This window comes from Dreissena polymorpha, chromosome 9 (genome assembly GCF_020536995.1).
Source record: "Dreissena polymorpha isolate Duluth1 chromosome 9, UMN_Dpol_1.0, whole genome shotgun sequence".
Classification (NCBI taxonomy): domain Eukaryota; kingdom Metazoa; phylum Mollusca; class Bivalvia; order Myida; family Dreissenidae; genus Dreissena; species Dreissena polymorpha.
Genome location: NC_068363.1, coordinates 27,459,514 through 27,517,617, shown reverse-complemented (window position 1 = coordinate 27,517,617; position 58,104 = coordinate 27,459,514). Strand labels below are relative to the sequence as shown.

General features: G+C 37.6%; 2 protein-coding genes across 3 annotated transcripts; both read left to right on the top strand.

The window, feature by feature from the left end:
• Nucleotides 1–1,393: 1,393 nt before the first annotated feature.
• On the top strand, nucleotides 1,394–26,839 carry LOC127844651 (protein CNPPD1-like). 2 transcript variants are annotated; one of them, XR_008032853.1, is made up of 9 exons: nucleotides 1,394–1,555; nucleotides 2,795–2,882; nucleotides 8,358–8,439; nucleotides 14,685–14,805; nucleotides 20,907–21,035; nucleotides 22,963–23,024; nucleotides 23,502–23,616; nucleotides 24,615–26,421; nucleotides 26,566–26,839. XR_008032853.1 is itself a non-coding variant. In XM_052375051.1 (8 exons), the coding sequence occupies exons 1-8, from the start codon at nucleotides 1,493–1,495 to the stop codon at nucleotides 25,527–25,529; spliced, it is 1,575 nt and encodes a 524-aa protein (XP_052231011.1). In that variant the 5' UTR covers nucleotides 1,394–1,492; the 3' UTR covers nucleotides 25,530–26,839. The 2 variants fall into 2 exon arrangements, 1 of the variants encoding a protein (XP_052231011.1); XM_052375051.1 differs by having other exon boundaries at nucleotides 24,615–26,839.
• A 3,409-nt stretch (nucleotides 26,840–30,248) lies between these two features.
• LOC127845042 (cyclin-Y-like protein 1) lies at nucleotides 30,249–46,246 on the top strand. The gene is made up of 8 exons (XM_052375665.1): nucleotides 30,249–30,893; nucleotides 38,650–38,727; nucleotides 39,586–39,635; nucleotides 40,197–40,409; nucleotides 40,842–40,961; nucleotides 43,149–43,315; nucleotides 44,221–44,383; nucleotides 45,281–46,246. Exons 1-8 carry the CDS (start codon nucleotides 30,716–30,718, stop codon nucleotides 45,398–45,400), a joined length of 1,089 nt encoding a protein of 362 aa, XP_052231625.1. The 5' UTR covers nucleotides 30,249–30,715; the 3' UTR covers nucleotides 45,401–46,246.
• The last annotated feature ends 11,858 nt before the right edge of the window (nucleotides 46,247–58,104 follow it).

Here is a 58,104-nt window from a genome sequence, read left to right as displayed (position 1 = left end):
ATGGCAAACATTTGTGGTAAGATAATTAAACAATTTCCGACATGACACTATACTATTTCGTTAGTGTTTTTTTTTCTCATCTTACAAGGGATACTGTGTTATCAACGTTTATCGATTGTCCGTTATGTTTTCCCTAGACACTTCGGTGACCGAGTACTGACCATTCTGCGAGATGGATTTAACGCGTAATTGTAACTGAGACAAAATGTGTGTCTATGTTTCGTAGGAACATCCAGAATGTAGTCTTGAATTTCTTGCACTGAACGATGCTACATCTTTAACGCTGTACACAGACGCATAAATGTAACCAAAGTTCTGGTGGAGTTTCTCTCCATTCAGCCAATTTAATATTCGAATGTAGCCATTTTGGGTCAGTTGGCGTTATGTAAAATTTGAGGTAAAACTCTGGGTTAAAAAGCTACGCCGAAAAATACATATGAGCCGTGCTCTGTAAAAAGCGGCTTTAATTCATGTGCGTAAAGTGTAATCCCAGATTAGCCTGTGCAGTCCACACAGGGTCGACACTTTCCGCTTTTATTAATTTTTCTGTTACGCACATGCATTAAACCCCCGTGTGCTCGTTGTTGGCTATCCTTGTAGTCATGCTGCCATCGATCCAAACCCCGGACAGTGCCCCAGTTTGAATGTATTTGCAGAGGCGCCCGTTGATACATCAATTGCTTTTGTTTTATGAGGCAACCAAGTCTGAGTGGCTGCATTCCCGAGCCGGTCATGAGATGTACGCCTCGAACACAGAACCGCCGGAAAACCAACACACAAACAAACTAAGCACATTGCAGTTATAAAGCAACGTATCATGTTTTTATGCTCCAGAGAAAGTGTAATGCTAACTCATAAAGAAGTTAATTTTCAATGACGTTTACGCTTTTTGTGAATATTGTTATAAATTTGTCGATTTTATACATTATTTTTTATTCAATGCGTTGTACAGAACCAAATGAATGATACGTTTTTAAGCGGGCATGTGAGCACGTGCATTTCATAATGCATAATAGAGCTATGTACAACCATCTTCAAAACGTGCACAAAATAAGATTAAATCATCCTTTATATTTTGTCTTAAAACACGGTTTATCTTAGTATTGTAAATTATCTGCACAGTCTGCTTAAAAAGTAGTTTTTAAATTGATGCATTTACCAAAACGTATTTAATATACAATCTATAGGTCCCTGTTACGTCTTAATGCCAGGCTAAGCCTTTATTTGTCAGTCAGCATTCCACTGAAACATGACTGGCATGTATGTGCCCGACCCGGGATCGAACCAGGGACCTCTGAATTTCAACGCAAGCGCCTTATCCACTGAGCTACGGATGCACATAAAATGTTATATGTATATCATGTTGCTCGTTTTAATCGATTAAACTGATGTAGCGATGTATAAATCGAGCAGTCCTTTGTTGCCCAAAGTAGGAAGCAAAATCGCGCATTACAGTTACTACCGTAACTGAAAAAAAACGCAGCAAGGCATAATGTTTGCCCAAAATATGGCATTTTCTCCAGGGACATTGAGGTTTTATAGAGATATAGAGCCGGTTTGTATAAGTTATTATATTGAGTTTAACATCCGTAATATTTGTCATGGTGACCCATTCAAGTTCATCATAACATTGAACTTGTAGGTGAGTCACCCAGCTAGCCTGGTGTAGCTAAAGAAACTTCAGCGTACAGTTTATATAGTATTGACAGACCTGTACGCTGAAGCTAACCCCGTATCGAAAGTCAACCAGAGTCGTAACATATTTATGTCACGCTATAAATCAAAGAAAGCTCATTTTCTTGGATACATTTCTACATATATTAGTGAATGAATATAAATTACTGCATCGAGGAATGTTTTAAGGTTCAGATGTTTCAAATGCATCTTACATTAGATGAAAATAACTCTCATCAGTCTGAAATTCACAATTTTGACGCCATTGTTGCTTTGTCACGTGACGAGTTTTCATTTGGATACTTTCGGATAAACCGTGACATTTTATGCTGAAATTGTAAACATTACTTTCGTTTTCTGAAATCTATTATTTGTGATTAACAACTTACGTCTGGTGGATTATAAGACTGATTTCATTGTGAATCAGGTAGTTTTATATAATATTTACTTTGACTTTGTATTGACACTACAATTTGTTTACAAAATAAGCCAGAATAATTAAAATACCGGGAAATGTCATTCTGAATTTGAAAACACTTGAGCACATGGTTTGTTACTAAAAATAGAAATAACGTCATATGACCGTGAAATCTCGGGAGATTCGCATTTCAAGAAAGTCTGTCACATCGCTGTTTTTCTTGATATGTATGAGCAGAATAGATACATTTTAAATGTTTAAGATAGTTTTTTGTGAAAGAATATATCAGTTAAATGTGAAAAATGTCAATCTTTCCAATCAAGTGGTTGATTTGGGCCAACAACTGCATTTAAAAGCTGTTTTGGACTGGTCTTTGTTAACTGTCAACTTTTCGGGAATTTCTGGTTGACTTTCCTAATGGGGTTGGTCCATAACTATAAAGTCGCGCCAGTCAAAAATCATAAAAAGCGACATTTAAAGTTATGGAAGCCAGAACTAGCCTGGTGATGCTGTCTATCAGTGTATTGCACACTTTTTTTTACCAATATACATAAAACATAAATAATAACTACATCAGATTCGCATTATCCTTTTCATGTAGAAATAACAATTCAGTAATTTCAGATAGATTTGTTGGTGCATGTTTGCTCAGGGATCGGTTGTTTCCTGTGCACTTTAATCAAGTAACCTGTGATTTTCCAGGACTATGAAGACTTGAGTGAGAGACTGCGTAAGACGCTATACTATGGGAAGCTTCCAGGAACTGACCGACCATCACACCCTCTCACTGGTATGTTAATAGTCTTGGTGTGGGTAATCTGGGCTTAATGCAAGTCAGTTACTGTGTTAAGTCATACATGCCATACGTCCCGGATTGTCCGGGACAGTCCCGGAAATGAAGAACTTGTCCCGCTGTCCCGGAAATCTGTCAAATGTCCCGGAATTTACAAAATCCATATATACATGTACCTTATCTTAGGCTTAACTGCACCTCGAATCTGTGTATATCTGCAGCGTCTCCATGACAATGCCTACCCGAATAGGCAGACTACGCTACGTGTCAAAATCGATCAATTAACAGGGGTCCTGTTATCATATCGGTTGTCTCACGTTCGCGGTCAAACCGAAAAGGCGGCATTGTTTAATGTGGTTGTTAACTGACTTTAATCAACTACGTCATTATTTCCCGCTGCGTAAGGGCAAAGGATAGTTGTTCACACATCTGAACTGCAACATCGCTGAGTAAAAAATTAAAAGCAGTTTATGTTCGCACGTTTAACCGACAAAGAAGTTGAGTAAAAAAGTAAGCATATAAAAACGTTGTATGCATTGTGAATTGATTTGAGTTGACGATCAAACGGTACTGTATTGTTGTATTTTTTTATTATAAATGTTATAAATGAATAAAGGCGTATCAACAACTACGCGTTACACACCGGTCTTAATAACAATAACGCAGTGTCGTCATCATCTATTTTTAGAATGCTTACACTGAAAACACGTGGCTTGTATCTAGTAACGGAAGTAGTAATGTTTAATTTGACGTTAATAGATCAAGTGTATTTCGGATAGGCTTTCGAACTTTTGCAATTAACGATGCGAAACAAAAAAAACGTACCAAAATTGCATATGTCTATAAATATCGATACACTTTATACATGTCCCGGAAAATCGGCAATAGTCCCGGACAATTTAACTCGATGTCCCGGAATTGGTCTGAAAAATTATGGCATGTATGGTTAAGTGAATTGTTATTTCAAAGAGATTTTCTATCTATCTTCGTATATTGTTGAACTCTCCTTTCGGTTTTATTTACAGTGCAGTGCAAGAAAAAGTTTTATAAAATAGTGTACAATAAAAGTATTGACAGTGAGACGTCAAAGAAAGAAAGACTGAAACAAAGTTTGAAAGTGTTAGTATATTTATAGACAACAAATATCTTTAAAAAAAAAAGATATACGGCGTTGATTGTGGTAGGAGTTGGTGAAAGGTTCAATGAATGAGATCAAAGATACCGAATGTCTTTTTCTGTGCAGTTCTTAGCTGCATCACACACAGTACGGGATGTTACGTGGAGTTTTAGCAGCTTATTTTACATTATTACATATTGCTGGTCATAAACCTATTGACACAAAACAGAAAACCAAAAGAACAATGGAAGTGAAATTAAAACATATGAGTCAACCGGCCTCACGCGAAGTATCCGTACATATTTTAATTTTTTTTGTGCGCTTTCTTCGAACAAACCTGTTTTAATGGTTTGTCGGGCATTGCTATTTGATTCAATTATTAACAGTATCGAGAATCATCACGCTCATGCTTAATACATTAGTCAATATGGTGGAATAATTCTAGTTAAATTAATCAGAAATAATATTTATCATGGTATTGTTGAAAACACATTAAGAATCTATTATTGACATATGATACCATCATTATATCGCTGAATAACTTCATTTAACATGTTTCTGGCCTAAAGAAAATTCCATTTCACATAGTTCACACGATATATAAAGATTATTGTACTAGCCGTGAACTTCATTGAAAGGGAGGCCATGCTTCCACTGCTGGAACGACAGTTGTTTAAACCTTTATACTTTTACATGTTAAATGTTCAATTTCGAAAACAATTTAAAATGGTTTGGCCAAAATGAATATCAGGATAGGGAAAAATGATACTTTTATGAACTTAAATATACTAGTACACAGACAGGAATATGGAAGTAATTACAAAATAGGAGAACATAGCCTTTAAGTACAAATGCTCTGGCGCTGGCAATCCTCTGAAAATAAAAGGTGCACGTACAAACAGGGATAGCGCTGGCCCAAAATATCTTTGAGCCACCCAGATCTAGGGGAGTCCGGGGACATGCCCATCCCCCCCCCCCTCCCAATAAAATTTGGATCCTAGATTGTCTGTGGTGCGTTTTGGGCCTATTGCCAACCAGTTTTCGTTTGTTTCAAATAACAATATATACTGTAGATTTTTCATATTTCTTTTAATGACAACAAGCACATGTCACATATCATAATATACATCACATCACAATTTTTATAGTAATAGAGATATTTTCATACAGCACAAAGTCATGACATGTATCATTATTATTTCATTATTATTTTGCACTGTTTTTTACCAGCCCACAAGTACGGACAAAGTGGTTACTTCCAAATTTATATTGTAGACGATATGAATTACTCTTCTTATGTGTTACAAATTCGTAACTTTAATTAAACTTTAATTGCAATTAAACCGCGCTTGTTTTTCAGGTTTTCCTTTTTATTAAAATACGCCGCTGTTGGTTAGCATAGTGTGTGAGTAAAACGATCAAATTAATTAATTATCACCTTTTCATTTCAATCGAAAATCGGCAGAAGTTGTAACATCAACGACATAGAACTAATTATTTAATTATCACTCTTTAATTTAGATCGATAGTCAGCTTGGAAATAATTAATTTATTAACCAGGTTTTCCGAAGGAAAAAACTGGTTATTAGATTGGCGAATGCGGGCGGGCTGGCGGGCTGGCGGAATAAGCTTGTCCGGGCCATAACTATGTCGTTCATTGTCAGATTTTAAAATCATTTGGCACATTTGTTCACCATCATTGGACGGTGTGTCGCGCGAAATAATTACGTCGATATCTCCACGGTCAAGGTCACACTTTGAGTTCAAAGGTCAAAAATGGCCATAAATGAGCTTGTCCGAGCCATAACTATGTCGTTCATCGTCAGATTTTAAAATCATTTGGGACATTTGTTCACCATCATTGGACGGTGTGTCGCGCGAAATAATTACGTCGATATCTCCAAGGTCAAGGTCACACTTTGAGTTCAAAGGTCAAAAATGGCCATAAATGAGCTTGTCCTGGCCATAACTATGTCATTCATTGTGAGATTTTAAAATCATTTGGCACATTTGTTCACCATCATGGGACGGTGTGTCCCACGAAAGAATCACGTCAATATCTCCAATGTCAAGGTCGCCACGACTAAAAATAGATTTAAAAAAAAAAAACTTACAAAGGGGGTTAATTTTTTTTGGTCATTTCAAAAGTTCAGTTTGAGTTGTCTCCCTTTATCAGATTTTTTTTTTCACAATGAAAACCTGGTTTTGTGACAATTTTGTCCCTTGTTGTCAGGCTTATTTTCATTTTTAATTTTATAATACGACATTTGCGACCGGCCGCTATTTTGTTTGCAGACGACAATATTAACTGTGTATTCAAAGCTCCACCCATTTTTATGTTTCATTCACAACGTCATTTCATGTGTAAGCGAGCTCAGTTTTGATTGGCCAGCTACTATGTGCACTTCAATAACAATAAGGTCAAACGATGTCTTGATACAGGTGCAGACCGGTTTTCGTTCACATTTCAAATTGCGAATACTTTCATTGAAACAAAGAGAAAAATATATAAAACCAGTTTCGGGTTAAAATGGCGGCTGTTTTTAATGAAATTTTACGAGATTTTAGCATTTTCGCAAATCAGATTTTTCTTGAGCCAAATTCTCAATATTTTCGCAAATGGCTCAAGTGGCGAACGACAGCGCGAGCCCTGGTACAAACTGTATTGATGTCAAGAGTTGGGTGTAAAACTGTTCTACATGTATCTATCAAGCCTTTTCATTAGAGATAAAATTGTTTCATGCTGAACACGCAGTAAAACAGTGTTACAAAGACACGTTCATGTTTCCAATGTTCTGGTGGTATGTTCAAATCAGCCAATCGAATAAATGAAGTGTATTCATTCGTATCTAGCCGCAGGAAATTTTATTTGAATTTTATTGAGCACTTACAAAGGTCAGGTAAAGTAAAAAGCTGGCTTATACAGCTACGCCAAAAAAAAGGTTAAAATCGGGTTAAAAACACACTCTGCCGCAACTAATTGTGTGACATTTGGCTACTGCCAGCTTGAAGGATTCAAGCGTTGGCAGGAGGACAATTTCTGGTGGGAGGTTGTTCCATAGTATGACAGTGCTGGGAAAATAAGAAAATTTATAATAGTTAGCAACTGTGTGAATCTGCCTTTAAGCTAAAGGATGTGTATGGCGAGTCAATCTCCTGGGTTTTTCAAAATATGTGGGGACGGGGACACTTACTAATGAGTGGGCAATTTTGTAAAATAATACTATTTTAGCATCAGTCTGTCTGTTCTCTAGAGATCTTGTACCGAGTGACTGTTGCATGTCTGAGACACTATCATAAGTTGAATAGCTGTTATTTATCCATTTGTCTTGATTTTTCTTCTCTGAACCATCTCAATTTTATTGATGTTTTGTTTAGTGTATGGCGACCAGACTGGAGACAAGTATTCTACTTGAGGCCTGACAACAGTTGTATAGGCAGTTACTTTTACTTTTTATGTCCTCGGATCAAATGATCAGGGATATATTGATTTTGGCCTGCCTGTCATTGAATGTGTCTGTCTGTCTGTCATTCTGTCCCAAAACTTTAACCTTGGTCATAACTTTTACAATATTGAAGATAGCAACTTGATATTTGGCATGCATGTGTATCTAATGTCGCTGCACATTTTGAGTGGTGAAAGGTCAAGGTCATTATATATGGCTTCAAAGTGGCGCAATAGGGGGCATTGTGTTTCTGACAAACAAATCTATTGTTTGTTTTTAGTTTGGATGTTACGTTTAAGGAAACCATAAGATTCCATAATAGCAAAAAGTGTTGTCCCAGACTAGCCTTCCCAGAATGCACAAGCTTATCTGGACTAGCCTTCCCAGAATGCACAAGCTTATCTGGACTAGCCTTCCCAGAATGCACAAGCTTATCTGGACTAGCCTTCCCAGAATGCACAAGCTTATCTGGACTAGCCTTCCCAGAATGCACAAGCTTATCTGGACTAGCCTTCCCAGAATGCACAAGCTTATCTGGACTAGCCTTCCCAGAATGCACAAGCTTATCTGGACTAGCCTTCCCAGAATGCACAAGCTTATCTGGAAAGGTACTTTACATAAATTTATTAAACCCTGTTCTTCCAGAGAAGGGCTGATTCAAATATGAATCTTAAATAAGCCAAAAATCAGAAATCAACAAGGAATCACCAAACAAAGTTTAACTTGCCAATTATATATAGGACTATAGGTTGTGTTTTATTAAATTCTTCACCTAACACAAATTACTACTTGTTGGACCACCAGGTGTTATATATATGAAGTGATTATAAAAATCTCAAAAAATGTAGGCTCCGCTCTTTTCCCTTAATAAAGGCAAAAGCCCTGCACTAATATTTATTTTGTGTACAGATTTGGGAGTGGAGTTCTACAGAAGTGCGGCCCCTAGGGAGCTGGGAAAGTTGGACACCTTTCTGGCAGCAGCCACCACAAGGTCAGTGTGGCTCACATGATTTGTTGAAGGGTTAATTTGGCTCAATTGGTCATTGTCGGCTGGGGTACTGTTAACATGTACCCCGGGAACTCTTAACTATACTTTCATGTACCCCGAGTGAGGTAAATATACTTAAACATACCCGGTCGATATCAGACTGTACCCTAGTTGTATTTCCGTGCAAAATTCAGATGTCGTAAAAAGCTCTTCCTATTACCGTAAAACAATATTTTTATCGTAAAAAAACTTCTTTTTTTAGCTCATCTATTTGTTGAAAAAAAAAAGAGCTATTGTGATCACCTTGGTGTCGGCGTCCGGTTAAGTTTTGCGTTTAGGTCCACTTTTCTCATAAAGTATCAATGCTATTGCATTCAAACTTGGTACACTTACTTACTATCATGAGGGGACTGGGCAGGCAAAGTCAGATAACTCTGGCTTGCATTTTGACAGAATTATGTGCCCTTTTTATACTTAGAAAATTGAAAATATTGGTTAAGTTTTGTGTTTAGGTCCATTTTATTCCTTAAGTATCAAAGCTATTGCTTTCATACTTGCAACACTTACAAACTATCATAAGGGGACTGTGCAGGCAAAGTTATTTAACTCTGACTGGCATTTTGATAATTATGTGCCCTTTTTATTCTTAGGAAAATTGAAAATTTGGTTAAGTTTTGTGTTCAGGTCCACTTTTTTCCTTAAGTATCAAAGCTATTGCTTTCATACTTGCAACACTTACTAACTTTCGTAAGGGGACTGTGCAGGCAAAGTTATGTAACTCTGACTGGCATTTTGACAGAATTATGGGCCCTTTATACTTGAAAATTTGGTTAAGTTTTGTGTTTTGCTCCACTTTACCCCTAAAGTATCATAGATATTGCTTTCATACTTGGAACACTCGCAAACTATCATAAGGGGACAGTAAAGGACAAGTTGCATAACTCTGGTTGTCATTTTTACGGAATTATGGCCCTTTTTTGGCTTAGTAACTTTGAATATATGGTTACATTTGTGTTTAGATCCACTTTACTTCTAAAGTATCAAGGCTATTGCATTTAAACTTCAAATACTTTAATGCTATCATGAGGGTTCTGTACCTGGCAAGTTGAATTTTACATTGACCTTTGAATGACCTTTACTCTCAAGGTCAAATTAATAAATTTTGCTAAAATTGCCATTACTTTTTTATTTATGATTAGATTCGATTGATACTTTGACAAAACAACTCTTACCTGACATACCACAATAGACTCCGCCCCCCCCCCCCCCCCCCATTATTTTTTTTTTAATTAAGATCAACTAATAAATGACCACCACCACACCCTCACACTATACCCACCCCCAACAACAACAATTTTTTTGTTATGCCCCCAGTAGGGTGGCATATAGCAGTTGAACTGTCCGTCAGTTGTCTGTGCGTCTGCCCGTCCGAAAAAAACTTTAACATTGGCCATAACTTTTTCACTTTTGAAGATAGCAACTTGATACTTGGCATGCATGTGTATCTCATTGAGCTGCACATTTTGAGTGGTGAAAGGTCAAGGTCATCCTTCAAGGTCAAATGTCAAATTTATGGTGTCTGTCCGTCCGAATACTTTAACATTGGCCCAAACTTTTTCAATATTGAAGATAGTAACTTGATATTTTGCATACATGTGTATCTCATGGAGCTGAACATTTTCAGTGGTGAAAGGTAAAGGTCAAGGTTATCCTTCAAGGTCAAATGTCAAATATATGGCGTCTGTCCTTCCGAAAGCTTTAACATTGACCATAACTTTTTTAATATTGAAGATAGCAACTTGATATTTGGCATGCATTTGTATCTCATGAAGCTGCACATTTTGAGTGGTGGAAGTTCAAGGTCAAGATCATCCTTCAAGGTAAAAAAAATCAAAATAAAAATCAAAGCGGCGTTCTCATGAAGCTGCACATTTTGAGTGGTGGAAGTTCACGGTCAAGGTCATCCTTCAAGGTCATAGGTCAAAAAAATATATAAAAATTCAAAGCAGCGTTCTCATGAAGCTGCACATTTTGAGTGGTGGAAGTTCAAGGTCAAGGTCATTCTTTAAGTTCAAGTCATCATTCAAGGTCAAAGGTAAAAAAAAATAATTCAAAGCAGCGTTCTCATGTTGAGTGGTGGAAGGTCAAGGTCAAAGGTCAATTTTTTTTAAAGCGGGGTTCTCATAAAGCTGCACATTTTGAGTGGTGGAAGTTCAAGGTCAAGGTCATCCTTCAAGGTCAAAGGTAAAAAAAAAATCAAAGCGGCGCAACAGGGGGCATATTGGCCATTGTGCTTCTGACAAACACATCTCTTGTTTTTTTTCAAACATGGTTAAAAACACAAATATTTATTTTTATTATTTTGTTTTTGAAATACCGTCTAACCATCCCACCCAAGAATCCCCCCCCCCCCCCCCCCCCAAAAAAAAAAAAAAAATTTTGTTTGCCCTTTTTTTCATTTTTGGAAGATAAATGTAAGAAATGACCACACCCCCACACTATACACCCCTCTCCACTCCACCCCTCCCTCCTTTGTGATTGAAATTGAGATAGGTCCCTACACCTTTAAAAAGAAAAATAGATAAGCGGTCTGCACCCGCAAGGCGGTGCTCTTGTTAAGAAACTGCATCAACATGCTATTGGAGTAATGTATGAGTTTTTATAATATAGAGACGATTTAACAGAAAATATACATAAATGTGAATATAATTATTTATTTTTTTAAAGCCGACAAAGGCCGATTAGCGTTAAAATTGCCAGGTATGTTGCAGTATATTTACCGTACCCGGGGTACATGTAAGTATACTTAAAAGTACCGGAGGTACATGTAAGTATACTTAAGAGTACCCGGGGTACATGTAAGTAGTACTTGAGCCAACAATGACTAATCAAGCGATAATTTTGGGTCGAAATTTGTCTTGGTAACTTAAGTGTTGTTTTTGTTTTATCAGTACTTTGTGTGATTTTATGTGACATTGTGAAGAGTGTGTCATAAATTAAAATAAAGTTTATTATTGAACTAGAAATATATTTTACATTTAAATAATTACTGGTTACCTGGTTAAAAATTGAAATCATAATCAATTTATCACACATCAAGAAATGTTAAAGCAGACGACAAACAGCGGTAATTACGGGGATAATTCGTTGATGGCGATTTAATAATTATTTCATCAAGCAATTTTCAATGGTGTGAAAAACAAAATCAGCCGAAAATATTCGCGGCGATATTCAATAATGACAAATTATAATTGGCGAAAAATTAATAGATCTAACAGGTACCGATAATTGGTAAAGCACGGGGAGATTAAAGACGTTTTTTACGAAATATATCACTGCTGTCGGACACTGAGAAAAACGCTCTAGGCCACGATGTCGCAAAAGTTATTGACGCGTTTATGACAATACACAGGGTCGAGTGTGTAAACAGCTAGGTAATCTCTTTATCGATTTTTCCTGCTTGATGGCCCGATTTACAGGCGTTTGGCACTCGCCGGACAACTTATAGAGGCAATTTTTGTTTGATGTAGGCGGATAAAATAATCGCCATTTTTTCTAGACAATTTTATGAAATAATAGCCAGTTGGATAAAATAATCGCCATTGGCGACAATGTCTGGCAGCAGCGTGAGCACTGCATCACATATAGTTTGATAGGAATAATGAAATGTGTTTGTCAGTGATAAGATACAAGCATCACATATAGTTTGATAGGAATAATGAAATGTGTTTGTCAGCGATAAGATACAAGCATCACATATAGTTTGATAGGAATAATGAAATGTGTTTGTCAGCGATAAGATACAAGCATCACATATAGTTTGATAGGAATAATGAAATGTGTTTGTCAGCGATAAGATACAAGCATCACATATTTTTTTAAGAAATGTGCACAGTTAATTTATGTCACGGAAACCAGTGTTTGCAAATTGGAGTTCAGTTTACTGGCGAAATAAAACAATTTAGAAGAGTATCGTTCGAACATGGAAATAGACAAACATGATTGGATTTATATGTTAGTGGATCTGTGTATAATCAGATTCATATGCTTTATTATGTTTTTCACGTTGTTCAGTTAACTGAAAGTGAAATAGCATTGAACTGAAGATGTGAAATGCAAGATATTGAAACTGAAAAGTAAACAAATTAAATATATTAATATAACTCAGTTTAATACATCATAAACACAAGAAGAACACTCAAATGTGTTTGTTTACGGTATATTTAGTCCATTTACTGTCATTCAATATATTGAAAAACTGCTGTTATTGATCACAATAAATACTGTTTACTTTGAATCCTCAGTATGTTAAATGTGAAGTTAAGCAGGTTTTTACAAAAAAATATTGTCATGAAGTTCAAGAAGTTGTTTATTAGCTCATCTATTTTTTGAAAAAAAATTATGAACTATTGTCATCACCTTGGCGTCGGCGTTGGCGTCGGCGTCCGGTTAAGTTTTGCGTTTAGGTCCACTTTTCTCAGAAAGTATCAATGCTATTGCATTCAAACTTGGTACACTTACTTACTATCATGAGGGGACTGGGCAGGCAAAGTTAGATAACTCTGGCTTGCATTTTGACAGAATTATGTGCCCTTTTTATACTTAGAAAATTGAAAATTTTGGTTAAGTTTTGTGTTTAGGTCCATTTTATTCCTTAAGTATCAAAGCTATTGCTTTCATACTTGCAACACTTACTAACTATCATAAGGGGACTGTGCAGGCAAAGTAATGTAACTCTGACTGGCATTTTGACAGAAATATGTGCCCTTTTTATACTTAGAAAATTGAAAATTTGGTTAAGTTTTGTGTTTAGGTCCACTTTATTCCTACAGTATCAAAGCTATTGCTTTCATACTTGCAACACTTATTAACTATCATAAGGGGACTGTGCAGGAAAAGTTATGTAACTCTGAATGGCATTTGGACGGAATTATGGGCCCTTTATACTTAGAAAATTGAAAATTTGGTTAAGTTTTGTGTTTTGGTCCACTTACCCCTAAAGTATCATAGATATTGCTTTCATACTTGGAACACTCGCAAACTATCATAAGGGTACAGTAAAAGGACAAGTTGCATAACTCTGGTTGTCATTTTTACGGAATTATGGCCCTTTTTTGACTTAGTAACTTTGAATATATGGTTAAATTTTGTGTTTCGATCCACTTTACTTCTTAAGTATCAAGGCTATTGCTTTCAAACTTCAAATACTTTCATGATATCATGAGGTTACTGTACCTGGCAAGTTGAATTTTTACCTTGACCTTTGAATGACCTTGACTCTCAAGGTCAAATTATTAAATTTTGCTAAAATTGCCATAACTTCTTTATTTATGATTAGATTTGATTGATACTTTGATAAAACTACTCTTACCTGACATACCACAATAGACTCCACCCAAACCATCCCGTGTGCCCTTCCCCCCTCCCCCCCCTCCCTCCCCCACCCCCCTAATTTTTTTTTTTTTTTTTTTTTTTTTTTTTTTTTTTTTTTTTTTTTTAAGATCATCTCACAAATGACCACCACACCCTCACACTATACCCCCCCCCCCACCCCACCCCCAAATTTTTTTTTTGAAACGGTTAAAAAACACAAATATTAATTTTTATTATTTTATGTTTGAAATACCGTCCAACCATTGCACCCAAGAATCCCCCCACCCCCCCTCCCCCCGCCGAATCCCCCCCCCCCCCCCAATTTTTTTTTTTTTTTTTTTTTTTTTTTAAGATCATCTCACAAATTACCACCACACCCTCACACTATACCCCCCCACCCCACCCCCCAATTTTAATTTTTTTTTGAAACGGTTAAAAAACACCAATATTTATTTTTATTATTTTATGTTTGAAATAATGTCCAACCATCGCACCCAAGAATCCCCCCCACTCCCCCCCCCCCCACCCCGATTTTTTTTTTTTTCGTTTTTTTTTCGCATTTTTGGAAGATAATGTAATAAATTCCACACCCCCACACTATACACCCCTCTTCACTCCACCCCTCCCTCCTTTGTGATTGAAAATGAGAGTCCCTTCACCTTTAAAAAGAAAATAGATGAGCGGTCTGCACCCGCAAGGCGGTGCTCTTGTTTTAATGTCTGTTTTAAGGTTTATCATTGCGTTATGCGCGCCATTGGCGTAGTCAAAATCAGTCGACAGAATTTTCCTTCCTTCTGACTTAGCCTCAATCACACCCCTGTAAATAGGAAAAGTTCACTTTTTTGCTCTGTAATATTCTGTCCTTGTTTGGTCAGGTCGGCCTGTGTGTCTCCCACCTCCATGATGGTGGGCATGATGTACGTACGACGGCTACAGAAACGCAAGCCAGAGTACCTTGCCCAGATATCGTCTTCTGAACTGTTTCTCATCTCCATGGTAAGTCAGGCCTAGATATTGTCTTCTGAACTGTTTCTCATCTCCATGGTAAGTCAGGCCTAGATATCGTCTTCTGAACTGTTTCTTATCTTCATGGTAAGTCAGGCCCAGATATCGTCTTCTGAACTGTTCTCATCTCCATGGTAAATCAAGCCAAGATATCGTCTTCTGAACTGTTTCTCATCTCCATGGTAAGTCAGGCCTAGATATCGTCTTCTGAACTGTTTCTCATCTCCATGGTAAGTCAGGCCTAGATATCGTCTTCTGAACTGTTCCTTATCTCCATGGTAAGTCAGGCCCTGTTATCGTCTTCTGAACTGTTCCTTATCTCCATGGTAAGTCAGGCCTAGATATCATCTTCTGAACTGTTTCTTATCTCCATGGTAAGTCGGGCCCAGATATCGTCTTCTGAACTGTTTCTTATCCCCATGGTAAGTCAGGCCTAGATATCTTCTTCTGAACTGTTTCTTATCTCCATGGTAAGTCGGGCCCTGTTATCGTCTTCTGAACTGTTTCTTATCCCCATGGTAAGTCAGGCCTACATATTGTCTTCTGAACTGTTTCTCATCTCCAATGTAAGTCAGGCCTAGATATCGTCTTCTAAACTGATCCTTATCTCCATGGTAAGTCAGGCCAAGATATTGTCTTCTGAACTGTTTCTCTCCATGGTAAGTCAGACCCAGATATCGTCTTCTGAAAATTTCCTTATCTCCATGGTAAGTCAGGCCTAGATATTGTCTTCTGAACTGTTTCTTATCTCCATGGTAAGTCAGGCCTAGATATTGTCTTCTGAACTGTTCTCATCTCCATGGTAAATCAAGCCAAGATATCGTCTTCTGAACTGTTTCTCATCTCCATGGTAAGTCAGGCCTAGATATCTTCTTCTGAACTGTTTCTCATCTCCATGGTAAGTCAGGCCTAGATATCGTCTTCTGAACTGTTCCTTATCTCCATGGTAAGTCAGGCCCTGTTATCGTCTTCTGAACTGTTCCTTATCTCCATGGTAAGTCAGGCCTAGATATCATCTTCTGAACTGTTTCTTATCTCCATGGTAAGTCGGGCCCAGATATCGTCTTCTGAACTGTTTCTTATCCCCATGGTAAGTCAGGCCTAGATATCTTCTTCTGAACTGTTTCTTATCTCCATGGTAAGTCGGGCCCTGTTATCGTCTTCTGAACTGTTTCTTATCCCCATGGTAAGTCAGGCCTACATATTGTCTTCTGAACTGTTTCTCATCTCCAATGTAAGTCAGGCCTAGATATCGTCTTCTAAACTGATCCTTATCTCCATGGTAAGTCAGGCCAAGATATTGTCTTCTGAACTGTTTCTCTCCATGGTAAGTCAGACCCAGATATCGTCTTCTGAAAATTTCCTTATCTCCATGGTAAGTCAGGCCTAGATATTGTCTTCTGAACTGTTTCTTATCTCCATGGTAAGTCAGGCCTAGATATTGTCTTCTGAACTGTTTCTCATCCCCATGGTTAGTCAGGCCAAGATATCGTCTTCTGAACTGTTTCTCATCTCCATGTTAAGTCAGGCCTAGATATCGTCTTCTGAACTGTTTCTCATCTCCATGGTAAGTCAAACCTAGATATCGTCTTCTGAACTGTTTCTTATCACCATGGTAAGTCAGGCCTAGATATTGTCTTCTGAACTTTTTTTCATCCCCATGGTAAGTCAGGCCTAGATATCGTCTTCTGAACTGTTTCTTATCACCATGGTAAATCAAGCCAAGATATCGTCTTCAGAACTGTTTCTCATCTCCATGGTAAGTCAGCGCCAGATATCGTCTTCTGAACTGTTTCTTATCCCCATGGTAAGTCAGGCCTAGATATAGTCTTCTGAACTGTTTCCAGGCTTTTTCCGCCCTATGCCACGGGTCCGAAATTCGGCCCCATTCCCAATGCAAATCTGGTTGTTTTTTTCCCAATTGAAAAAAAATATTCCCAATTCAAAAAAAAAAAAAAAAAAAAAAAAAAAATTTTTTTTTTTTTTTTTTACCTTTTAAATATATAAGTTGACCTGATCTGGTGTAGAAAATAGAAAGTATTGCATGATTAAATTATCTGTTGCCTTGAATTTGTTTTAAGAACTGTAAAATATGTTAATGATTATTTAAGACTTAACTTTTTATCCTCAAAATCCGGCGCTTCCCGCGATTTTTTTCACCTCAAAAAGGCCAAGCCTTTTCCCCAAATTCAGATTAAAAAAACCTGCACTAATCACACATGTTCATAATATTTTGTAAAATTTTAATAATAAGTTATCAAAATAGTCGTTATTTACCAGTTAACGGCTTCTTTGAAATATAAGAAACACTGTTTTAAATAATTTACATGCGATAATTTTTCCCAATTGAGCCAATTTTGCGATTAATTTTTTTCCCAAAATGGGGGTTTTCACGACGCGAAATTCCCAAAATTCCAGTGTGGCGTTTTCCCAAAATGGAGCGGAAAAAGCCTGGTTTCTCATCTCCATGTTAAGTCAGGCCTAGATATCGTCTTCTGAACTGTTTCTCATCTCCATGGTAAGTCAGGCCTAGATATCGTCTTCTGAACTGTTTCTAATCACCATGGTAAGTCAGGCCTAGATATCGTCTTCTGAACTGTTTCTCATCCCCATGGTAAGTCAGGCCTAGATATCGCTTCTGAACTGTTTCTCATGTCCATGTTAAGTCAGGCCTAGATATCGTCTTTTGAACTGTTTCTCATCTCCATGGTAAGTCAGGCCTAGATATCGCTTCTGAACTGTTTCTCATCACCATGGTAAGTCAGGCCTAGATATCGTCTTCTGAACTGTTTCTCAACACCATGGTAAGTCAGGCCTAGATATCGCTTCTGAACTGTTTCTCATGTCCATGTTAAGTCAGGCCTAGATAACGTCTTCTGAACTGTTTCTCATGTCCATGTTAAGTCAGGCCTAGATATCGCTTCTGAACTGTTTCTCATGTCCATGTTAAGTCAGGCCTAGATATCGTCTTCTGAACTGTTTCTCATGTCCATGTTAAGTCAGGCCTAGATATCGTCTTCTGAACTGTTTCTCATCCCCATGGCAAGTCTATGATACTCAAATTTTCAAGTTTCAGCAGGATGTCATACAAGTTTGTTGACATTATTATGAAAATTGTTTTTATTATTATCTAAACTGTAGTTAAAGGGTATTCTATCTGTTGGTTTATCCCTAAAAATGTGAAGATTTCTTTGAGATAGTTTATTTGTGTACCTTCACATTTTTCTTAAGAAATTTCTTAAATTATTCCATCCACAGTAAGTGTAGATGCTCAAAATTTATAATGAAGATTTAATATTTGGAGTATTGTGTTATTTTTTTACTTGTCTGTGTTGACTTGAGACTGTATTTCACGATCTCAACAGGTATATTTTTCACAAGTGACTTCAAAATTCCTAATTTAAGGATTCCAAATTTAAAAATATTAACATTCAGTTCATTCACCTATACAGCTCTGTGAGTCAAACCTCATAACATATAATTTTAAAATCACTTTTATTAAGGTTTTCCGAAGCTTGTCCGGGCCATAACTTTGTTGTTCATTGTGAGATTTTAAAATCATTTGGCACATTTGTTAACCATCATTAGACGGTGTGTCGCGCGAAAAAATTACGTCAATATCTCCAAGGTCAAGGTCACACTTTGAGTTCAAAGGTAAAAAATAGCCATAAATGAGCTTGTCTGGGCTATAACTATGTCATTCATTATGAGATTTTAAAATCATTTGGCACATTTGTTCACCATCATGGGACGGTGTGTCGCACGAAAGAATCACGTCAATATCTCCAATGTCAAGGTCGCCAAGACTAAAAATAGATTTATTTTAAAACAAACTTACAAAGGGGGTTAATTTTGTTTGTTCATTTCAAAAGTTCAGTTTGAGTTGTCTCCCTTTATCAGATTTTTTTTCACAATGAAAACCTGGTTTTGTGACAATTTTGTCCCTTGTTCTTAATGGTTTGGAATTTCTTTCCAAAAACGAAAACTAATTTCCCAAGATGAGCAAAGCATCACAATTGTTTTCCTAATCAAAAGGGCCCTGTCACCATTTCTAAAAGGGTAGAAAGAGCACACTGCACAGTTTCTTTAGCCAGTTTGTTAAAATTTCTTGTCAGCAGAAGTGAGACTTCTCTCTCTCACCCGGGCCTGTATTCACTATACTTTTCTAAGACCAGGGGGTTTTCTGCTATGTTAAAAAGTCTGTAAAACAGACCTGATCCCAAAGAAAACAGACCCGATCCCAAACCGAAATTGTAAAAAAATATCACAATCTCAAACAAAATAATTATTTTATTATTATTATATTTTTTAGGAAGATGTTCCTAATGATTATTATATCCAGGGCTCAACATTAACGGTTGTCCTATTGCCCCTGGCTAGTAAAAGTTGGGTCCGGGCTAGTGATTTTATAATCTAGTTGCCTGCCCAGGCAAGTGCAAAAAAGAACAAAGAGCATTTAATTTAGACTTTAATTAGACTTTAATTGCTGTAATCATTTTGTTAAATGCGCAAAATTAAAAAAGGTTTTGTGGTGTATCATTTTGATCTTTATTTAAAAATATGACTTATTATGAGGTTTACAGTTAATGTGATATTTCATGTTTGGGCAAGTGGCTTTACGTTCAAGGCAAGTAGATTTTCTAAGTACTTGCCCGGTAGGGCAAGTTGGTTTTTTGGTTAATGTTGAGCCCTGATATCTCAATTTTATTTCATAAACATCTAACAAAGTGTATAACTATAATATGATTTTTTTTTCCAAAATGGCCAGGAAATGGCCTGATGTCTCAATATTTGTTGATAAAAACAATCCCAATTAGGTCCATTTTGTGGATAAAAAATTCCCAAATTTGACATTTTACCGATTTAAAAATCCCAATTTAACCAAACTCCTTTTCCCAAAATAGTTGGAAAAAACTCTGAAGACTAAAGTCCTCGAGTATAAAATAATCTTTAAATTGGAATATTAAAGCATTGCTTAAATATTAAGTCAAACTGGACATTCACTGCCTCTATCTACATCATTTTCTCATAGAACATTTTGTTAAGACAATTGTCACCAGTGGTACATGTAGCTTGTATATATTCAAACGCGGTATTTATTCTATTGTTAAGTATATTTTTGGGTCTTAAGTCTGAGAATATTTTGGTGAATAAGGGCCCCAATTTCACACTTTTGAGTATCACCTTCAAAAATCGTTACTAACTTTTAGGTATCTGTAAAATAATTAAGGCTTTTGGTGAGCAAAGACAGGGTGATTCTTTATCCTTTCCCACTGGCACTCAGAAGCAAAGTGAAAATGGCTGTAGGCAACCAGCATAAAACCATCTACCACAGTAACTCACAGTGTTCAGGTTTTATGCTGTTTGCTGCTCATCTGTTCCTTAGGGTTTGAAATGAATTCATTTAGACTTCATTTAAACGAAAAATGTCATAATGGGGAAAGTGCCGTCCCTGATTAGCCTGTGCGGAAATTAGCCTGTGCGGATTGCACAGGCTAATCTTAGACGACACTTTACGCACATGCATTATGCCCAATTTTCTCTGAACATGACTCATATTGTCTAGAGCACTAAAAATAGGTCAAAGTGCACATCCAAGTGGTAAATGGATAAATTACAGCCATTTGCAGATGATGACCTCTAAAGTTCAGAATTAGTTCTTAACTTTTAGGTATCTGTTAAATGAAAATAATAAAATGGGCTTTTAGTGAGTGGACTTTCTGTCAACTGAGCCTGAGGTGACTCAAAAATCACATCCCTGCACCTTGCTCCATTGTAGATGTAGATGATGGCCTCCAAGTTCCTGTAGGATTAAGGCATGTTACATACACATTGTCAAATGACTGACAAATTCCTATTGGGAAATTATATGCTTGTTAATATAAATGGTTTTGCAGTGAGGTATCAGTAAAGTAATGAAGGGTTTTGGTGAGCACGATAAGAGTGGTAGGATATTTATTCCTGCCCCATGCTCCAAAGTTTCTGAATGATGAAGGCATATAATTGAAGGTATCAGTTAAATAATAAAAGCTTCAGGTGGTGTTATATTTTTCTCCACTGTAATTCTATCCCTGCACCTTGCTCTGTTGTAGATGATGGCGTCCAAGTTCCTGTATGATGAAGGCATAGATGACGAGGTGTACAACGACGAATGGGCAGTGTCTGGTGACCTAGAGACAGAGGACGTGAACAAACTCGAGATGGAGTTCTTGAACGCTATGGTTTGTTTACTATTTCACCACAATCTTTCTCTCAAACTGGAGATGGGGTTCTTGAACGCTATGGCTTGTTTGCTATTTCACCACAATCGTTCTCTATAACTGGAGATGGGGTTCTTGAACGCTATGGTTTGTTTACTATTTCACCACAATCTTTCTTTAAAACTTGAGATTAAGTTCTTGAACGCTATGGTTTGTTTGCTATTTCACCACAATCTTTATCTATAACTGGAGATGGGGTTCTTGAACGCTATGGTTTGTTTGCTATTTCACCACAATCGTTCTCTATAACTGGAGATGGGGTTCTTGAACGCTATGGTTTGTTTACTATTTCACCACAATCTTTCTTTAAAACTTGAGATTAAGTTCTTGAACGCAGTGGTTTGTTTACTGTATTGAGTTTAGATGGATTTATTTTGCCCCCCCCCCCCCCCCCCTTTGAAGAAGTGGGGTTTATTTTTTTTGCTCGATGTCTGTCGGTAGACCAGTTCGTTTCTGATCAATAACTTGTCAATGAATCAACCGATTGGCTTCATACTTCAATTGTGCATTTGGCCTTGGACAGTAGATGACCTCTATTGAAATTGGGGTCACTAGGTCAAGGTCACTGTCACAATAAGTTTGAAAATGGTTTCCCATCAATAACTCGTCAACGTATCAACCAATTGGCTTGATACTTCACATGTGCATTTGCCTAGGACAGTAGATTACCCCTATTGAAATTGGAGTCACTAGGTCAAAGTCACTGTCACCTAATGTGAAAATCGTTTCCGATCAATCACTCATCAACATATTGACCGATTGGCCTGATACTTCACATGAACATTGGCATTAGACAGTAGATGACCCCTATTGAAATTGGGGTCACGGGTCAAGATCAATGTCACAATAAGCGTGAAAATCGTTACCGATCAATAACTAGTCGATGAATTGACTGATGGGCTTGATACTTCACATTTGCATTGGCCTTGGACCGTAAAGGACCCCTAGTTATAAATATAATATTGTAATTTTCTCAACCGATTTACTCTAACGATGATTAAACAAAAGTGCATAATTCTGTGTCAACTAAAAACATATGTAATTGACTAAGTCACACTAATATGATAAGATTTACTCATATGATCAGTTTTGTTGTATAAAATCCTGTGTCAAGGCCCTTCCTGTGGTATTTGTCTCAGACCGCTTAGCTCTTGCTGCACTGAAATTTGGGTTTGGGTTGATATGTGTCTTGTTCTGTGAAAGCTGGTCATAATGCATGTGCGTAAAGTGTCGTGCCAGATTAGCCTGTGCAGTCTGCACAGGCTAATCAGGGACGACTGTTTCCGCCTAAACTTGATTTTCGGTATGGAGGGACTTCCTTGAAACTAAAAATACCATAAAAGCGGAAAGTGTCGTCCCTGATTAGCCTGTGCAGACTGCACAGGCTAATCTGGGACGACACTTTACGCACATGAAATAAGCCCAGTTTTCTCAGAACAAAACACATATCATTTAGACCTAGCTAGGGATGGCATTTTGGGTCAGTTAGGTAAAGGATAAGGTACACGAACAGTTTCTCGTTGATAACTTGGGATTGTGTTGAAGTGTTATGATTCCTGCTGTATCTTTCATTATCTGTATATTTGATTCTTAAATAAATTGTCACATCCTATGCAGACGAATGTCTCCAGTAAGTGTTAACATGTGTATTATGTGACAAGTCTGCACTGTCATTATTGGTTTGCATTATTGACAAGTTGGTGTTAACATTGATTGTTTAATACTGTGATAGCAATACAAAAATGTCATAGTATTCTCTAATTGTTGATCATTGTTATGTGTTCATGATCTTAAAAATTGTGAAAGCTATACAAACATGCCAGAGTTAATCTGACCATAACCACCCTGGATATAACAATTGTTTTCAAACTAAGTCATTTAATTTCAGGACTGGGAACTGTTTGTGCGCCCTGAAGAATTTGCTGACATGCTTCACTCCGTCGAGAAAAGGTACACACCTCTTGCTACTACAGACTTTTAATGGAGCCTTAAACAGCTCTGCTTTCTGTCATATTGACTTAAACACGTGTTAAACCATTTATTTAAATTCGGAGGGTTTTCTTTTTCAAGTGTTTATACATCCACAAGAACTGGCACAGTTAAAACCATATTTTTATGTCACCTTATGTGTAATTTATTTCGAGTCATTATGTTCATTTGTATCAACAAAGTTTTTGACAGGCGCTTTTAAGAACTCAAGTTCTACTGGACCTTGTAAGCTGGTCCACAACATATCCTCACACCTAAAACGTAACAACATTAATAAGACCATGAAACCCCTAGAATGACTTTTAAGCAGACAGGGTAGCTCCTGTTCAGACAGCGCAAATGTGCAGGCTGGTCTGAAGCTACCCTTGCCGTATATGGAAATAAGACCCATTTTTGCATGACGCTGCTCATTTATGAGTGTTAAACTCTGCATTACAGGATTGCCCTACAAGAAGGCTTGAAACGAGGCTGGTTTTCGTACACGGACATGATGATTCTATCACATGACCTCAAGTTGACCTCCTTCACTGATCTGTCTGCGGAATTATCCAAGGTACATAAGACTGAGTCGACATTTTGGGTTTAGGGCTTAGTATTGTAATAAAATTGCACTGATATAATGTTTAACTAAGCGAAAATATGAAAAGTTAGTGTCTTATCTTCATGAAACTTGATCAGAACAGTTGTCACAATGATATTTTGGCAGAGTTAGATATGTGGTCGCGTAAAGTTAAAAAAACTAGGTCACTAGGTCAAATTAAAGAAAAATCTTCTTAACACAAATTTTTGGTTCAATTTCATGAAATTTGGTCAGAATATATGTTCCAATAAATTATCAGCTGAGTTTGAAACTAGGTCATGTTTGGTCAAAAACTATGTCACTAGGTCAAAATTTAAAAATGCAGAATCTAGAAGTCGCTTTTTTTTCCAATCTTCCCAACACTTAGTCAAAACATTTGCTTTTATTATAATTTTAAGCGTTTTCGAGAAGATATTGTCATAGCCAGCTCGTCATGTCATCCGACATCCGATGTCTGCGTCGTGCTAAAACCTTAACATTTTGTTAAGGTTTTGAACATTGGGTCTAAAATCAAATTGCTTTCACCTACAACTTTAAAACTTCATATGTAGATGCACCTTGATGTGTTCTACACGCCACACCCATTTTTGGGTCACTTTGTCAAAGGTCAAGTTCACTGTGACCTTTAAAAAAAAAAAATCTGACAAGCTTTCATTTATTTAAAACTTCACCCGTAGCCGAGCGTGGCACTTGTTATGCGGTGCTCTTGTTTTATATCTCATCCGAGTTGGAAAATAAAAATGTGCCTTGAAATGAAATATTTATGTCTCATAAGGTGCTTTAATATTTCTTTACTCCACCTTCTCACAAGTGTTAGTGCCTTCAGATCTTAGGTGAGCACGTTAGGGCCCATGGCCCTTTTGTAACAACTTGCTATATGATACTGTTTGCGGCGTCAAATATACATATACTGTTACAAGCTCTAAATTTCATCCAATCAAAGTGTATTTAATGCATTGTGTCTGTTGCAGGTGTTTTCGGCAGCCTCTCTGGCCTACCTTGCAGGCGTCCTGACAATGATTGGTTCCACTCTCGCTGCCACTGCCACGTCCACAGCCCTAACACAGCTGGGAACCAGCGCACTCCCAGCATGTCTCAAGATGACCTCTGGGTTGATGACCTTGACCTTGTACCCCGAGCTGTTGTCAAGGGAAGCGCAACTGTCATCTGATATGCTGATCAACTTCCCTGAACACTGGAATGCGACTAGAGCTTTGAAGGAGAACCTTCAAGATGAAGAAAATGTGGCGCTTAACAAAGCAGAAAATGGGTCAGATGAATTCCTTTGGGGTACTGTAAATTTCCAAAAGCCAATGGGCGAGAGCGGTTCACCAAACAAGGAGCCACCTGGATCGCTGCTAAACCTTCTACCTCCGTTTTTAGCTTTACTGACATTTAAGGAAGCTGTTCTTAACTACGTATTTGGTGCCAATGTTGACCATGATCCAGATATCTACGGCAATGACCACGAACTCACATCTGACCTTGACACAAACCAAGATAACATGGGTGACTATTGCTCCCTCGGTCCTTGCCTCACAGATTCCTGGTCAGACTGCTTCAATATTTCCTCGGAACACGAATGGAACGAATTCAAATCCCTCGCCAGTCAATGCTACTACAGAAACACCAAACAGTGTTGTGACAAATGGAGGAAGCTGGTGCCCTACTATCGCTGCGTCAACTCAGCAATTGCCCAACCCCTTCCTAGTAGTTTAAACACCAGGCTGGACACTGAGATGGACATAAATCATGTCAAATGCTGCTGTAGGTTCTCTCATGTAGAGGCAAGCTCCTGGCTAAAGGGATCACTTAGCTTACCAGCCCGCGACCTGAATTTAAGATTTTCTACTCAGTCGTTCTATCCTATTTTTATAACGACGTAGATTTGCATAGAACAATTCTTCGAGACACTATGGAGAAAATTTTACAACAATCTGAATACTAAAGTAATATTTTAATTAGAGTACAGTCCAACTGAACAGACATATGAACTTTGTTACCTTGAACTTGCGCCAAAGTTCCAAAGAAATTATTCGCCGCCTAAGCTCTTTATTTGATCTGTGTCATGTGAAAATAGGTCTTATGCAATATGCGGCCAGCATAGCGCCAGACCAGCCTTTGCAGTCTCGCAATCTGTCAGGAGCTACAATGTCTGCTTATAAGACCAAGAAATATTGCATGACTTTATAGCAGACAGTGAAGCTCTGATTTATGACATGAGACCAATTTTTGCATGATGTAGGTCATTTTATATAGAATGAATAATGGTCATTTATGAGTTTTAACACGAAGCAACAACTATGTCAACGTGGTTTCCAGTCATTTGTTTTCTGACAGTCACAAAAGCCATTTCCCTCTTAAAATGTGTACACAAGAGGTCACAATCTTACTTTGTCATGAATGATAAACTTCTTTACACATCTTAAAGGGATATAAGGATATAATTTCATTAAAATATAATTATATGTTTATTTATCTTTCAATTTTACACATGATATATAGATATAAAGCAATATAGTTTCATTTAAATAAAAGTATGTGTTTATTAATCTTTCAATTATAGTTTTATATACAGTAATTTTTATGTCCCCCACCACTAGTGGGGACATATTGTTTTTGCCCTGTCTGTTGGTTTGTTTGTTTGCCCCAACTTTAACATTTGCCATAACTTTTGCAATATTGAAGATAGCAACTTGATATTTGGCATGCATGTGTATCTCATGGAGCTGCACATTTTGAGTGGTGAAAGGTCAAGGTCATCCTTCAAGGTCAAAGGTCAAATATATGGGTAAAAATCGCTCATTTAATGTCACTTTTGCAATATTGAAGCTAGCAACTTGATATTTGACATGCATGTGTATCTCATGGAGCTGCACATTGTGAGTGGTGAAAGGTCAAGTTCATCCTTCAAGGTCAAAGGTCATATATATGGGGACATAGTGTTTTACAAACACATCGCTTGTTTATAATTATAATAATATGTAAAATATATGTTAACAATGTATACAATTCTAATTTTATCAAGGCGTCCTAAAACAATACATAGATTCGATGTTACTGACTTCATAATTTCTCAATGTTAAAGATATTACATTTATTTGTGAAAGAATAAATCATTTAATAAATTAATTACTTTTGATTCTAATAAGAAACCTCATGCTTATTTTTGAACAATAAATAATTCTAACTTCTCTGTCTTTGTTTTATTGTTCATGTGCATGTCTCGCATCCTTTACCTCTCACTGAAAAGTATTGGACTAGCAACTTGAAGATTAAAAGTTTGCTCACTTCGCATTAACGTTTAAATAGCTATTCCCATCAATAGCTTTTTATTTCAATATAAACAATATTTGTTAAAGAAATAATTGACAGTACAATACTTTAGTGTCCCATGTCACAACTACTGGAAAATACTTAACATAAGTTCCCATTCTGTACATATCATTAATGCATATCAATTAAGTAATTAATTTAATTTTGTACCTTGCAATTCAAGAAAAAATCTGATATTACAGTTTTATAAGTGTGTCTAGTTTGGTTCTTTTTACATTTATATGTTCATCCGAACATTGTGTAAGGGTTCATTTCATGTCCAAAAATAAAGGGAAGCATATTAAGAAAGTTTGGTTAACAAGAATGTTACTCAAATACAAACATTCACAAAATACATGTTGAATACCGGTACTTTCACATTCAATTTGACAAAGATGGCTGAATTTTTCAAATCAAATTTTAAATAAGAATAAGAGTGCCCCTTTATTTGATGTACATTACCTAATTCACACCAGGGTGAATTGGAACCCGGTGTAATTGGTAATGTAATCTATACGCTCTGGCGTTGCTGATTTAATCATGTACATGTATAGATTTTGTACCCTTTATTATTTCTAAGATCGACCATAGGCTAACACGTGAGCTCCTCGTGTATTTTTTGACTGTGTTTATTAAATATTCATATGAAATTGAGTAGTTTCGGTGGAAGTTAACACTTTGCAAAATTCATCATAACTTTAAAATGTTAAAAGTCCCAAGCAAAATGAACGAATTTTTTTAACCAATAGTTAAAAGGACACATATGTTATGAATCGTTATAGCTGAAATATAGAACATTGAATTTTGTAGCAACGGCTAAATTTTAAATGGGGATGGTGAGCGCCAAAGGATTTCATCCTCATTACAATAGTTGGACTACGGACAGTGAAGACAACAAACAACGTTAATTTGCAGCGAGAGTTTTGAATGAAGCATGCAAAGTACAGTTATGTGTAAGAATTCTTGAAACAGTATTTTTAAAATCGGTTAATTGTAATTTAAAAGTAAAAGGATTCACCTAAGAGTGAATTGTTGATTGAGTGTTGTAGATTGTATGGACCTGTGTGAACGATTGAGTGGAAAGGTATATGTCTGTTTGTGAGCTTGCTTATAGCCCCGTCACACCGGACTAGCATCCTTACGGCGACATAAGATTGTGTTACTGGAAATTTTTGATTGTCGTAGTAAGGACGCCTATGACTTTTTCGGTAAAAATGCTGATTTTCGCCTTCCCGTCACACCAGCGTCCAGGTTTATGGCGTTCTGCGCGTCCTCACGGCGTCCTAAATACGTCCCTGGCGACCTTACCTTGTTCGTACTGCGACCTTACGGCGACCAAAGCCGACCATACGGCGTCTGAGTGGCGTCCTTGGCGTTCTTAATGCGTTCTTATTGCGAAAATAGTCGTTCTGAGATCGCAATAGACGTACAAAGGACGTACTAATGTCGCAATAAGGTCGCCGTACGGTCGCCTTGCAGTCAATGATAATTTTCTGTGGGTTTGAGTGGCGACAACACGACGTCCATGGCGACCTTACAGCGACCCTAGCTACCACGTCCCTACTACGACTACTGCGTCTGTACGGCGTCCCTACGACGTCCTTAACAGAACGCCGTAAAACGCCGGACTTCGGCGACTACTTTGAACATGTTCGTGGGCTCGCGTCCTGAGCAGTTTCGGCGTCCTCACTGCGTCCTCTTGCGTCCCTCCGGCGTCTATGGCGTCCTCACCACGACATGGGTCGCCGTAAGGACGCCAGTCCGGTGTGACGGTAGTATTATATATAATTTGTGTTCTTGTTCATTCATTTGTACAAGTGAATTGTTGAACGAATGTCAGAGATTATATGGACTTGTGTGAACGGTTGAGTGTAAAGGTATATGTCTTTTTGTTTGTTTATATATTTGTCTATATAATAAATGTTCGTTCATGTGCATTCGTTTGTAAATAGATCACTCAAAATTGTTTTAAATGAATTTTTTTACAGATATTTGTTAACAAAGGTTTTTACACATGTGTGTCATTAAACGATGAAATAATACAACAGCCGCCATTTATTGCAGTCATTTTTTATCAATACTTTAATTACTAGACATGATCCGTCCGCACATGTTCAGATTTAAACAAATATTTTGTCATTAATGTCATTACAGCAACTTAGATATTTTATTAAATTAAATAATACCATATTGAAGAAGTGACACACGAAACGAATATTAATTCAGAAATGGTCCGTATGGTCCGTTAATCTGGGCCGTATAGTCCACGAATATGGTCCGCACATGTTCAAATTTAAACAAGTATGTTGTCATTGATGTCATTACAGCAACTTAAATATTTTATTAAATTATTAAGTTATTAACACAATATTGAAGGAAGTGGAACACGAAACCGAATATTTATTCAGACATGGTCCGTATGGTCCGCTAATCCGGGCCGTATGGTCCGCTAATCATGAGTGTGCATAACTAAAGCATTATTCCTATAGCACATGAATAAAATGTAAGCAGAAATATAATATCAGTACTATACATTCACAATTAAGAGCTGTGTGAAAGATTGCTGATCTTGACACAAGGAAGGGGCCTAACCTACCATAAAAAGAAAAGGTGTAAAAGTGCTGACAGAGAAAATGGAACATAAAAGTGTCATAAAATAAAAAGGGCTTAAAGGAAATTATCTCCTCAAATCAGATTTGAACGGAACTGATCAGCAAATTTCACACAAAAATTGCAACAAAATACAAGAATGATGAATGAAGAATAAAATATCATTATAAAAGCAAAATATTACAATACTAATGCTGAAGTGATTATTCCGCATGTGTAACTAGCACTATTTCAGAGCCTCGGAAGGCGGATGATGAGCAAAGAAGCATTGATTAATGCACATCACACACATGGTCTAATCAAGAAAGATGCATAATACAGAAAGTACTACAACAGGATATCAAGTGAAATGTACGGAAAAAACAATGTGTCCATTATCTTTTGAATAGATCACATATTTGTTTTCTTGCCCTTTTGCAAATCTGTGAATAAGTCACATTAATACTTGTTACATTTATTTATACTTGTTACATTTATACACATGTTTATATAGTCGGTTCAAAAGCCTTAATGGCTTATGTTGTCTATTTATGTCTTGCCGACTCAAAAAAAATCTTATCTATCTTATCTTATTTTAATACGTATTTGCGCGCAATTGATTAGTGCGTTCGCATTTCGTCTATTTCTTTTCTTTCCTTTCATTTTTCTTTCGGCTCATTATCAATTTATCAAGAATTTTAACCAATGCATTCGCTGGAATTCTTATCTCCGTATTTTCCAATTAAGAAAACATCAATACACTTCCGGCCATTTTCGCCGGATTTTTCATTGTTTTATTTTTCTTAAAATGATTCCTCAGAAGATTAATCCATAAGTAAGTTAAAGGCAGATGGCTTAAAAAGACACAAAAAATGTGCTTGTTAAATCAAAATAAAGTTATAAATCTAGGCCGACCTTGATTCGGTTATTGCATACTTCTGCCTCCATGCACAGTTGATATTTTCCAGCCCTACTCTTATGGTATTTAGTTTGTGACGTTTTAAGAAGTTTGACATTGAGGTAAGATACCCTAAACGAGGTTAAGATTCATATCTAACCTAAAATGATGATATATTTACGGATTTTGTGATATTGTGGTTAAAAAAAATGTGCCAATAAAAGTTCTGGAACAAATATTTTGTGAAGTGGTACTCGTACTTCTGTTAAAATGGGGAACAAAAGTAGCTGCTGTGCATTTAAAAGCTCAAAGCAGAAGCGTCATCATACTGAAGTGTACAAACCTGCATCACAAGACAATGAATTGTCCGACCAGGCTCAGCATCAGAGCTACTCCTCACTCCCCGGAGAGGTTCCTCACATCAGTGACAGAGAAAACCTGCCTGAAGGTAATGGAACTAATAAGCATACCCATGCAATAATTGATGTTCAGATTATTATGGTATTGCAGGGCTTTCCACAGGCCATTTAATGATCCCTCGCCGGGTCGCTTGAATTTCGAAATTAGAGTCCTCGGGGCGCTTGAAATTTTCTGATCAGTGTATTTTTCAGTAAAAGAAAGTGGAGATTGTCAAACAAATTCAAGGTTTCTCTATCAGTGTATCAATATTTCTTGTTTTAAAAGAGCACTCAGTACCTACTTTCACAAGTAATCTCCATAAACACTACATGGGGTAATGGATAATCCACTGATAAGACGCACATATTGATTATTCTAGCCACATTACACAGTCATTTAAATGCTGGCAAGGATGTATCATGTAACTTTCCAGTTGTCAGACTGTTATGTTCATCGTCCAATCTCTTACACGAATGCTTATGAGGGCGGGGTTAACTATCGACCATTATTTTTTATTGACGTTGGGCATGAAGTAAGAGTTTATCACAGCTTGATTAGCAAGAAGTTGAACCATTTACGTAATATAAAACCGGTAAATAGAACAGTACAGTACATTAAAGACGGTTTCGGGCATCATCATCACACCTTTTTACTGTAAACAAGTGTTACATACAGTACACTCCACGCGTTTTCCCCAAAAAACGCGCTCCCTCCGCGGGTTTTTTTTGCTAGCGAGTGTTCACGCGGCGTTGGAAGAGCGAGGTGAACTCGATAAAACGCTCGGCGTTACGCCGCGTTCGCTAATTCCCGCGGCGTGTATTACTTTAGGCTAGTCGGTAAATGCAGACACTTTCCGTTCTTATCAGTGATCGCCGCGCAACGCCGCGTTAGCAGTGTGCTACTGGGCATGCCAAAAAATAAAAACATTGTTATAATAAATTGTTTAAATACTGTAGTACATGTATAAAAAAGATATTTGTAGAGAAAATTAATACATATAAAAATTATGTTTTTAATTCACAGGTACGTCTACAATATGAATTAGTCTAATATAATACATTTGACAAATTAATATTTAAATCAACACATATGACACAAGAATAAATGTTCCGTAAAATTTCCAAATGAGAATAATAATTAGTAATCCGAAACACACTACGATTTTTAATTGTTAACACGACGTTTACAAATGCTTCCAATATACAGTCCTCATGTATATTTCCCGACAAAAGCGCGCGAAAATTATGCTGCAATGTACAAGGTCAAGGTACAACGTATACTCCTGCAAAGCGTGCGTTTATTGATTTTTTTAATACAAACTTTTTAGCGCAGAGAACATTGTTGATTTCGGTTAAAAGTTTCTTTGGTATTTATTTACGAAATTATATCTCGAATAAGTTGATATTTCCTCTAAAATAATTTCAAATCGAACACGCCGAATCTTTATCGATATGGTATTTTAGTAGAGTAATTATTTAAACACTAATTGTACTGTAAACTGATTACAGAAGACATCTGGGCGGAACTGGATTTTAAGTGTTTGACGTTATGAAAACACGCAAAGCTTGTCTACTGACCTATTGTGTAGACTGCTGTCTGCGGTGTTTTGACAAAAGGGATTAACATGTGTGAATGTCACTCTGCCGATTTGGTCCATAATTACTGGTAAACATTGTTTAGAATGTCGACGCAACAAGAATACAACTGTGAATACTAAATGCAATTATCAACTCAATAGTTACCACCTTTTAGCAATCAATGGAATAACCTACAAACAAAGAGAAAATCAATGCATTAGCGAGCAGAGAATTGACTTTGTTCCGACAATTAAAACCATTCCTTATGCATTCGTTGAACGTGTTTACTTGAGTAAGTTATGCCTTTAGACAGGAAGCGGCTTTTCTTTGATTACGTCAAACTGTCAATTCACACAGATTTGCGAGATTTTTAGGGTCCTTGGTCATTTGTATACATGTTCAGTATAGAAAATCACCTGCTAACATGAACACTTTGGATTAAATTATCAAAATAAAAACAATGTTGCAAACTGTGTTTATATTAATTGGTAAGTATTAGTTAAAAGACGACGTTTTGTGTGTCGTAAATCAACGAGTTTTCTATACAACAACAACTACTTCTACAACCACGTCGGGATCGATCTATCTTGGTTGTTTTTTTTTAATTGTAAACATTATACTACATGTACATGTATGTACTTTTAATAAATGTAATTTTATTTGAAAATCAGAAAGTCAAACAAAATTAAATTGATCGTTATCTCGTAAAACGCGGAGTTTCCCCCGCGTTGCCAATGCCGAGGGCCGCCGCGTCGGCTTATCAGTTTTGCCGATCGTTAACCGCCGCGTCCAAAATCATGCAAACGCCGCGTATAGCGGGATTTTCTTAATCTCCCTCCAGGTCGAAACCCGCGGAGTATGGAGGGAAATTGGGGAAAACGCGTGGAGTGTACTGTATGACTCATAATTAATACGAGAAATGAATTGCAAGTGGTAAACAATTAATTACTTATAGCGAGTAAGTTGTGCAAATAACTCCCGGTAAATGTTTCGTCCGATAATCGATACTTAGAAGACTGATGAAGGCAACCGGCCATAATCCTCGTGGACAATGTGAATTTCATGCATAATTCCGTCAAAACATTTATTCGACTCGTAAAGTGTCTAAACAAATTATCGTTGAATTCATAACGCAACTGTTAATATTTGTTGAAATCTCAAATGGGAATAATTAAATTTGTAATCCGAAACCCATTTCCGTAAGTCAATGTGAATGTGTTTTTAATCCGAAACACCCTTCCGAATGTCAATGTTACCGCAACGTTAAAATATTCTTGCTTCAAATTAGCAGTGCAAATTTATTTTGTGTCGAATCTTTTTCTCAATTAAAAAGAGCGCGAAAATTATGCAGCATGTACAACGTCGCTTAACAAGCACACAACACGTCAGGGAATTGACGCATGTTCAGAGGCATTATTTCATCAAATCTATAGTCACTTAAAATTTATTTGATACTATAGAAAAATGGCAAGGTTTGTGTTAAAGAAATAATTGAGAGCTTTTATCGTAAATATTTACCAGAAAGTGATTTATAAAAACGGAATATACGGGATTATCGTGTAATAAATAGAAACTTGAAAAGTAGTAAGTATACAGTAATGGAGTCGGGTTGAAACGGATGTATTGGGGAATCGTTCGAGTCGGGATTTTACCATCTGTGCGGGAAAGTTTTAAAACAATTAAACAATATAAAAATATTTTTTTTTTTTAAATGACTGGGGGATTTTCTCATAGAGTCATAGTGCACCAAATGACATCTTTTGACGCTGTTTTTCTTTGAGTTATAACGCACCACAGAACGTGAATTGACACATTAAATTAAACTAGAAATGGCGCGGCAGAGGCCGACGCGTATCCCCACGCCGAATGTTTGACCTAGGTGTGCCCCAGGGTTGGTAATGGGGCCATGCATAGCTGAGATTGACCGTATTGTCATAAGAGAAGTTCATCATCAATTAGAAGTGAATTGGTGTAGAAATGAAGAAGTTATAGTAAAAGGCAATTTTGGGTGGATCTGACATATGTGGGCAGGGCGCCCCAGGGTTGGTAATTGTGCCATGCATAGTTGAGATTGACCGTATTGTCATAAGAGAAGTTCAGTATCAATTTGAAGTGAATCGGTGTAGAAATGAAGAAATTATAGTAAAAGGCAATTTCGGGCGGGTGTGGTCTATGTGGGCGGGGCCCCAGGGTTGGTAATGGGGCCATGCATAGTTGAGATTGACCGTATTGTCATAAGAGAGGTTCAGTATCAATTTGAAGTGAATCGGTGTAGAAATGAAGAAATTATAGTAAAAGGCAATTTTGGGTGGGTGTGGTCTATGTGGGCGGGGCGCCCCAGGGTTGGTAATGGTGCCATGCATAGTTGAGATTGACTGTATTGTCATAAGAGAAGTTCAATATCAATTTGAAGTGAATCGGTGTAGAAATGAAGAAATTATAGTAAAGGCAATTTTGGGTGGGTGTGGTCTATGTGGGCGGGGCCCCAGGGTTGGTTATGGGGCCATGCATAGTTGAGATTGACCCTAATGTCATAAGAGAAGTTCAGTATCAATTTGAAGTGAATCCGTGTAGAAATGAAAAAATTATAGTAAATGGGAATTTTTTGGTGGGTGTGGCCTATGTGGGCGGGCGCCCCAGGGTTGGGATTGGGGCCATGCATAGTTGAGATTGACCCTAATGTCATAACAAAAGTTCAGTATCAATTTGAAGTGAATCCGTGTAGAAATGAAAAAATTATAGTAAATGGAAATTTTTGGTGGGTGTGGCCTATGTGGGCGGGGGGCCCCAGGGTTGGGAATGGGGCCATGCATGGTTGAGATTGACCGTTTTGTCATAAGAGAGGTCCAGTATCAATTTGAAGTGAATCGGTGTAGAAATAAAGAAGTAAATGTAAAATAACCTAAAACTAGAAATGGCGCGGCAGAGGCCGACGCGTATCCCCACGCCGCATGTTTGACCCAAGGGCGCCCCAGGGTTGATCATGGGGCCATGCATAGTTGAGATTGACTGTATTGTCATAAGAGAAGTTCAGTATCAATTAGAAGTGAATGGGTGTAAAAATAAAGAAGTTATAGTAAAAGGCAATTTTGGGAGGGTGTGGCCTATGTGGGCGGGGTGCCCCAGGGTTGGTAATGGGGCCATGCATAGTTGAGATTGACCGTATTGTCATAAGAGAGGTTCAGTATCAATTTGAAGTGAATCAGTGTATTAATGAAGAAATTATAGTAAAAGGCAATTTTGGGCGGGTGTGGTCTATGTGGGCGTGGCGCCCCAGGGTTGGCAACGGGGCCATGCATAGTTGAGTTTGACCGTTTTGTCATAAGAGAGGTTCAGTATCAATTTGAAGTGAATCAGTGTAGAAATGAAGAAGTTAATGTAAAATAACCTAAATTTTTTTTATAGTAAATGGATTTTTTTGGTGGGTGTGGCCTATGTGGGCGGGCGCCCCAGGGTTGGGATTGGGGCCATGCATAGTTGAGATTGACCCTAATGTCATAACAAAAGTTCAGTATCAATTTGAAGTGAATCCGTGTAGAAATGAAAAAATTATAGTAAATGGAAATTTTTGGTGGGTGTGGCCTATGTGGGCGGGGCGCCCCAGGGTTGGGAATGGGGCCATGCATGGTTGAGATTGACCGTATTGTCATAGGTGAGGTCCAGTATCAATTTGAAGTGAATCGGTGTAGAAATAAAGAAGTAAATGTAAAATAACCTAAAAAAATGAGTGATAATTTCTGACGCGGCCCCACCCCAACCCCTATAACTTTTGACCCAGGGGTCAGATCAAAATTCCAAATAGTGCACCGTCGCACATATGCTCATAGCTACCATGTGTGTAAATTTCAAGGTTCTAGTGCTTTTAGTGTAGGAGGAGATAGTGGCCAGGACGGACGGACGGACAGACGGACGGACGGACGGACGGCGGAGATCACCACAATATCCCCACCTTTTTTTCAAAAAGCGTGGGGATAAAATGAGTGATAATTTCTGACGCGGCCCCACCCCAACCGCTATAACTTTTGACCCAGGGGTCAGATCAAAATTCCAAATAGTGCAGGGTCGCACATATGCTCATAGCTACCATGTGTGTAAGTTTCAAGGTTCTAGTGCTTTTAGTGTAGGAGGAGATAGTGGCCAGGACGGACGGACGGACAGACGGACGGACGGACGGCGAAGATAACCACAATATCCCCACCTTTTTTTCAAAAAGCGTGGTGATAAAAAGATCAACGTTGGCAGGGGACAGCCCTCCCAAACCAGCCCTGGGGCGTCTGACAAAAATCCTGTGGAAATCACTGTATTGATAACTAGAAATGGCGCGGCAGAGGCCGACGCGTATCCCCACGCCGAATGTTTGACCTAGGTGTGCCCCAGGGTTGGTAATGGGGCCATGCATAGCTGAGATTGACCGTATTGTCATAAGAGAAGTTCATCATCAATTAGAAGTGAATTGGTGTAGAAATGAAGAAGTTGTAGTAAAAGTCAATTTTGGGTGGGTGTGGTCTATGTGGGCGGGGCCCCAGAGTTGGTAATGGGGCCATGCATAGTTGAGATTGACCGTATTGTCATAAGAGAGGTTCAGTATCAATTTGAAGTGAATCGGTGTAGAAATGAAGAAATTATAGTAAAAGGCAATTTTGGGTGGGTGTGGTCTATGTGGGGGGGGCGCCCCAGGGTTGGTAATGGGGCCATGCATAGTTGAGATTGACTGTATTGTCATAAGAGAAGTTCAATATCAATTTGAAGTGAATCGGTGTAGAAATGAAGAAATTATAGTAAAGGCAATTTTGGGTGGGTGTGGTCTATGTGGGCGGGGCCCCAGGGTTGGTTATGGGGCCATGCATAGTTGAGATTGACCCTAATGTCATAAGAGAAGTTCAGTATCAATTTGAAGTGAATCCGTGTAGAAATGAAAAAATTATAGTAAATGGAATTTTTTGGTGGGTGTGGCTTATGTGGGCGGGCGCCCCAGGGTTGGGATTGGGGCCATGCATAGTTGAGATTGACCCTAATGTCATAACAAAAGTTCAGTATCAATTTGAAGTGAATCCGTGTAGAAATGAAAAAATTATAGTAAATGGAAATTTTTGGTGGGTGTGGCCTATGTGGGCGGGGCGCCCCAGGGTTGGGAATGGGGCCATGCATGGTTGAGATTGACCGTATTGTCATAAGAGAGGTCCAGTATCAATTTGAAGTGAATCGGTGTAGAAATAAAGAAGTAAATGTAAAATAACCTAAAAAAATGAGTGATAATTTCTGACGCGGCCCCACCCCAACCGCTATAACTTTTGACCCAGGGGTCAGATCAAAATTCCAAATAGTGCAGGGTCGCACATATGCTCATAGCTACCATGTGTGTAAGTTTCAAGGTTCTAGTGCTTTTAGTGTAGGAGGAGATAGTGGCCAGGACGGACGGACAGACAGACAGACGGAGGGCGGAGATAACCACAATATCCCCACCTTTTTTTCAAAAAGCGTGGGGATAATTACAGTAAACCTTGAAGAAAAATTGAGCTTTAATATCGGGACAAGGGTCCTCAGGATTTTGGTACGACACAGCATGAACCCACACTAGCGACAGTTGCCAATGTGGTTGATTTTTTCTCTATTTGATGTGTTTAATGGAATTGATACATTACTCCAAGGCTAAATGAGTCACACAAAGATAATAGTTGGATTTTTAGGAAAGTGATGTAGCTGAATTATAAATGAGGTAGGGTAAGGGTAGCCTTTTTGGAAATTCAGGCACAGGGGTACCCCTGATTTTGACATTTAGGCAGAGGGGAGGGCGCGATCTAAAGGGGTCATGTGACATGATCTTTTTTAAACCTGGATTAGTCCAAATAATTGTACACGTAAGGGACAGAAGTCTATTTCAGATATGGCAGACCCTTAGAGTACAAACCCTAATGGTTGAAAAAGGTATTAAAAGTTATTTCCAGAGAAATTAGCTAGAAACCATAACAGTAAAAATTTCACACAAAATCATTAATATCTTAGATATTTAAAGAATATTTTTACAGCAGCATCTGATGTATGATTGAGATATTCCATCTCGAATTCACATAAACACAATTGAGCTATGTATGACTTTTTTAATGAAGATGTACTGAAATAAGTATAGTAAAAAAATATTCTGAAAATACTAATGTCTGAAAATTAATTGCCAACAAGTAGTTAAGTTATTGTTGCTAACAGATTCCACTCTAGTTTTCTGTTTTGTAGATAACATGCATGACCCTTCAAACAATCCCTTGGAAAAGACCATGTTTTATAGAAGGTCGCAAGTGGAAATTAATAAAAGTAAGTACAAGTACATTGTGGGGCTTAATTATAATCGTACTTTGATGTGCCTATGATTATTTATTTATCTTTAGTAATTTTACATGTCATTTTATGTACAAAATCAACAATAACAACTAAACAAAACACCAATTTTACCGGTATACGAATATTATTTGTTTAAAGTCCATTTTGAGGTCGTTTTTATTCCCCCGAAGGACGGCATATAGTTTTTGAACTGTCCGTCATTCCGTCCGTCTGTCCGTCCGTCAGTCTGTCCGCCTGTCTGAAAACTATAACATTGCCTATAACTTTTGCAATATTGAAGATAGCAACTTGATATTTGGCATGCATGTGTATCTCATGGAGCTGCACATTTTTAGTGGTGAAAGGTCAAGGTCATCCTTCAAGGTCAAAGGTCAAATATATGGCTTCAAAGCGGCACAGTAGGGGGCATTGTGTTTCTGACAAACACATCTCTTGTTATAAACAATATCAACAATAGCAAAACAAAGCACAGAGCATTGAGTGTTATTTTACTATTAATGTCTTGTTTTTTTGGCATATAAATTGTTCAATAAAATCAAAGAAAAGTAAATAGCCATGCTCTGTGAAAAGGGGATTTAATGAATGTGCGTAAAGTGTCGTCCCAGATTAGCCTGTGCAGTCCACACAGGCTAATCATGGACTACACTTGCCACTTTCTTGGTATTTTTGGTTTAAAGAAATTCTCTTCATAGCAAAAATCTAGTTTAGGCCAAAAGTGTCGTCCCTGATTTTGGGATGACACTTTACGCACATGCATTAATTCCTCTTTTCACAGGGCGTGGCTCATATTGTTTAGCATGCTCAAGGAAGCACACTTATGTTTTATATCAGATAACAAGAACAGACGGAAGAGCCAATATGATGACTATTCTCATCTGAAGGTAGGTCCAGATTGCTTTCTCTGTGATTTTCTTTTGGCTTCATATCTTACTGCCTGTGCCATTTGGTTTGGGAAAATAGTGGGATAAACCATGCAATTGAGAAAACTGAAACATAAGTAATATGATTATAAATATCAGTGTTCCAGTTATTTTTAAGTGAATGTTAAATTGCATTTTAAGATGTATGTTATAAAATGAAAGAGAATAATATCCCTGTTTAATAATTTCAATAAACCAATTATTAAATTATTGGAAAAGTTCTGCATATTTTTTGGGGAAATTTGGTCAGATTTTGGGGGGGGGGAATGTTACTTTTTGCCATTGGGAAGCAGCCTGTAAGAGGCTGTTATTTGGGGTAAAAAATCACGGATTTACTTGTTACCATATTTCTTACATCTAATTTGACAGTTTGTGATAAAAAAGTATGTCTCCATTGTCAGTCGATTTTAGAAGTGAAGGGGCTCTTATTTAAAGCTTCTTTTTTTTAAACAGCAGTTTAAGAGAATGTTATTGGTATAACATGATGTTTTCACATTCTTGTGTATCATGATGTTTTCACAGGCTCACTTGCAGAATGGTGGTCCATACGGTAAGTTGAAAAAGTTCAGCTCGTGCTCCACGATCTACATCGATGACTCGACGGTCAGTCAACCCAATCTGAAGAACACGATAAAGGCCGTTACCCTAGCTATCTACTTCCACATCAAGAACAGGGAGAACCTTTATGACGTGAACTCGCCAGATATCTTTGACGAGAAGTTACACCCTCTGTCTGTAAGTATTTAGCAGATTTAACCCCTTTATAATTTAGAAGGGATTCTGACGCACTTGTAGTCCCAAACAAAGCTAAATTTTATTAAAAACCTTTCTTACTAGATTCAAGTATTAAAGGCTTCATTTCCAAATCATAGATACTGATGAGCAGCAAACAGCAAAACCTGAACAGGCTGTTCTGGTTTTATGCTGTTTGCACATAGACATTTTCACTTTGCTTCTGATGGGGAAAGGGTTAAATCATTTAAAGGTTCACCTTAGTAAATTTATTATTTAAAATACTTTTATCCTCCATTTTTAAGTATTTAAAGCAGAAAACTAACAAAAGCAATTTCCCAATGTTAGTCGAAACAAAGCGATTTTTTCCAAATCCAAAGGGCCCTTGTCCCATTTCCAAAATGGTGGATAAAAACACACTGAAATCTATTTCAGCGTGAGCCAGTTGCCGATGACTATGATCGCCGTGACCCGGAACACCGCATCATCTACCGGTTTGTGCGCAACCTGTTCAGTGCAGCGCAGCTCACCGCGGAATGTGCAATAGTAACACTGGTACGTGATTGTGCAATTGTTACACAGATATGTGAATGTGTAATAGTAACACTGGTACGTGATTGTGCAATTGTTACACAGATATGTGAATGTGCAATAGTAACACTGGTACGTGATTGTGCAATAGTTACACAGATATGTGAATGTGTAATAGTTGCACTGGTACATGAATGTGCAATTGTTACTTTGGTACGTGAAAGTGGAACAGTTACACTGGTATGTGACACACATGCTGTCAATGCACAGGCTTATCAGGGAGAACACTTTATGCTAGATTGGTTACCTCCCCTTATCTATCGCTACTCTCTGTATAGGGATCGGTACAAGCTTATTTTACCGGTCCAAAATTGGACCGGTTATTTTTAGAAACGTATCAGGGGAAGTAATCGGTCTACCATTTCCGGTTTATTTCCCCGAACTTTTTGACAGCTGACACAGGGTTTTTTTTGGCCCGATTTTATAGCCGAAATTCGGCTATGTTCCCAATCCCAAAAAGTATACTTTTTTCCCAAAATGTGGAAAAAATTTCCCAATTTCCAAAAAAAAAAAAAAAAAAATTTTTTTTTTTTTTTTTTTTTAGAAAGAAGTCTTATGTGTATTTTATCTCAATTTTAATTCAATTACATCTAATAAAGTTTTATATGATTTTTTCTTTTAATTTGAATGATTATAAAGAGTTAAATCAAATTTAGTATTTCCCTAATCAGTGGACTTTTCGTGTGGAAAAAAAGGCTAATGAATTTATTTTCCCAATTTCATGAAAATACCGATAAAATTCCCAATTCCAAAGCCATGGGCTATCTTCCCAAAAAGTGGAGAAAAAACCCTGTGACATGTAAGAATAAAAGCTTCTAGTCAAATAAGATTCATAATACATATGCAGCTTGAATACTACATGATACATAATATCCTCGCGTAACTTAATAGTGGAAATTCTTGATTTGTGAGCATGTGCATCTTTGTATTTGATCTAGTTATCAACGGAATGATAGGGATATTAAAAAAATAATCTGGGAAACCCCTCGCGCAAACCAGTACATTGTAACGTCACGTCAAGAACAGCGCTATTGATTGGTCTTCGCGTTATCCAATTAAAATCGCAGATACGTTAGCCTGTACCTGTTGTATATTATAGTCAACGGAGTTAACGGTTATATTCAACGGGGGACCAGTTAAACTTTATGCTTAAACTGGACTTGCGCTAAGGGGAGAATTTCTTAAAACAAAATGTGCAATAGTAGCACTTGTATATGACCAACATGTACAGGGGTAAACGTGTAGAAAAATTGAGCCTCGTTCAGTGAAAATTTGGCGTAATGCATGTGCATGGGCTGCAAATGCTAGTCTAGGACGACTTTTTATGCAGATGCAATAAACTCATATTTCCCAGTACGAGTCTCTATTGATACACTTGCCCTGTCCCCAATTCCATACAGTTTTGACAAATTTGAGTTATTTGGCATACTGCATCAGTCATAAAGTAAAACAATGTGTTTATGTAAACTTTTACCTTATCAGTGCAATTCTGACAATAATAAATGCATTAAAATAAAGGGAGATGTTAGTCAGCCACCTCTCCTGAAAACTCTAGACGCACAAAAGTCCTTTTAGATGATGCATACCCAGGTAAGGTGTGATATGCTTAATTGACCGCTATGATATGACTTGCTGTTGAAATGGCAAACAAATTAAACACCTATGATAGGGATACCATTAGCCAGAATAGTCAATTGCTACTAAAATCTAAAATTTGGCAAATACAATTTATGTGAATTATCTTAAAGCTGATATTCACACTTTCTTGATTTTTGATGTGATATATCCGTGCTCCCTTATTGTTTCAGGTCTATTTAGAGAGACTGCATCAGGAAAAGCTGGGCTTAATTCATGTGGATTAAGTATTGTTCCAGATAAGCCTGTGCATTCTGCACAGGCTAATCAGGGACAACACTTTATGATTTTCTGGTATTTTTGTTGAAAGGGAGTCTATTATGAGCACAAAATTCAGTTAAGACAGAAAGTGTTAAATCAAAAACACTAACCAGTCCCTCTTAAATCTTCAGATCTATCTTCAGAGACTGCTAATCTACAGGGAGATAGACATTGCTCTCTGTAACCGGAAGCTTATCATGCTCGGTGCTATCTTGCTTTGTTATGTGATATATCCCTGTTCCCTTACCACTTAAGGTCTATCTAGAGAGACTGCTAACCTACGGGGAGATAGACATTGCTCCCTGTAACTGGAAGCGTATCGTGCTCGGTGCTATCTTGCTGGCCTCCAAGGTCTGGGATGACCAAGCCGTGTGGAATGTTGACTACTGCCAGATACTGAGAGAAACTGCGGTGGAGGATATGTGAGTTGAATCATGAGTCCAAATAATTAAATGTAATATAACAATTACATGTATAATGACCTCAGATTTACAGGAGTAAGTTGAATCATGTATTATTTGTAGTTTGTATGATGAAGTTGTTTTATACGCCGGATGTGTAGAATGTTGACCTCTGCCAGATACTTAGAGAGACGGCTGTCGAGGAAATGTTAGTTGAATTGTGTATTTTTGTCCCCTACCGGTTTCACCGGAGGGGGCTTATGGTTTGAGATCCGTCTGTCTGTCTGTCACACTTTGCTGGATCCTGCGATTACTTTAAAAGTTCTTTATATTATGTCATGAAACTTGAAAGATGGATAGATGGCAATATGGAGATTATGCACGTCATTTCATTTTGTTCCTACGTCAAGAATTCTGGTTGCTATGGCAACAAATAGACTAGAAATACTGCTGAAAATGGTGGTTGTCTGGATCCTGCGATAACTTTAAAAGTTCTTCATATTTTTTCATGAAACTTGAAACATGGATAGATGGCAATATGGACATTATGCAAGTTATTTCATTTTGTTCCTACGTCAACAAATAAAATAAAAATTCTGACAATAGTGGGATTTCTGACAATGGTGGAGCCGGTAGGGGACATATATTTCTTGGCAATAGTCTTGTTTTAATATAAATCTGTTGGTGGGACTATATTGGACACTTGTGTGGGTTTTTTGGTTTCCCAATCTCAAAATGTATTTAATTTATCCCTAATGCCTGCCTTAAATTCCCAATTGAGGGTTTACAAAAAAAATAATATTATGTAGTTCATTTCCCAGTTTTAAGATCGGCTTAAAAAGTTTTTGACTGATCTTAGAAATTTTTGCAGACGCTCTTTGCTATGTGGCTAATTTCTTAAACAAACAAAACACTTCCCATTTCAGGAATGAGTTAGAGCGCGCCTTCCTGGAGATGTTGCAGTTCAACATCAACGTGCCGTCTGGTGTTTACGCCAAATATTATTTTGACCTTCGGGCGCTCGCAGGGGACAATGACCTCAGTTTCCCCCTGGAACCCCTCGATAAGGAGCGAGCAATGAAGCTGGAGGTGAGGTTTTCATCTGCAGGTGTTGTATTTTTTACACAATGTCGGAAATGGGGCATGTTTTACAATGTTGGAAATGGGGCTGGGGCCCTTTGGATTGGAAAGAAATCGTGTAGTTTTGATTTTAATTGGGAACTGTGATGTTTTTTTGTGGTAATAAATACTTAAACATTTAGTATATGTGTTTTCAATATTATATCAGAGTTAAAGGTGTTTTATGTGGAAATTAAAAAAAAATGTTCTACAGTTTACTCCGCCCCCATTCGCATTCTCGTAGACTTTTGGACAGTCAACATTACAGCTTGTCGTCTGGAAAGTTACCTGAGAATTTTCCGTGATGCATCTTACATGACTGTGTAATGTGACTTGATTATTTGAAACCCACCTCATGGTATCTGTAATCAGTGGATTATCTCTTACCCCATGTGGCTTTTATGGCTTTTACCCAAGAAAGTAGGATCTGAGTACTCTTAAAAAAGGGAATAATTATACATAGTTTTTTTTGACAATCACCATTTTCGTTTAAATTTTAAACTTTAATCCCCAGCTGAAAGATTCAGTCGCCGATTATTATTATTTTGTTGTTGTTGTTGTTGATCAGAAACGCTAACATAGTGTGGAATGCTTTTTTAAGTCAGTAGACTGTTTGTGTGAGCTCTTAATAGATTATTTACAACTCGTAGACGGATGCTCTTGTTTCCAACTTAACGTTTTGCCCTTAAACAAATCAATTGAATTGATTTAGAAATAATAACTTCAGATGATTTATTGAAAAGGTCCACAGTATTTTCACAGGAAATGATTGTTTTGATCATATTACTAATTGTCAGTAATGATGAAATGACATCCAATCGATTATACACCCCTTTTGGTTAGTAAATTGCATACTTGTTTTTTCAGGCAATGTCGTCCACTTGGGAAGACAACTTCAAGATGCTGTGTAAGCCCAAGCTAGCGCGGTCTAACAGTCTGGACGGGGTCACGCACAGTCATCGCTCCAGTATTGCCATATTGTCATGACGACCGATGTCACATGTAGTCTCTGGAAAGTTGTCTCCCCTTCTCCCTCCCAGAGTTGTTGTCTGCCCCCAGGTGCCCTTTGTGGAATATCATCGTCCTGTTTTTCAGTGGAATACCACACTCTGGTTTTTCTGTGGAATATCGTTGCAGGTTTTTTCCGTGGAATATCGTCGTCCAGTTTTTCTGGGAATATCGTCGTCCAGTTTTTCCGTGGAATATCGTCATCCAGTTTTTCCGTGGAATATTGTTGTCCGGTTTTGTCTTGTCTTTGATCCACCATCTGCATTTTGTTTGTTTAAAATATTTGGGAATGTAAAACAATATTTGTATTTTTTTGGAACTTTGATTTTGGAGTATGATAAAATCATTAATTAATTAAATTATATATAACTGTGCCGATCTATTTGTGAAATTAAGGATAACAATATTACAAGGGATTTATAAATATGATATGGGGTACTATAAATAACTGCGGCTTAAATGAGGGGCAACCACAAAGTGAGTAGTCTTTAGCAGGACTTTACATCCAAATGGAGGGACACGTTTGGTTGTCCGAAGGGTTAACAAACAATAGTAACAAGTAGTAGTTGGATGTAGTCGAGATGTAAATATTCCTTATTTATAAAGCCAACATGTATTGCATGGTCGAGTAGAAGTCATGTTATATTTAGTGTGACTTAGTCACTACGCTTATAAGTGAGCCTTGTTCTGGGAATACTGGGCTTAATAAAGTGTCTGCCAAGAATAGCAGTCTGCACAGGCTAAGAAAGTGTCTGCCAAGAATAGCAGTTTGCACAGGCTAATGAAGTGTCTGCCAAGAAAAGCAGTCTTCACAGGCTAATAAAGTGTCTGCCAAGATTAGCAGTCTGCCCAGGCTAATAAAGTGTCTGCCAAGAATAGCAGTCTGCACAGGCTAATAAAGTGTCTGCCAAGATTAGCAGTCTGTGCAGGCTAATAAAGTGTCTGCCAAGATTAGCAGTCTGTGCAGGCTAATAAAGTGTCTGCCAAGATTAGCAGTCTGTGCAGGCTAATAAAGTGTCTGCCAAGATTAGCAGTCTGCATAGGCTAATAAAGTGTCTGCCAAGATTAGCAGTCTGTGCAGGCTAATAAAGTGTCTGCCAAGATTAGCAGTCTTCACAGGCTAATAAAGTGTCTGCCAAGATTAGCAGTCTGTGCAGGCTAATAAAGTGTCTGCCAAGATTAGCAGTCTGCACAGGCTAATAAAGTGTCTGCCAAGATGAGCAGTCTGCACAGGCTAATAAAGTGTCTGCCAAGATTAGCAGTCTGCATAGGCTAATAAAGTGTCTGCCAAGATTAGCAGTCTGCACAGGCTAATAAAGTGTCTGCCAAGATTAGCAGTCTGCACAGGCTAATAAAGTGTCTGCCAAGATTAGCAGTCTGCACAGGCTAATAAAGTGTCTGCCAAGATTAGCAGTCTGCACAGGCTAATAAAGTGTCTGCCAAGATTAGCAGTCTGCACAGGCTAATAAAGTGTCTGCCAAGATGAGCAGTCTGCACAGGCTAATAAAGTGTCTGCCAAGATTAGCAGTCTGTGCAGGCTAATAAAGTGTCTGCCAAGATTAGCAGTCTGTGCAGGCTAATAAAGTGTCTGCCAAGATTAGCAGTCTGTGCAGGCTAATAAAGTGTCTGGCAAGATTAGCAGTCTGTGCAGGCTAATAAAGTGTCTGGCAAGATTAGCAGTCTGCACAGGCTAATAAAGTGTCTGGCAAGAATAGCAGTCTGCACAGGCTAATAAAGTGTCTGCCAAGATTAGCAGTCTGCACAGGCTAATAAAGTGTCTGGCAAGAATAGCAGTCTTCACAGGCTAATAAAGTGTCTGCCAAGATTAGCAGTCTGTGCAGGCTAATAAAGTGTCTGCCAAGATTAGCAGTCTGTGCAGGCTAATAAAGTGTCTGCCAAGATTAGCAGTCTGTGCAGGCTAATAAAGTGTCTGCCAAGAATAGCAGTCTGCACAGGCTAATAAAGTGTCTGCCAAGATTAGCAGTCTGTGCAGGCTAATAAAGTGTCTGCCAAGATTAGCAGTCTGTGCAGGCTAATAAAGTGTCTGCCAAGATTAGCAGTCTGTGCAGGCTAATAAAGTGTCTGCCAAGAATAGCAGTCTGCACAGGCTAATAAAGTGTCTGCCAAGATTAGCAGTCTGTGCAGGCTAATAAAGTGTCTGCCAAGATTAGCAGTCTGTGCAGGCTAATAAAGTGTCTGCCAAGATTAGCAGTCTGTGCAGGCTAATAAAGTGTCTGCCAAGATTAGCAGTCTGCACAGGCTAATAAAGTGTCTGCCAAGATTAGCAGTCTGCATAGGCTAATAAAGTGTCTGCCAAGATTAGCAGTCTGCACAGGCTAATAAAGTGTCTGCCAAGATTAGCAGTCTGCACAGGCTAATAAAGTGTCTGCCAAGATGAGCAGTCTGCACAGGCTAATAAAGTGTCTGCCAAGATTAGCAGTCTGTGCAGGCTAATAAAGTGTCTGCCAAGATTAGCAGTCTGCACAGGCTAATAAAGTGTATGCCAAGATTAGCAGTCTGCACAGGCTAATAAAGTGTCTGCCAAGATTAGCAGTCTGCACAGGCTAATAAAGTGTCTGCCAAGATTAGCAGTCTGTGCAGGCTAATAAAGTGTCTGCCAAGATTAGCAGTCTGTGCAGGCTAATAAAGTGTCTGCCAAGATGAGCAGTCTGCACAGGCTAATAAAGTGTCTGCCAAGATTAGCAGTCTGCACAGGCTAATAAAGTGTCTGCCAAGAATAGCAGTCTGCACAGGCTAATAAAGTGTCTGCCAAGATTAGCAGTCTGCACAGGCTAATAAAGTGTCTGCCGAGAATAGCAGTCTGCACAGGCTAATAAAGTGTCTGCCAAGATTAGCAGTCTGTGCAGGCTAATAAAGTGTCTGCCAAGATTAGCAGTCTGTGCAGGCTAATAAAGTGTCTGCCAAGATAAGCAGTCTGTGCAGGCTAATAAAGTGTCTGCCAAGATTAGCAGTCTGTGCAGGCTAATAAAGTGTCTGCCAAGATTAGCAGTCTGTGCAGGCTAATAAAGTGTCTGCCAAGAATAGCAGTCTGCACAGGCTAATAAAGTGTCTGCCAAGATTAGCAGTCTGTGCAGGCTAATAAAGTGTCTGCCAAGATTAGCAGTCTGTGCAGGCTAATAAAGTGTCTGCCAAGATTAGCAGTCTGCACAGGCTAATAAAGTGTCTGCCAAGATTAGCAGTCTGTGCAGGCTAAAAAAGTGTCTGCCAAGATTAGCAGTCTGTGCAGGCTAATAAAGTGTCTGCCAAGATTAGCAGTCTGCATAGGCTAATAAAGTGTCTGCCAAGATTAGCAGTCTGCACAGGCTAATAAAGTGTCTGCCAAGATGAGCAGTCTGTGCAGGCTAATAAAGTGTCTGCCAAGATTAGCAGTCTGTGCAGGCTAATAAAGTGTCTGCCAAGATTAGCAGTCTGCATAGGCTAATAAAGTGTCTGCCAAGAATAGCAGTCTGCACAGGCTAATGAAGTGTCTGCCAAGATGAGCAGTCTGCACAGGCTAATAAAGTGTCTGCCAAGATGAGCAGTCTGCACAGGCTAATAAAGTGTCTGCCAAGATTAGCAGTCTGCACAGGCTAATAAAGTGTCTGCCAAGATTAGCAGTCTGCACAGGCTAATAAAGTGTCTGCCAAGATTAGCAGTCTGCACAGGCTAATAAAGTGTCTGCCAAGATGAGCAGTCTGCACAGGCTAATAAAGTGTCTGCCAAGATTAGCAGTCTGCATAGGCTAATAAAGTGTCTGCCAAGATTAGCAGTCTGCATAGGCTAATAAAGTGTCTGCCAAGATTAGCAGTCTGCACAGGCTAATAAAGTGTCTGCCAAGATGAGCAGTCTGCACAGGCTAATAAAGTGTCTGCCAAGATTAGCAGTCTGCACAGGCTAATAAAGTGTCTGCCAAGATTAGCAGTCTGCACAGGCTTAATAAAGTGTCTGCCAAGATGAGCAGTCTTCACAGGCTAATAAAGTGTCTGCCAAGATTAGCAGTCTGCACAGGCTAATAAAGTGTCTGCCAAGAATAGCAGTCTGTGCAGGCTAATAAAGTGTCTGCCAAGAATAGCAGTCTGTGCAGGCTAATAAAGTGTCTGCCAAGATTAGCAGTCTGTGCAGGCTAATAAAGTGTATGCCTAGATTAGCAGTCTGCACAGGCTAATAAGGCTGAACTCTCAGCTTTTATGTAAATTTTTGTTTAAAGGAAGTATTTTATTAATGTAAGTCCAGTTTAGGCAAATATGTGTTGTCCTTGATTAGCCTGTGTAGACTATACAAGCTAACCTGGGACAACACTTTACGTACACACATTAAGCCCAATTTTCTCAGAATATGGCACAAGTGTGTAAAGTATGTATGTTGCATCTTGCTTTCACAACCTTTAAGGATTTACTATTTGAGCCGTGCACTGTAAAAAGAGGGTTTAATGCATGTGACAGGCTAATCAGGACCTAAACTGGATTTTTGCTATGAAGAGATTTTCTGTAAACGAAAAACACTATAACAAAACAAACACAAACATAGAAAGTGCCATCCCTGATAAGCCTGTGCCTACTGCACAGGCTTATCTGGGACGACAATTTACGCACATGCATTAAACCCACTTTTCACAGAGCACGGCCCATTTTCGTTAGATGTTGGTTAAAAACTTCTGCAGAATGAGACTTGATATGGTGATATGAGCCAATATCCAGAATATATGGTACAACCATAATAAGCTTGCATCTGTAAGACTGAAGTATGACTTTCCTGAATTAAATTGTTATTAGTCCCCTACCGGTTTCACTGGAGGGACTTATGGTTTGCGCTCTTTGTGTCTGTCAGTCTGTCACTCTTTTCTGGATCCTGCGATAACTTTAAAAGTTCTTCATATTTTTTCATGAAACTTGAAACATGGACAGATGGCAATATGGGGATTATGCACATCATTTCATTTTGTTCCTATGTCAAGAATTATGGTTGCTATGGCAACAAAATGACTAGAAATATTGCGGAAAATGGTGGATCCTGCGATAACCAGTAGGGGACTTTTATTGCTTGGCAATTGTCTTGTCATTTATTAGGTATTTTACAACTTTTTATCTAATTTTCTAAGGCAGAAAAATCGTTGAACGCCAAGTTTGTTTTGCTAGAATCACATGGAATAAGCAGTTTTGTAACAATGCTGTGTTGCGGATGTAATAAAACAAAGCAAAGCATTGGTATTGCATTTTAAAAGGCATGATTTTAAAATTAAATAATTACACATGTGCTAGGGAAAAAAATATTTTATATCATTTATTGAAAATCTCTTTAATGAAAATCTCGTTACATGTGTTACATTGTTAAACACACTTCATCATGTATGATGATTCATTTGTCATACAGACAATTCTCTAGGTAATAGATTGTATTGTAAGAGATAATATGATCTTTATAGTTTATAAATTTAGACGAGTTTGTTGTATCAAACATCTTTTTAGGTTGGGAATATACTCCATATGTAAATGACCGTGTTCATATGTACACCTAATTATACATATTTTGTTAAATTAAATCTTTTTAAACAGAAATGCATATAACCTTTAGTTTTACATCTCATTATATTCAGTTCTTATAAAGAGAGACATTTCTGTTATAAGCATTTGATACAAAGACAATAAGTTAAGCAGAAATATGAATCAAGCATTTATTAACATTTTGATTCACCTTTTTAGCTCATCTATTTTTTGAAAAAAAATTATGAGCTATTGTCATCACCTTGGCGTCGGCGTCGGCGTTGGCGTTTAGGTTCACTTTTCTCAGAAAGTATCAATGCTATTGCATTCAAACTTGGTACACTTACTTACTATCATGAGGGGACTGGGCAGGCAAAGTTAGATAACTCTGGCGTGCATTTTGACAGAATTATGTGCCCTTTTTATACTTAAAAAATTGAAAATTTTGGTTAAGTTTTGCGTTTAGTTCCACTTTTCTCAGTAAGTATCAATGCTATTGCATTCAAACTTGGTACACTTACTTACTATCATGAGGGGACTGGGCAGGCAAATTTAGATAACTCTGGCATGCATTTTGACAGAATTATGTGCCCTTTTTATACTTAGAAAATTGACAATTTTGGTTAAGTTTTGTGTTTAGGTCTATTTTATTCCTTAAGCATTAAAGCTATTGCTTTCATACTTGCAACACTTACTAACTATCATAAGGGGACTGTGCAGGCAAAGTAATGTAACTCTGACTGGCATTTTGACAGAATTATGTGCCCTTTTTATACTTAGAAAATTGAAAATTTGATTAAGTTTTGTGTTTAGGTCCACTTTATTCCTACAGTATCAAAGCTATTGCTTTCATACTTGCAAGATTTATGAACTATCATAAGGGGACCGTGCAGGCAAAGTTATGTAACTCTGACTGGCATTTGAACGGAATTATGGGCCCTTTATACTTAGAAAATTGAAAATTTGGTTAAGATTTATGTTTTGGTCCACTTTACCCCTAAAGTATCATAGATATTGCTTTCATACTTGGAACACTCACAAACTATCATAAGGGTACAGTAAAAGGACAAGTTGCATAACTCTGGTTGTCGTTGTTACGGAATTATGGCCCTTTTTTGACTTAGTAACTTTTAATATATGGTTAAATTTTGTGTTTCGATCCACTTTACTTCTTAAGTATCAAGGCTATTGCTTTCAAAACTTCAAATACTTACATGCTATCATGAGGTTACTGTACCTGGCAACTTTAATTTTACTTTGACCTTTGAATGACCTTGACTCTCAAGGTCAAATTATTAAATTTTGCTAAAATTGCCATAACTTCTTTATTTATGATTAGATTTGATTGATACTTTGATGAAACTACTCTTACCTGACATACCACAATAGACTCCACCCAAACCATCCCCCGTGCCCTCCCCTCCCCCCCCTCCCCCCCCTCCCCCCCCCCCTATTTTTTTTTTTTTTTTTTTTTTTTTTTTTTTAAGATCATCTCACAAATGACCACCACACCCTCACACTATACCCCCACCCCCACCCCACCCCCCCCCCCCCCAATTTTTTTTTTTTTTTTTTTTTTTTTTTTTTTTTTTAAGATCATCTCACAAATTACCACCACACCCTCACACTATACCCCCCCCCCCCATTTTTTTTAAAAAAATGGTTATGTTTGAAATACCGTCCAACCAATCGCACCCAAACCCCCCCCCCCCCCCCCCCCCATCGCCCCCCCCAACCCCCCCCCCCCCCTGATTTTTTTTTTTTTTTTTTTTTTTTTTTTTCGCTTTTTTGGAAGATAATGTAATAAATGTCCACAACCCCACACTATACACCCCTCTTCACTCCACTCCTCCCTCCTTTGTGATTGAAAATGAGAGTCCCTTCACCTTTAAAAAGAAAATAGATGAGCGGTCTGCACCCGCAAGGCGGTGCTCTTGTTTTTAAATGTTCTCACACTAGTGAAAGTACATTATTCAATGTCATATGTAAGGATATTTTCTTCTGATATGAACGTAGCAATTTGCAATCGTTAGTTCTTTATATCTTAACTTCAGATTTGTTATGTACCTTTTTGATTGAAGCCCATGATGTATGCTCTATATCTACACAAATCACTTGCATTAAATCCCCTTTTCACAGAGCACGGCTCATATGTTTTATGTCACAACTGTTTTATATGATATTGTCACCTGTGGTGTTATATTCTTTTAACTACTCTAGTATTCTGGTAATACAACCTTCTTTTAAGTATCGTAATAACAAGATTACAATTATAAGTCCTAAAAGTTGCTGGAAGTTTTGTTTTTTAAACCCTTTCCCCCTCAGAAGCAAAGGGAAAATGTGCAAACAGCATAACACCAGAACAGTAACATGCAGTCTGTTCAAGTTTTATGCTGTTTGCTGCTCATCAGTATCTAAGGGTGGGAAATGAAGCCTTTAAAATGTGTATCTAGTAAGGAAAGTCTTTCATTAAATTTTAATTTCTGAGGGACTACAAATGCGTAAAAAAAAAAGTATCTAAGTGTTAAAGGGTTAACAAGAAATATGTTTGTGCCTTTTTTCAACCGGAAATCTTTTTGTGCTTTTTTTTCAACTGGAAATCATTTTGTGCTTTTTTTTCAACTGGATTTTTTTTTGAAGCTTCTCGTCTTTAACACATGTTGATAGTTTTGATGTTATAGGACCCTAACTATGTGGCATTCTGTTGTGTTCTTGTGATATTATTATAACTGTTTTTTTGTGCTTGGTGCTGTATGTTTTATTTATTTGTAGTCTTGTTTCACGACTTAGTTTGATCTTGAATTATTTACAGTTTTAATCTTTGAACCAAGAGCATAAACATTTAGGATGGAAATAGTATTTTGTCAAAAGTTGTATTTTGTTCCTTGAATGGCAGAAGTAACTATCAACATTCTTATTAAGTTGACTGATAGCCCAATCAGGCTTTCAACGGACATAAATATGAAAAAAAGTCTTAACATGGCTATAACCTCAAAGTCAGCTAACAAATCATCAAACAGCTATGTAGATAGTGTTTCTAAACAGGTTACATGATTACTGCAGAGATAAAACAACAAGTATCATATGTTTAGGCCAGTATCATTTATGATCATCTATCATGGGAACTAGGAAGGGAATATGTAATTAATATAACTATAAGTGTCTTACTTAAAACAAAAAAATCCATGAAAGCAGAAAATGTTGTCCCAGATTAGCCTATATGAAAAGTATTAATAATTTTTTCTCAATTTCTAGTAAGTAAGGAAAAAAATGTCACTTAAATTTTTGACCTTGCATTCTAAAATGTTGTTTATCTCATGTCAACTGTGAACCCTTATTTGTATCTTTTTGTTTTTGTATTTCTGATTCCTTTATCCTTGTCTTTAGTATTGTTTCAGTCCATTTATTGTTTGATCAACAATTTGCAATTATTTTTATAGAGGACAAAGTTATTAAATTAACAGCAGACCCTTCTGGAAAGTGTATTTAATTAAATGTGACATTGGCACTGTTTTTTTCTGCATTAGCACTGTTTTTTTTCTGCATTTTATTCGCATTAAACGTGTATTTAATACACTCTTAAAATGCAGAAAAACTTACCTTTTAAATGAAAACGAGTAGTTATTTTCTGCTTTCTTTCTACAATAATACACTCAAGTGTATGTCAACTTTTAACGCACACATCATCATAACATAAGAACTCTTAAGTGCACTTCAAATCTATTTTAAGTATATTTAAGTATATTTTTTAGTGCATTAATACACTTTTTGTGTGTGAAAAAACATGCAGAAATAGTACAGAAAAAATACACAAGTAAATTTTTGTCTAGAGGCGAGACTGTATTATTGCTATCATATCAAGGATATAGGAAACATGTGTAGGGGAGCAGAGGTCATTATGAGAGTCCACCAATGTACAATAGAAACTCAGATATACTGTAAACAGAATTTTATCAAGCAGTTATCAAGTCATTGTTTATCATTGAAAATACAATATTTACCGGTAACCATTCTTTCGTATTTTAACACTTTCCCCATCAGAAGCAAAGTGAAAATTGCTTTTGCAACCAGCATAAAGCCAGAACAGCATGCTAGTGACGCGCTGTCTGTTCAGGTTTGATGCTGTTTGCTGCTCATCAGTATTTAAGGTTTGGACATGAAGCGATTAAAACTTGAATCTAGAAAAAAAAAGATCTTTGATTAAATTTAACTTTCTAAGTGACTACAAATGCGTCAAAATTTCTATCTATGTGGTAAATGGTAAACTTAACCAGTGTTTTAACATTTAATTGGAATGTTAAATATTTTTGGCATGGAAGGCCTTCTTAATCATGAAGTATTTTCTCAATCATAAAATTAAATGAACAAACTTGAAATAAATACAAGCATTCAGCTTAATATTGCTTCGGTTGTTTTTATGCTCCCCCAAAATTTATTTTGGGGGGAGCATATAGTCGCCGCTTCGTCTGTCCATCCGTCCGTGCACAATTTTTGTCCCGGCTATTTCTCAGCAACTAATGACCCGAATTCAATGAAACTTTATGGACACTACCAAGAGGAGATGTGCATATAATCAGCAGGTTCTGGTCAGATGATTTTTCACAGAGTTATGGCCCTTTGAAATTTTCTATAAAAAATTTATTGTCCCCCCAACTACTGTGCCCTCAAGACGTTTCCTTTTATCTGAATATATAGTGCAATATTGTGACAAAAAAAACCTTTGGGGAGCATCACCCGTCTCTTCTTTTGTTTGTTACTATTAAATGATCCACATCATGCGAAAATGGGCCTAAGAACATCGAGCTCCAGATATTCATTTGTATTTGATGATTCACAAGGTCTGCTCCTCAGACCAGGAAACGTTGCATGTCTTTTAATCCTTTACCACTCGGAAGCAAAGTGCAAATGGCTATGTGCAAACAGCATAAAACCAGAACAACCTGCAAGTAACTCACAGTCTTTTCAGGTTTTATGCTGTTTGCTGCTCATCAGTATCTATTAAAGGGTTGGAAATGAAGCCTTCAAAACTTAATCTAGTAAAAAAATATCTTTAATTCAATTTAACTTTCTTTGGGACTACAAATGCATCAAAATACGTACCTAAGTGGGTAAGGGTTAAGCTGACATGGCAGCTCCTGACCAGAGATCACTAATGCCACTTATGACATAATACCCATTTTGGTATGAGGCGACTCAATCTATCAAACAAATGTGCCAACTTTGTAGTTATTCTTACTAGATTTTAACAATCTCTGTTGTGCTTTTAAGGTACAATGACACTGTCAATTGAAAACAATTTGATTTATGTTTGTATTTTTGGACATAAATTTTCTTTTTCAAAGATATCAAAATGTATGACATGTTATTTAGGGTAAAATACAGATTGCCAATATATTGCATGTTTGTGTCAGTTTTGTATTTGGACAATAATGCATGGTTACATATGTGAACATTGTTAGTGACATTTTTACGAAATTGTGATAACTTGACATTGTAATATAAATGGAGAAGAAAGTCTCAATCTTGTTTCTATACCAGTTTTCCTGATCCATTGTTCCGCGGTTTTGCTTAGTAAACAGAATTGTGAACACATTGTCGGTTAGTCCAAATTTTTTTTTTAACTCGAAAGGCATTAAAATAGATACTTTTTATGCCCCCTATTTATACTAGTAGCAGTTTAATTTTCAGTCAGTCTGTCCGAAAACTTTAACATTACCCATAACTTTTGCAATATTGAAGATAGCAACTCGATATTAAGCATGCACGTGTATTTCGTGGAGCTGCGCATTTTGAGTGGTGAAATGTCAAGGTCATACTTCAAGGTCAAAGATATGGCTTCAAAGCGGCACAAAAGGGGGCATTGTGTTTATGACAAACACATCTCTTGTTAATTTATAAAACCCTGCACACGGACCAAAAGGTGTATATGAGCTGCAAAACTCAAAAGCTTTACGCATGTGCGGAAAATCTTGTGCCAAATTAGCCTGTGCAGGCTTATCAGGGATGACACTGCCAACATAGATTTTCGTTTATAAGCAACCTCCTTGAAACAAGAAATGTCATAAAAGCTTAAGTGTTATCCCTGATAAGCCCGCACAAGCTAATCTACGGTGGCACATTATGCACATGTGTTAAGCCCCGTTTTCCCAAAACATTGCTCAGTATGGCATTTTTGAGCCGTTAGTCACAGTGCAGTAGTGAAAAGGCTTGCAATTGTTGCAAATTTATTTGATCTATTAAGTTTATAAAAACCATCACATTGACCCAAGAGTTCTCACAAGCTAGATATAAATGTAAGCTACATGCACAATTAATAACCCTGTCCCATTAAGTTATATATATATATTTTTATGCCCCCCTTCAAAGAAGAGGGGGTATATTGCTTTGCTCATGTCGGTCGGTCTGTCGGTCGGTCCGTCCACCAGGTGGTTGTCAGACGATAACTCAAGAACGCTTGGGCCTAAGATCATGAAACTTCATAGGTACATTGATCATGACTCGCAGATGACCCCTATTGATTTTGAGGTCACTAGGTCAAAGGTCAAGGTGACCAGAAATAGTAAAATGGTTTTTGAATGATAACTCAAGAACGCATACGCCTAGGATCATGAAACTTCATGGGTAGATTGATCATGACTTGCAGATGACCCCTATAGATTTTGAGGTCACTAGGTCAAAGGTCAAGGTGACCCGAAATAGTAAAATGGTTTCCGGATGATAACTCAAGAACACATACGCCTAGGATCATGAAACTTCATGGGTAGATTGATCATGACTCGCAGATGACCCCTATTGATTTTGAGGTCAAAGGTCAAGGTCACGGTGACCCGAAATAGTAAAATGGTTTTCGGATGATAACTCAAGAACGCATAAGCCTAGGATCATGAAACTTCATAGGTAGATTGATCATGACCCCTATTGATTTTGAGGTCACAAGGTCAAGGTGACCCGAAATAGTAAAATGATTTTCGGATGATAACTCAAGAACGCTTTTGCCTAGGATCATGACACTTCATAGGTACATTGATCGTGACCGGCAGATGACCCCTATTGATTTTCAGGTCACTAGGTCAAGGTCAAAGTGACAAAAATCGTATTCACACAATGGCTGCCACTACAACGGACAGCCCATATGGGGGGCATGCATGTTTTACAACAGCCCTTGTTTTAGTAACAGTCGCTATGATCTTACATCATACATGC

Coding starts and splice junctions, on each gene's coding strand:
- LOC127845042 (XM_052375665.1), top strand. CDS start 30,716: ATGGGGAACAAAAGTAGCTGCTGTGCATTTAAAAGCTCAAAGCAGAAG. Junction 40,410..40,841: donor AGAAGTTACACCCTCTGTCT/GTAAGTATTTAG, acceptor AATCTATTTCAG/CGTGAGCCAGTTGCCGATGA. Junction 40,962..43,148: donor AATGTGCAATAGTAACACTG/GTACGTGATTGT, acceptor TTACCACTTAAG/GTCTATCTAGAGAGACTGCT.
- LOC127844651 (XM_052375051.1), top strand. CDS start 1,493: ATGTTTGCCCAAAATATGGCATTTTCTCCAGGGACATTGAGGTTTTAT. Junction 2,883..8,357: donor ACCATCACACCCTCTCACTG/GTATGTTAATAG, acceptor TTTTGTGTACAG/ATTTGGGAGTGGAGTTCTAC. Junction 23,617..24,614: donor TGTCTGCGGAATTATCCAAG/GTACATAAGACT, acceptor TGTCTGTTGCAG/GTGTTTTCGGCAGCCTCTCT.